Source organism: Ornithorhynchus anatinus, chromosome 14 (assembly GCF_004115215.2).
Source record: "Ornithorhynchus anatinus isolate Pmale09 chromosome 14, mOrnAna1.pri.v4, whole genome shotgun sequence".
NCBI lineage: Eukaryota > Metazoa > Chordata > Mammalia > Monotremata > Ornithorhynchidae > Ornithorhynchus > Ornithorhynchus anatinus.
In genome coordinates this window covers 43936263-44002225 of record NC_041741.1, presented here as the reverse complement: position 1 = coordinate 44002225, position 65963 = coordinate 43936263, and the positions used below count along the sequence as shown (strand labels likewise).

Here is a 65963-nt window from a genome sequence, read left to right as displayed (position 1 = left end):
TTAATACCCTGATTTTTTTTTTCCTGAGGGCCCTCATAAGCTGCAGAGAGATTGCATTTGAGTGGCAGTGAGTACCAGCATCCTGCTGTACCTTCACTTGCCCTTCTTCCTTGGCCAGATTTGCTAAGTAAGCAGTTCTGGCATAAAACTGGAGACAGACTCAACCAGAAAGTTGGACGGACCGAAAATAGCAGTATATTCAAGTAGGGTGTGGATAAATTCAAGCGGGACTGATTCATCATGGGTTCTTAAAGGAAAAGTTAGGCATGTGCCAGGGAAAAGCTGCAGGTGTTAGATTGTCTAACCCTCACCATTTGGATAGACATCCAGGAGGGCAACTGTTACCTGGTTTCTCCAAAATGTCAGAGACAGAGAACTGACCTGGGTGGGTCATTGGTCTTGCACCATCAATGGGTCTCTTTGAGACCCCAATCCCCCTGTTTTTCCCAGAAACCCCAAGGGAAATGACTCTGGATCACCTTGAAAACAGGCTATCCTAGAAACTAGTCCATTGGGTGAGGAGACTCTCTCAGGCCCGGGCTCAGCAAGGGCCAATCTTATTCACCCAGAACTCAGGCAGGTTGAGAGAGAAGAATTTCTGAACTCTGGGCCCTGCGTGGGGGCAAAACAGCTCCTTCACTGCCTCTGCCCGATAACTTACTCTCAAAGAGAACAGTATGTTCTCAAAGGAAAGCAGCATGGCCCAGTGGCAAGGGCCCGGCTTGGGAATCAGAGGTCGTGGGTTCTAATCCTGGCTCTGCCATTTGTCTGTTGTGTGACCTTGGCCAAGTCACTTCACTTCTCTGGGCCTCAGTTACCTCATCTTTAAAACGGAGGTTAAGAGTGTGAGCCTCATGTGGGACAGGGACCGTGTCTGACCTGATTTACTTTGTATCTAACCAGCGCTTAGAATAGTGCTTGGTACATAGTAAGCGCTTAACAAATATCATAATTATTATTAAAGGGGCTTGGGCCCAGGCTGAACTGTGCCATAGAGAAAAGTGCTCAGTCAGTGGTGCTAGGGCCACTGAAAAAGTATTTACTATGTGTCAAGCACTGTACTAAGCACTGGGGTAGAGATGAGATACTGAGATTGGACACAGTCCCAGTCCCACAGATGGCTCAAAGTCTTAATCTCCATTTTACAGATGAGGTAACTGAGGCCCAGAGAAGTAAAGTGGCTTGCCCAAGGTCACACAGCAGACAAATGGTGTAGCTGGGATTAGAACCCATGACCTCCTGACTCTCAGGCCCATGCTCTATCCACTACACAGTGCTGCCCTCTCTGCCTAATGGAGGAGGCAGACGTGAGTGCTCAGTACAGTGTCTCAAACACAATAGACACTCGGTAGTTACAATTTTTGGATTGATTAACTGAGGAAACCTCCGGACTCAGGTCCGCTGCAATGACTTAGCCAGGAATCAGATCCCAGTCCTGCAGAGAGAGACAGTAGAAGGCCCTGGAGAAAAGTTGTTTTTCTGGTGTTTTTTTTTCTAAAATGGCATTTTTGTTAAGTGCTTACCATGTGCCAAGCTCTGCAGTGAACAGCGGGGTAGATACAAGATGCTCAGATTGGACACAGCCCCGGTCCCTCAGGGGGCTCATTATCTAGGTAGGAGAAAGTAAGATTTAATCTCCATTTTACAGATGAGAAAACTGAGTCCCAGAGAAGTGAATGAGTTGCCCAAGGTCACACAGCAGACAAGTGGTGGATCCGGGTTTCGAACCCATGTCTTTTGACTCCCAGGCCTGTGCTCGTCCCACTAGGATACGCTGGTTATGCTTCTGTTCCCTGTTCCCTTCCCCTTCATCTGTAATAATAATACTGTTGGTATTTGCTAAGCGCTTACTATGTGCAAAACACTGTTCTAAGCGCTGGGGGGGTTACAAAGTGATCAGGTTCCTTGTGGTCAGGGAACGTGCCTGCCAACTCTGTTCTATTCTACTTTCCCCAGTGCTCAGTACAATGCTCTGGGCCCAGTAAAAACACAATAAAACACTCTCCTTTCCTCTTCCTTTTTTCCTCTCTGCTTCTCTCTCCTCTTGGAATTTTGCTGAATGAGACAGTTCCGCCTCATATTTAAAACTCTCCTGCTAATTTTAGGCCCAGAGCTCTGATGTGGTGTAATTTGAGGCCGGAGATTTCTGGGTTGCGCCAGGCTATGAGGATCGTTCCTCCTTCTCTGGTATTGCTGCTACCAGATCAGAGGGGCGGAGGGTGGGAGAGATGATTTGGAAACGGAAGGATGTTTTCTTCCCCTTCTGTCCCATGATAATAGTACTACTACTAATAATAATAATAATAGGAATTGTTAAGTGCTTACTGTGTGCCACGCACTGTACTAAGCCCTGGGGTGGATACAAGCAAATCGGGTCGGATACAGTCCCAGTCCCACGTGGGGCTCCCAGTTTCAATGGCCATTTTATAGATGAGATAACTGAGGCCCATAGATGTGAAGAGACTTGCCCGAGGTCACACAGCAGAGAAATGGTGGAGCCGGGATTAAAACCCATGACCTTCTGACTCCCAGGTCCGTGCTGTATTCATTATGCCATGCTGCTTCCCTCTGTCCCCTTCAACTGTGTTTCTCCCTCTTTCTCAGACCAAGCCAACAATAATAATAATAACAATAATAATGATGGTATCTGTTAAGTGCTTGCTATGTGTCAAGCACCTTTCTAAGCACTTGGGTAGATACGGGCTAATCAGGTTGGACACAGTCCTTGTCCCACATGGGGCTCATGGTCTTAATCCCCATTTTACAGATGAGGTAACTGAGGCCCAGAGAAGTGAGAAGACTTTCCCAAGGTTGTGCAGCAGACAAGTGGCAGAGCCAGGATTAGAACCCAGGTCTTTCTGTCTCCCAGGCCTGGGCTCTATCCACTAGGCCAAGCTGATTTCCCAGCAAAATCAATCAAGCCAACATAATCAGTTAATCAATCAATTGTATTTCTTGAGTACGTACTGTGTGCAGATCACTGTACTAAGCTCTTGGAGAGTTCAGTATAACAGTAAACCAACATTCCCCGCTCACAGTGAGCTTACAGTCTAGACTGGAGGGTTGGAAAGCCCTGTGTAAAGGCCCTGGAAGAGATGGTGTTTAGAGGAATGGGAAAGTCCCATGCTGATTTGGGGAAGCAGCGTGGGCTAGTGGAACAAGCATGGGACTGGGAGTCAGAGAGTCTGGGTTCTAATCCCCTCTCCACCACTTTTCTGCTGGGTGACCTTGGGCAAGTCACTTCACTTCTTTGTGCCTCAGTCCTTTCATCTGGAAAGTGGGGATTAAGACTTTGAGCCCTATTTGGAACATGGACTCTGTTCCACCTTGTACCTATTCCAGTACTTGGTGCAGTGCCTGGCACATAAGCACTTAACAAATACCGTTATAAAAAAAGAAGAAATGAACTTATATGGTGATCGCATCATCATCATCATAACATTATTTGTTAAGCACTTAGTAAGTGTCAAGCACCGCTCTAAGCTCTGGGGTAGAGGCAAGCTAATCAGATTGGACACAGTCCCCGTCCCACATGGAGCCCACAGTATTCATCCCCGTTTTACAGATGTGGTAACTGAGGCCCAGAGAATTGATGTGACTTGGCCAAGGTCACACAGCAGACAAAGTGGCAGAGGTGGGATCTGCTTTTCTGGCAGGTCTGCCCCACACCCGGACATCAGAGTCCAGATATGTCCGTTTGGTGGAAACAAGAGGGAATAATCCTATGCCGCGTAGAGAGTAATCTCTTCACCAAGGTTTGTCTGGAACCTACCAAGATCGGCGATGTCATTATGGAATCGGAGCACTGGTTCATACTGTCCAGTGGCCTGTCACTGAGAGAGGCAACGGGAAGGAACTGTGTGAAGGATATTGTCGTAATAATAATGAGAATAATAATGATGATAGTACTATCTGTTAAGCATTTGCAATGCTCAGAGCACTGTACTAAGCACTGGAGTAGATGTAAGCCCGTCAAACGGCAGGGACCGTCTCTATCTGTTGCCGACTTGTTCATTCCAAGCGCCCAGTACAGTGCTCTGCACAGAGTAAGCGCTCAATAAATGCTATTGAATGAATGAATGAATACAGTACAATCAGACCAACCCATAGGGGGCTCACAATCTAACGGGGATGGAGAATGAGTATTGGATCCCCATTTTACAGATGAGGAAACGTGAAGCCCAGAGCAGTTAAGTGTCTTGTCCAGGGTCGCACAGCGGGCAAGTGATTAGAATCCAGGTTTCCTGACTCCCAGCCCTGTGTTCTTTCCACTAGACCCACTGCTTCCTCTTGGTTAGGGGTTGTTGGGGGGTTTTCTGGATTACTAGTAATGTGTCCCTAAATCAAATTTAAAAAACCCCAAACCTATTATTCCAGAATTCTGGATTTCCAGGGGGTCTTGCCAGTGGGTTTTGCTGCCACCTGGCGACTGAACTGAGTCCTCCTGCTGGAGTGATGGATCTGGCTTTCAAAATCACCCACTAATTAGCATCCCACCATCAACCAATTATAGTTCCGGAGCGCTTACTGTGTGCAGAGCTCTGTTCTAAACACTGGAAAAGTACCATATAATAGTAATTATGCTATCTGTTAAGCGCTCACTATGTGCAGAACACCGTTCTAACCGCTGGGGTAGATACAGGGTAATCAGATTGTCCCACGGGGGGGGGGGGGGGGGGGCTCACTTTTTTTATATAACAGGCACATTCCCTGCCCACAACGAGCTTACAGTCTAGACCCCATCGTCGTCCTGCTAAATCCTCTGGATAATGGATTAAAGCAATCCATTTCGATAGAAAGCTAAACAAGATAAGGTACCTCCCTCAATCCAAGATGAGCAGCGCCAGGAAAGTGGGGTCCGGGGGCGGGGAAAGGGACTACGAAAATTCTAGAGTGGAGGGAAAAGGAAGTGGCCCCAGTCAACTGGAACTGGTTAGAAGGGACCCATTGGGACCAATCGTTGTATGCAGAAAACTGTTCTCGGCACTTGGGAGATCAGGATCAGGGCTGCCCATTCTATTGTATTCATTCAATAGTATTTATTGTACTGTCCTAAGTGTTTAGTACAATACTTTGCACAGAATAAGCACTCAATAAACGCTGTGAGCTCATGGGCAGGGAACGTGTCTGCTAATTCTGCTGCACTGTACTCTCCCAAGCGCTTCATACAGTGCTCTGCCCATAGTAAGTGCTCAATAAGTACCACTGATGGAGATTGATTCATTGCTTACTTAAAAATAATGATGACGGTATTTGTTAAGTGCTTACTCTGTGCCAAGCACTGTTCTAAGCACTGGGGTGGATACAAGGTAATCAGGTAGTCCCACACGGGGCTCGAGTCCTAATTCCCATTTTACAGATGAGGTAACTGAGGCACAGAGAAATTAAGTGGTTAAGTGGGTAACAGATTAAGGGCCAAGTAATTTCATTAGAAGGCCAAACAAGATGAGGTGCATCCCCAAGTCCATGGTGGGCAGACCCAGGAAAATGGGATGGGGGGTGGGGGAACAGACAAGTGGTGGATCCGAATTAGAACCCACGTCCTCTGACTCCCAAGCCGTGCCCTTTCTGCTAAGTCACATTTGCATCGGTGCCCTTACTCGTTTAATCAATCGATCCATCAGTTTGTAACCGTTTCTCTCCCCCATTAGCTTGCCAGATCTTGGAGTTTAGGGACTGTGTCGCTTACCTCTATTTTGTGGTTGCAAGAGGCTAGCACGGTGTCCTGTAGGCAGAGGGCTTTGGGTCCCCACTGCTGCTGACGCTGCTACCAAAAACAAGAGAAAGGAATTCTGCTGAGGGCCGCCCCCGTGACCTGGCCACGAGCCAGGTCCAGTTCCTCCCGGGCAGCCCTCTCTTCGGCCCGCACGCCGAGAGGCTTAGGGACGAGAGGCCAGGAAGCCCTCCCGAGACCCGGTAATCCAGGAGTAAAACAGAGCAATAGAAGGAAGCTTGTCAGCTCCTCCGCTAGACTTTGTTCCTGCCCGGTCAGAGCAATCGTTCTCTCTACTTGCCGTGCTGGAGTGTGAAAATTGAGGAGAAGGAGGGGACCTGGGGGAAAGGCAGAGGTGATACTCCAGGACTAGCATTTGGGAGTCTACCTACGCTTTCTTTGATATTTCTCTTCTCTTTTAAAGTGTTATAAATCAATCGATTATATTTATTGAATGCTTACGGTGTCCAGAGCATTGTACTAAGTGCTTGGGAGAGTACAGCATAAAAGACTTGGCAGACACGTTCCCTGCCCTCAGAGATGTTACGCACCTACTACGTCCCAGGCACTGTACTAAGCTCTGGGGTTGATACGAGATAATCAGGTTGGTCACTGTCCCTGTCCCATACAGACTGTGAGCCCCATGTGGGACAACCTGATTACCTTGTATCTACCCCAGCGCTTAGAACGGTGCTTGGCACATAGCGCTTAACAAATATCACTATTAGTATCATTATTATTATTATTATTGAGAGTCTGTGCAGCTTTTAAACGTACAGAAGAGTGCTTGCAGCTCGGAGCTTGAAGACTGCACTCTGGAAATCTGCCTAATGAAGTCATATTAGTCAGTAGATGGCTTAATCTCACCCATCTCTGCCTCTGCAGTGTCCCGCTGCTGCAAGCTGCCCTGTGGTTCACTCTCTCCCCGGGCGTACATGGCCTGAAGGTGATGAACGGAGGGAGTTGGTGATTCCGTCCACTAACTCCATAGTTTGCTCCTCCTCTTTCTCCTTCAGGTTTTTCAGATGTTCTAATGAGAGTCATACAGGACAAAGCCCTACCCCTTGGCCCACAGGTGACGGACTTAATCGGACAGGCAGCCCTGTCAAGGGCTGGGTGAAGACTCATAAATATTCAGCCCGATTCTCCCCTCTGCATAGGGTTGCTGGGGTGACCGGCCAGGTTGTCAGAAAGATGTAAAGGGGCAGGGGGCATCCATTTGAGCCTTGAAGTGGTCAGAAATCACCGGTGTCCTCCCAAGCATTAGACTGAATTAATATACTCTGGGTTTTGCGGGGGATTGGGTGTTTTTTATGGTACTTTTTAAGAGCTTTACTATGTGCCAAGCACTGTACTTAGCATGAGATAGAAACAAGGTAAAATCAGGTTGGATTGAGTCCCTGTCTCATATGAGATCCATAGGTCTAAGTACGAGGGAGTAGGATTTAATACCCATTTTTTAGATGAGGAAACTTCTTGGACATGCATTAGAGATCAATCAATCGTATTTATCGAATTCTTACAATGTGCAGAGCACTGTACCAAGCGCTTGGGAGAGTACAGTGTAAAGTTTCCTGCCCACAACGAGCTTTCAGTCTTGAGGGGGAGAGCGACATTAATGTAAATAAAGAAATAAATAAATAAATAAATGACGGATATGAACTTAATTGCTTTGGGGCTGAGGGAGGGGTGAATAAAGGGTGCAAATCCAAGGGTAAGGATGATGCCGAAGGGAGTGGGAGAAGAGGAAATGAGAGCCTTAGGGAAGTCAAGTCAGACCTGACCCTCCCCCTTTCCCAGGCTGCCTCCAATGTTCCCTTTCGCCCCTTCAGAAACTGCTCTAAAAGCAGGTTTTGACCCGGTGGCTATCTTCTTCCATCCCACCTCTTCACACTCCTTTTAAGGACCTATTAGGTCTATAGGGTCCTTAATCCCTCACTAAATGAGCCAGCAGTTGAGCGCAGCCAGGAGTTAAGCAAAATTAAACTTTGGAGTCCTTGGGAGAACATATCAGATGCACTTGAGGAGATAAGGACGGGGTAGGCTGGGCCCGCTTGTCCCAATTACTAAAGGGAAAGAGAAATCCATCGCTCCCATCCGAGGTTTCCTCTCACCTCTGTGGAAATTCATTATAACAGTAATCGTGGTATTTGTTAAGTGCTTACGTGCTTATGGGCCAGGCACTGTACTAAGCGCTGAGGTGGATACAAGCAAATCGGGTTGGACGCAGTCCCTGTCCCACATGGGGCTCACGGTCTCCATCCCCATTTTACAGATGAGGTAACTGAGGCACAGAGAAGTGAAGTGACTTGCCAAAGGTCACACAGCAGACGTGTGGGGGAGCTGGGATTAGAACCCCTGACCTTCTGATTCCCAGGCCTGTTCTCTAGCCGCTACTCCATGCTGCTTCTCATTAGCCAATACCACAGCGAAGGATCCGGGGAAGGTAAGCCCAACTGTAAATTTGGAGCTGCCGTGTGGTCCTAAAGCTCACCCCCCCAATCAATCGATCGATCCATCGACTGGATTTACTGAGCGCTTACTGTGTGCAGAGCGCTGAACTCAAGCGTGGGTCTTCCCCTCAGGAGAATCAAATTCCTGGACCACAGGAATCAGGACAGGGCCCTAAAAGTCCTTTAATTCAGTCTTCTGCTCCCAAGTAGGACTGCAACCCAACCCCTCTCCAGCCTTCTTGATCGTCTCCGGGGAAAGGTATTGTATAACTTATCTCGGTCCCACTGAACAGCCCAATTCAGTCCAATGTGACATTCCCTACTACTTAGGAAGTACATCCTAACTTGTGTCCTAATTAGACTTGGGAGAATTAGATCAAGGTAAGACTCGTGACCTCAATGCTAATGCGGAAATAGAATAGCAGTGATGGTATTTGTTAAATACTCACTATGCACGAAGCACTCTGCCGAGTGCTGGGGTGGATATGAGATAACCAGACCGGCACTGGGAATCACACTCCGGACGGAGAAGCAACATAGCCTGGCGGATAAACTGCAGGACTGGAGGGCGGGAGACCTGGGTTCTAAACCTGGCTCCGCCACTAGCCTATGTGACCTTGGGTAAGTCATTTGACACCTGTGGGCCTAAGTTTCAATCAGTCAACTAATGGCATTTGTTGAGAGCTTACTTGGTGGAGAGCATTGTACTAAACACTTGGGACAATAGAAGAGAGTAAGTTGACTTGATCTCTGCCTTCAAGGAGTTAATGGTTAGTAGAGTTATCCCAACTGAAAGCAAGGGATCCGATTCCTCTTCTCCTTCCCCGTTAGACTGCGACCCCCATGTGGGACGGGGCTGTGTCCAACCTGATGATCTCATTTCCACCCCCAGTGCTTGGCTCAACGTACTAACGAATACTGCAATTATCGCTATTAGAGAAACTGTCCAGGAAAACCCAACTCTTTTTCCCCTTTCCCTAGGGGCAGCAGAGCTTTTTTTGTTTGTTTTTCAATAGTGTTTGTTAAGAGCTTCCTATGCGCCGGGCATTTGACTAAGCAACAAGTTAGGTTGGACACAGTCTCTGTCCCACATGGGCTCACAGTCTTCATCCCTATTTTACAGATGAGGTCACTGAGGCACAGAGAAGTTAAGTGACTTGCCCCCGGTCCCTCAGCAGACAAGTGGCAGAGCTTGGATTAGAACCCAGGTCCTTCTGACTGCTAGGCTCATGCTCTATCCACTATGCCGTGCTGCTTCTCAGCAGCGTGTGAGTTGTGTTTCCCTGAATCCCAGGGCTTAAGAGGCAGGGGGCGAAGACCCTCTTAGCCTCTTTCTCCTTCTCACGCCAGTTTGTTGCTGGTTTTGGTAGGCTGAGCCCCGATCTTTCCAGAGGTTTGTTGGACAGCAGCTTGGCTCCTGGAAATATGCACTTCACTGTTCTCCCAAAACCCCTTTGCTTTCTCTTTCAGTCAGTCTATCAGTCAGTCATTCGTATTTATTGAGCGCTTACTGTGTTCAGAGCACTGTACTAAGTGCTTGTGAGAGTACACTGTAGCAGCCAAACCCTCTGCCCACAACGAGCTTACAGTCTAGATGGGGAGACAGACATTAATATAAATAAATAAATTACAGATATGGCAGCGTGGCTCAGTGGAAAGAGCCTGGGCTTGGGAGTCAGAGGTCATGGGTTCGAATCCCGGCTCTGCCAGTAGTCAGCTGTGTGACTGTGGGGCACTTCTCTGGGCCTCAGTTACCCCATCTGTAAAATGGGGATGAAGATTGCGATCCTCACGTGGGACAACCTGATGACCCTGTATTTCCCCCAGCACTTAGAAAAGTGCTCTGCACATAGTAAGCGCTTAACAAATACCAACATTATTATTACATAAGGCCTGTGGGGCTGGGAGGTGGGGTGAAGAATAAAAAGAGCAAGGCAGGGTGACACAGAGGGAGTTGAAGAAATGGAAAAGAGGGCTTAGTCAGGGAAGGCCTCTTGAAGGAGATGTGCCTTCAATAAGGTTTTGTGTTGGGGGGAGAGTAATTGTCTGTTGGATATGAGGGAAGGCATTCCAAGCCAGAGGCAGGACTTGGGCCAGAGGTCAGTGGCAAGATGGTCGAGATTGAGGTCAGCGGGTTTAACTATTGTTTTTGTCTGACTGTCTCCCCCGATTAGACTATAAGCCCGTCACTGGGCAGGGATTGTCTCTATCTGTTGCCCAATTGTACATTCCAAGAGCTTAGTACAGTGCTCTGCGCATAGTAAGCACTCAATAAATATTGAATGAACTCACAGCCAGGTTCCTCCAAAGATGAGATCCCTGGAAAGCCTCAAAGGGACACAATGGGATGAATGTCACCTTGGGGACCTCTTTTCTGCAAGAAAGGATTCCCTAAAGAGACCAAGCCGATGTCTGCTTTCTTGGGAACTTCCCGAGAACAATCACCGCCCCACCCCAGACTTTAAGATCATTGTGGACAGCTGTAGTATTCTCTCAAGTGCATAATACAGTTCTTTGCACATAGTAAGCCCTCAGTAAATACCATTGCTGATGATCGATGTTGATGGTGATGATGATCCCAGACCACAGCTTTCCCTCTGAATATTTTCAGCAAAAATGAGAGGTCTCCTGTACTCTGGTGGGGTCATCGGCTGGAAGAACGGGAAGAGAGCACCCGGTTTCAATTCTGGAAACAGTGAGTCGTGTTCCAGAAGTTCAAATTCCACTCAGTTAGTGTTTGGGACAATGTCAAGAGATGAACAGTAGATAAGCTCGTTGTGGTCGGGGAACGTGCCTACCAACTCTGTTCTCTTGTTCTCTCCTAAGCGATTAGTACAGTGCTCTGAGCCCAGAACTCACTCACTCAATACTATTGATTGATTGAGACTTTGAGCAGATTGAAGCTTGCACACACACAAACACCCATACTCACACACACACGCACACAGATACAGATTTTGGCATATTACCCTAACTCATCTATGCCTATTGTCAGCCACATTTCTACCTGTACCTAGACCTAAGTTCCTAGTAGAGAAAGTAACTGGTACCCATCTAAAAGAGCCCCAACCCCATCTCACTAAAGCTAAAGCACATTTCAATTCCCTCTGGGGCTTCGCCAACAGACTCCCTCAGCCTCTTTTCCCTCTGCCGCAGCAGGAAGCAGGGAGTCTCACCAAGAACAACGAGAATTATTTTAGGCAAGCCTCCAAGCCCCCACCCCGCAAATCCTCGCGGGCTGCTTCCGATCCAATTTCATGGTGCAATTTATTTCCAAGCCCTGCCGCTTCCCCCACTGACAGCATTAAGTAAAACCTTTTATAGACAGGTTCAGAAGGCCACGAGATAAAAGCATCCTATTTTGGATGCAGTAGAGGGCTGAGAAGGGCGTTGGGGGGAATTGAAAGCAGGAGCTCCCCCCACCCCCGGTTGTTTTTATTGTTGTTGGTTTTTTGAATGGTATTTGGTAAGCGCTTACTACAAACCAGGCACTTTACTAAGCACGAGGGCAGATACAGGCTAATCAGGTTGAACACAGTCCCTGTCCCACATGGGGCTCACAGTCTTAATGACCGTTTTACAGATGAGGTAACGAAGGCTCAGAGAAGTGAAGTGACTTGCCCTAGGTCACACAGCAGACAAATGGAGGACCGGGATTAGAAGTCAGATCCTTCTGACTTTCAGGCCCCGGCTCTAACCACTATGTAACGTTGCTTCTCCTGGCCGAGGGGCTGCTCGTGGATGGATGTAGCGAAGTTTTCCTCACTCTACTGCAGCCCCATGGGAGTGATGGGAGTGAAGGTCACCTTTGCAGTGTGAGCCCGACTGCCCCCTCCTCCCAGACTGTAGACTCACGGGCAGGGAATATGTCATTTCTATTTATATTGTACTCTCCCAAGCACTTAGTACAGTGCTCTGCACATACTAAGTGCTCACTAAATACGACTGACTGACTCTCATACCCAAGCTCCGGCAGGACCTGAGAATTGGGAGTCAGGTGACCTGGATTCTTAATCCACTGATCTTCTGGCTGTGTGACCTCAGGCATGTCCCTTAACTTCTCTGTGTCCTAGTTTCCTCAATTAGAAAAGAGCTGTGAAATACCAGCTCTCCCCATGCGCCCTCAGACTGTGAGCCCCGTGAGATACGGGGCTATGTCCGATTTGATCGCCTTGCATCTACCTCAGCACTTAGTTCAATACTTGGGGTGTAGTAAGCACTTAACAAATGTCACAATTTGGGTTATTAAGAATTATGGTATTTGTTAAGCACTTACTATGTGCCAGGCACGGTCCTAAGCGCTAGAGTAGATACAAGATAGTTGACTTGGACATAGTCCCTGTCCCACATAGGGCTCACAGTCTCAATCCCCATTTTACAGATGAGGGAACTGAGGCCCAGAGAAGTGAAATGACTTACCCAAGGTCACACAGCAGACAAGTGGAGCAGGGATGAGAAACCATGACCTTCTGACTCCCAGGTCCGTGCTCTATCCACGTCCTATCAGGTCTGAAAAGACCCCGGAGTCTGGCATTCCGGGCTGTTGTTCCTTTGAAGATTGCCCTTTCTGGTCCACATCCCCACTAAAATCCCCATGCCCTTTTCTCCCTCACACTCTAAATGAAAAGTCGGCCCCTAGAATTAAAGTCCATGAGTCGTGTTACTGTGGTTGTGCCACACAGCATCCGGCAGTGCAGCCAAGGTCCTGGAGGCCCAAACCGGGCTTGGCTCCTTCAGTGGACTCAGCGTAAACATGTCACCACCTGCCCTGCGGATCTTCGTGTGCCAGAGAGGGGTTTCCCAGAAAGCCCGCCCCGGGCCCCCTCGACCTCTTTAATTACCCTGCCCTCTCCCGAAACCTAGTCTATTAAGGTGTTGGATCCATTCCACTTCATCCATCTCGAGGATTACACAGCAGCCCTGACCACTTGTGGTCATCCAAGTTGCCCATCTCACTTTTCCCGGGACGGCTAAGAATAGCGCTTCTCACCCTCCCGGAGCTCTGCAGTCACAGACATCACAGTTAACTTACTGTCTGTCGGTTGCGAAGCCTGGAGGTTTGGGAGATGGCGTAAAGCGGATGGGGTCTCAGACCCCCTGGCCTGGCTGGATTCCAGGTTGGGGGAGATTGCATTCCCCACCGCTTCTCCCTCAGGGGAGTTCCAACCCATGAAAACCTATGCTTTCGTCCTCTCTTTTTCCAAAGGCAGCCTGGAACTAGAGAAGCAGCATGGCATAGTGGATAGAGCATGGTCCTGGGAGTCAGAAGATCATGGGTTCTAATCCCAGATCCGCCACTTGTCCACTGTGATCCCAGATCCGCCACTTGTCCACTGTGAGACCCCGGGCAAGTCACTCTGGGCCTCAGTGACCTCATCTGTAAAATGGGGATTGAAAGCATGAGCCCCATGTGGGACAGGGACTGGGTCAAACTCGATTTCCTTATATCCACCCCAGCGCTTAGTACAGTCCCTGGCACATAGTAAATGCTCAACGAATCCATCATCAATGAGGAATGGGGGCCTCGTGGCTTTCCAGGGCTTCCCTTCCCCTCCCCCGTTCAACAGATGGTCACATGGCACTAAGGGAAGGTAATACGATCCTCAGAGGAGCTGGGAAAGAGGATGGGGAGATGAGTTATGTTGTCATCAACTAGAAGATCATTTACGGGGAGCTCCCCCAACCCCTTCCGCCGCTGCATTGCCCACCGGGAATTGGAGTTGTCTTGGGTAAGGTGGAGGAAGGATACAGTAGCCAGGCTCCATGTTGAGCAGTCCCCTTTCCTTCGGGGCACTTCTAGTGTCTGGGCAGGCCTCATCTCCAGGGTCGGACACTCCCTCTTTGAAGGAAGGGGGTCAGCGCCTATCCCTCCCCATTAGGCAAATGAGGAAACTGAGGCCTCAGCAGTGAACTCATGCCCCTGCTCCCATTCTCCTCTCCCAGCTGCTGCCAGACCATGCGGCCATGACGTCTGCGGGTAAGGGGTGCACGTTCCCATTTCACCCCCATTTTCCTCCCCTCATTCAGAGTCTCCCCAAATTTGCCTGCTCCCCCCAAATCCCTGTCCATCTAAAGCCATCAAAATAGGAGAATGAAAATTGGGTTATCCAAATCTACCTTCCTCCTCACTCAATAATACTGCTGACTTCTTCCTAACAATAACTGCGGCATCCGTAAGCCATCTGCTCTGGTCCAAGCACTGTGTCGAGCTCTGGGGGTACAAGGTTATAAGATTGGACCCAGTGCCTGTCCCACCTAAGGGAGAACAGGTATCATAGCCCCATTTTTCAGGTGAGGAAACTGAGGTTCAGAGGAAACTAACTGACTTGCCTAAGGTCGTGCTGCGGGTGAGAGAGCGGGGATAGGAACCCAGGTCTCCTGACTCCCAGGACCACGCTCTTTCTACTAGGTCACACTGCTTCTCTAAAATGCGTGCGGTCTGCATACATTACCCCAAATCAATCAGTCAATCAATCATATTTATTGTGCATCTGCTGTGGGCAGAGCACCGTACTAAGATCTTTGGAGAGCACAATATAACAGAGTTGACAGACGGGTTCCCGGTCCACAACGAGCTACCGAGAAGGACGTTCATTCAATCATATTTATTGAGCGCTTACTGTGTGGAGCACACTGTACTAAGCACTTGGGAAAGTACACTACAACAATAAACGGTGACATTCCCTGCCCACAACGAGACACGATCCCAACCTCAAGCAACCGCCATTCCAAAATGGGGCAGGTCAAGTCGGGCCAGACTCCGATCGATGGATGGATCGATCGATAGAGACACTCTCGGTGACACCGGTACGCGGTTGCCATCCAACGAAACCTTTAACCGGACCGAGCATTCTTGGCTTCCTTCCTGGGAACGGGCCGGAGACCGTGTTTATTTCCCCGTGTCCTTAAAGAGAAACCGACGAACCAACCGAGGTCTGAGAGAAGAAAGGAAATGAGGAAGGAGGGCCTGACCGCTCGGGAGAGATTCAAAGGACTATCACGAGAAAGCAGTGTGCAATAGAGGGTATGTAAATAGGCTGTAAATAAGATGCAAATATATGAAGGGTGTAAACACCAGTGATTCACAGTGGTACCAGGGAGCCCAAATGCCAGAATCTGCTTGTTTGAGGTGCGAGTTATTAGTCTGTGCTAATGATCCTCGCGCGGGGCGGGGGGAGCTCCCAAAGGCAAGCCGTGGAACCCCTATAGCGTGAGTGATTTTTCCGACACTCCGGCACCACTGAAAGGTGCCAGCCTGCCAGCCCCGGAGAACTGAATCACCCGCTTAGCCAAGGGGCACACAGCGTATGCTGTGGTTTTACAAACTCCCCTCCTTTGCTGACAGACCGGTCCATCTGCCCTGCTCCACGGACGCTCGTTTCTGTCGATTAATTGCATTTATTGAGCGCTTTCCGAGGGCGGAGTCCGGCACTAAGCGCTTGGGAGAGTGCAATATCACAGAGTTGGAAGAAACGTTCCCAGCCCTCGACGAGCTAGAGGGGGAGACGGACATTAACAACTGTAAAATGGGGATTAAATACCCGTTCTCCCTCCTAGTTGGATCGTGAACCCCATATGGGTCAGGGACTTTGTGTGACCTAATTGGCTTGTAGTTTCCCCAGCACTTACAACAGTATTTGACACATAGTAAGCTCTCAACAAATACCATTAAAAAATGAGTTTACGGTCTAGAGGGGGAGACAGACGTTAATATAAATAAATAAACTACGCATATGGACAGAAGTGCCGTGGGACAGGGGGAGGGGTGGGAAAAGGGAGCAAATCCAAGGCGAAGGGTGACAGAGAAGGGAGAAGTTAAATCTATTAATGTGTTGCAATTTCTGTCTCTCCCTCTGGATTGTAAACTCCTTGAGAGCAGCAGGGATTGGTTCAACGCAACTGCACTCTTCCAAGCCCTCAATTCAGTACTCCTCTGACAGAGAAGCAGCATGGCCTAGTGGATAGGGTCTAGGCCCGGGAGTCAGAGGAACTGGGTCCTAATCTCGGCTCTGCCACTTGTCTGCTGTGTGACCTTGGACAAGTCACTTCATTTCTCTGCGCCTCAGTCGCCTCATCTGTAAAACGGGGATTAAGACCACGAGCCCTTTGTGGGACGGTGTGTCCAACCTAATTATCTCCGATCTACCCCAGTCTTAGTACAGTGCCATTTAAAAAACAACAACAGTGTGGTACTCAATAAATACTATTGGTCGATTGATTGTGTCCAATCTGATTAAGTTGTTTCTCCTGCGTCATCATCGATGGCATTTATCGAGCACTTACTGCGTGCAGGGAACTGTACTAAGCGCTTGCGAGAGTCCAATACCCCAGCACTCGGAACAGTGCTTGACACATAATAAGTGCTTAACAAATACAGTAGTAAGACTAGTAATAATAATAATGATGATGATGATTATCTGTCAAGATACTAGAGAACGTTGCTTCGCTGACATCTTCCGTGTTGTAGAATGATTCAGATGTGGGGAGGGAAGAAAGGACTGTGGGGTGTAATCCTGCCCCTTAAGGAAGGGTTCATTCATTCATTCACTCAATCATCTTTATTGAGTGCTTACTGTGTGCAGAGCACTAAGCACTTGGGAGAGTACCATACAACAACCCTCTTTTCCCCCCATTTCCCTCTGCTCCTCCCCCCTCCCTTCCCGTCCCCTCAGCACTGCACTCGTCCGCTCAACCGTATATGTTTTCTTTACCCTATTTATTTTAATGAATTGTACATCGCCTCGATTCTATTTAGTGCCGTTGTTTTTACGAGATGTTCTTCCCCTCGACTCTATTTATTGCCGCTGTTCTCGTCTGTCCGTCTCCCCCGATTAGACCGTAAGCCCGTCAGACGGCAGGGACCGTCTCTATCTGTTGCCGACTTGTTCATTCCAAGCGCTTAGTACAGTGCTCTGCACATAGTAAGCGCTCAATAAATTCTGTTGAATGAATGAACTATAAACAGCCACATCAAGACTTGAACTCATTTCACATCCGTCACCGGGCAGGTGGCACAGCAACTTTCTGTCACCGTGAAGTTTGCCGCCGTCCTGGATGACGGGCTTTCTATCTCGCACCCACCCCCGGCAGGTGGAAATAGCATTAACAAATGAGATATAGGCACTTAACAGCTGACAATCTTCTCTTCCTGCTCACAGCTGATAGACATTTACCACCGGCCCCCAACCCCTACCTCCCCAGCCCTGCTCCGCTGCCGCGTTTCAACCCTGCCCCAGACAAACAACATCGCAGCTGGAGACTCAACAGAAACCTCTCTGGCCTGACGGTGTCTCCCCGAGTTAGTCTGAATAAAGCTACTGGTTGAGGAGCAGCGCAGCCTACAGGATTGGGAGTCCGAGGACCTGGGTTCTAATCCTGCCCCACCTCTTACCTGCTGTGTGACCTCAGGCAAGTCACTTCATAATAATAATGTTGGTATTTGGTAAGCGCTTACTATGTGCCGAGCACTGTTCTAAGCGCTGGGGTAGACACGGGGGAATCAGGTTGTCCCACGTGGGGCTCCCGGTCTTAATCCCCATTTCACAGATGAGGTAACTGAGGCCCAGAGAAGTGAAGTGACTTGCCCACAGTCACACAGCTGACAAGTGCAGAGTCGGGATTCGAACCCATTACCTCTGACTCCAAAGCCCGTGCTCTTTCCACTGAGCCACGCTGTTTCTCCAAGTACTTAACCAAGTACTTCTCCAAGTACTTAACCACTCAGTGCTGCAGTTTCCTCATCTGTAAAATGGGGATTAAATACGTGTTCTCCCTTCCCTTCAGACTCTGAGCCCCACGTGGCACAGGGACTGTGTTTGATTTGAATATATGTACGGTCCCTATAGACTATAAGCTTCCTGCGGACAGGGAACTTGTCTAACAACTCTGTACTGTTGTACTCTCCTGAGCCCTCAATACAGTGTTCTGCACATAGTGAGTGCTCAATAAGTATAACTGATTTACCTCAGATTTTGGCACATAGGATGCACTTGACAAATACCACCAATGTTATTATTAAATGGGGTTTTATGTGAGGACACTGGAAACTGAACTGAACTGAGAAACGTAGTGGAAAGAGCACGGGTTTAGCAGTCAGAGGATTTGGGTTCTAATCCTGCCTCCACCACCTGTCTGCTGTGTGACCTTGGGCAAGCCACTTAACTTCTCTGTGCCTGTTACCTCATCTGTAAAATGGGGATTAAGACTGTGAGCCCCACGTGGGACAACCTGATTACCTTGTATCTACCCCAGCGCTTAGAACAGTGCTTAACACATAGTAATTGCTTAATTAACACTACTGTTATTATTATTATCACTGGAAAGAGCACAGGCTTGGGAGTCAGAGGTCATAGGTTTGAATCCCGACTCTGTCGCTTGTCAGCTGTGTGACTGTGGGCAAGTCACTTAACTTCTCTGTGCCTCAGTTACCTCATCTGTAAAATGGGGATTAAGACTGTGAGCCTCACGTGGGACCACCTGATTACCCTGAATCTACCCCAGCGCTTAGAACAGTGCTCTGCACATAGTAAGCGCTTAACAAATACCAACATTATTATTATTTACCACCACCATCCCAATTGATTTCACCAAATCAGTCAGTCAATCAGTGGTATTTATTGAACACTTCCTGTGTGCAAAGCACTGTACTCAGCATTTGGGAGAGTAATTTTGGTATTTGTTAACCAAGCAATCAATCAGTGGTACTATTGAGCACTTACTGTGGTCAGAGCACTGTACTAAGCACCTGGGGCTCCTTGCGGGCAGGGAATGTGTCTGTTATATTGTTATATTGCCCTGTCCCAAGCTCTTAGTACAGTGCTCTGCACACAGTAAGCATTTAAATAAATATGAACGGCTGACTGACCTGGGACAGTAATAGTAATACTAGTAATTTTGCTGTCTGTTAATCAGGAAATCAGTCGATGGTATTTATTGAGCAGTTACTGCATGAGAGCACTGTACTGAGGACTTGGAAGAGAGTGCAATATAACAGAGTTGGTCTGGCACGTTCCTTGTCCACAGTGAGGGGCTGCTTGGGTAGCCCGAGAGCCACCCGGCAACTGAGAGGGAGAAAATTTGTAACTTGTCTCTCTTTCCAATCCTAGATCTCATTCCATTTTCATCATCATCAACAACCAGCTGAAATGGCGTAGACCCTGTCCACGAGGCACAGTCAACTTCTAGACGCGGACTCTTGTTTTTGATTTGCTTCTTCCTTATATATTCCCAAGCACCTAGTATAGTGTTGTACACAAAGTAAGGTCCCAATAAATGCTGACGCTAAATGGGGTCTCCCATCAGGGGTGAAGGACAATCCCCGATCCTGTAACTTCAGAACCAAGAACCTATGCAGAAGAATTGAGTCGGGATTGCACGCTGCCACTCTGCACAAGGTAAGCATTCGGTAAGTATCGTTCATTGATCAATGGATCAATCCTACTGCTAGTGGTTTGTTCAATCGTATTTACTGAGCGCTTACTGTATGCAAAGCACTGTACTAAGCGCTTGGAAAGTACAGTTCAGCCACAAATAGAGACAATCCCTGCCCAACGACGGGCTCACGGCGCCACTCACGTTTTCTCATCCCTGGCTGATGTGCCCCTTTTGGACCCGGAGGGCAATGAGGAAATGCTGATTATAAAATGAAGAAGTAAATACTTGCAAGAAGGCCAACACAAGAGATGAGACTTAATAATTGTTGTGGTATTTGTGAAGTGCTTGCTTTGTGCCAGTCACTGTACTAAGCACTGGGATGGATACAAGCAAATCAGATTGAACACAGTCCCTGGCTCACCGTCTCAATCCCCACTTTACAGATGAAGTAACTGAGGCACAGAGAAGTGAAGTGGCTTGCCTAAGTCACACAGCAGACAAGAGGCAGAGCCGGGTTTAGAACCCACGTCGTCTGACTCCCAAGCCCATGCTCTTTCCTCTAAGCCGCGCTGCTTCTCACAACTGTCAGGGTAAAACATTTTGGGGGGACTGATGTTACAGCAAATCGTCTTTGTATTAGAGATTCTATCATTTGCCACTGGGAACGAAGCCTGAATGATGTCCTGTCGAGTGGCATTCCTCAAAAGCAGCCACTGGAAGATTTCCGGGCGGCTGAAGAGAGGCTCCAACAGGGCCGTCCAAGTACCCTCATCGTCAGGGCTCAGGGGACGGCAACACTTTTGTCAAGTGCCTGCCTCACATTCCTCCTCACCTCCACTGATGAAAGGGAGAAAACCGGCTGCGGCCACGAGGATTTACTGATGGCAGGCGACGGTGGTAATGGTGGGATTCTGTCTTCGAAGACCCTACGTGTCATCAATCAAGGGGTTTGGCCTTCTGCTTCCCCTTCCGGGACCTCCGGGCAGAGAAGCAGCTCTCTGCCAGACCCAGCTATGCTCTGAAGGGCAAACTAAGCAGCTTTTTAGGAGACCTCCAGCCACTCGGCTGGGCCTGGGCTTTTTTCAGTTGTTTTTGACCAAATTAGAGTGAGGAAGTTGGCTCTCACCCAGGACACACTCGCCCTCGTGGGCCACACCAGATGGAACCGCAGCACCGAGCAGGAAGAGGACCAAAAGTCAGGAAACAACCCTTAAAATAGAGACTTGTCTGGGTCTTCTGCCCCCCCATCCCCTCTTGACCTTCATGAACTAATCCAGGTTTTCTTAAGCATCAAGGCCCAGATCCCAGTCCTGGTGTACCCCAGGGGAAACATCCTTTCCCCTGTGCTTCCCAGCTCACTGAGTAGGGCCGGTAAAAGGTGTCAGGAAGCCCTGGGCTCCCCAGTTTGCTAAAGTAATGGATTTGGCCCTCGGGGTGGGGGCCGGGGGGGCCAAAGATTATTAATAGGTCCTGCCTGATGGGCCCAGGGAAGTTAATGTGATACGGGCACCATGGTCTTGGACTATCTGACACCGAGGGAGAGGGGTCGCCGTCGGCCCAAAATAGCTGAACTCTGGAGCTTATATAGGTTGAGCTCCCACCCTGAGCCTCACCTCCCCCAGATCATCTCCCCCACAACCAATCCTCTCGGGGCCCAGAGCCAGTGCCCCCGCCTCCTACCCGAGGTAAGTGGCAGAGCCTGTGGATGCAGGGAAGACCCCCTGGAGAAGGATGGAGAGTCCAAGCCGGGACTGGACGCTGGTCAGGAGGAGGAGGAAGGGGAGATGGTGTCACTCAGGGCCCGTTCGGCCCCAGGGAAGGGGGCGGCAGCAGAGAAGAGGAAGGGAAGGAAGCCGAGAAAGGAGGGCAAAGAACGTAGGGAAGGGACTGGCTAGCTGGACTAACGGGACTCCTGGTTTTTCCAACCTTTCCCCGCTCCCCCCAACCTCCGGCCACCAGCCTTCCCTCCATCAGCTGGAGAAAGAGCTGTCGCAGCCCCCAAACTGCTTGCCCGAGGTCGGGTCGGGAAGGGGGCTCTGAGGCAGGTAGAGAGTGGACCGCGAAGGTGCAGGTCGTGGGAGGAAGGAGACGTTTCCGTCGACGTTTTAGCCTGGGGTTTGCTGGAGCAGATTTAGCTGGGCTTTTCGGGTAGGATGAGGACGAAGGATGTCCAGAGGGAGCTGAACCCGGTCCCCACCCTGAGTTCTGTCAGCGGTGGGTGCCAGTCCGGACTGTGGCTAAGGAGGAATGAGTTGGGAGAAGGTGGGATTTAGGGAGAGGCACGGGAAGGCCGAGGTCAGTGTCCCAAGCTGATATCTGAGACATTCCCACTTTCCTCTTCCCCCGCTCTCTTCTGCGTCGCCCTGACTTCCTCCCTTTTTTCTTCCCCGCTCCCAGTCCCACAGCACTTATGTACCTAGGTGTCATTCATTCACTCTTATTGATGTCTATCTCCCTGCCTCTAGACTTTTAAGCTCGTTGTGGGCAGGGAACGTGTCTGTTTATTGCTGCTGCTGCTGCTGATTATGGTATTTAAGTGCTTACTATGTGTCGAGCACTGTACCAAGCTCTGGGGTAGATAAAAGGTAATCAGGTTGTCCCACGTGGGGCTCACAGTCTTCATCCCCATTTGACAGATGAGGTAACTGAGGCACAGAGAAGTTAAGTGGCTTGCCCAAGGTCACACAGCAGACAAGTGGCGGAGCCGGGATTAGAACCCACGTCCTCTGACTCCCAAGTCCGTGCTCTTGCCCCTGAGACAAGCTGCTTCTCTGTAGTGCACTCTCCCAGTGTGCTGCACGCAGTAAGCGCTCAGTAAATACCACTGAATGAATGGAACGATGTCGCTTCTGGGCCGTCTGGCCCAGCCGAGAGGGACCGGTGGATACTGCCTCACCGGGCAGCCCTGCTCAGTTACAGGAGAACAGAATGCCAGGCTGCCGGAGAGGGGAGCTGCCCAGGCATGGAGGGGAAGTGGGTAGGGGTGAGGGGAGGGCACAGAACTCTGCACTGTCAGCACCTGGGGCTGACACCCGAGCTCCCTGCCCTTCCTTCCCTCTGCCCCCACTAGCCCCCCAGTCCGGGGCAGCTTCCCCCGCAGCCTGGGCACCAGGGTTGGGGAGGGGGGAAACAGAGGGGCTCTTGTCCCCTGGCACTGCAGAACCCTGGACCTGAGCCAGCAAGGAGGAAGGTGTTTTGGCTCTTCCTGAGGGTGTTCACATCTCTCCAAGGTGGGCTACTGGGTGCAGCGGCGGGCTCACCTTCTCCCCTGAGAAGCAGCATGATTTAGTGGAAAGAGCCCGGGCTCGGGAGTCAGCGGATGTGGATTCTAATCCCGGCTCCGCTGCTTGTCTGCTGTGTGACCTTGGGCAAGCCGCTCAACTTCTCTGTGCCCCAGTTACCTCAGCTGTAAAATGGGAATTAAGACCGTGAGCCCCAAGGGGGGCAACCTGATTACCCTGTATCTACCCCAGCGCTTAGAACAGTGGTCGGCATATAGTAAGCACTTAAACACCATAATTATTACTATTGTTGATATTAAGCAAAGCGTGTGATTTAGTGGAAAGAGCCCAGGACTGGGAGTCGGGAGCTCTGGGTTCTGATCCTAGCTCCACCGTTAACCTGGTGCGTGACTTTGGGCAAATCGTTTCACTTCTCTGGGCCTCAGTTTCCTCTTCTGTAAAACGGGGATTCAATACCAGTTCTCCCTCCTGCTTAGAGTGTGAGCTCCGTGTGGAACAAGGGGCAGTGTCTGATTTGATCGTATTGCATCTACCCCCAATGCCAGGCACCTAGTGAGCGATCAGGCAGTCCATCAGTCATATTTATTGAGCGCTTACTGTGTGCAGAGCACTATGCTGAGCGCTTGGGAGAGTACAACACGGCAAAAATGACAGACACGATCCCTCCCCAAAAAGAACATACAGTCAAGAGGGGGAGACGGACATTAATAAAAATAAATAAATTACAGATATGTTTATACATAACTGCTGAGGGCTGGCGTGGGAGGGGGGTGAATAAAGGGAGCGAGTCAGGGTGATCCAGAAGGGAGTGGGAAAAGAGGAAGAGGGCTTAGTCAGGGAAGACCTCTTGGTGGAGATTTGCCTTCAGTAAAGCTTTGAAGGTGGGGAGAGTCATTGTCGGATATAAAAAGGAGCACTTACGAATACCACGGCTATTATTAGGCTCACCTAGGAGTTGGTCTGACACCGGGTCCTGGAGATAATAATAATAACGGTATTTGTTGAGTCTTACTATGTGCCAGGCACTGTACTATGGCAGAGGTGGTGAGCCCCCCCCACCCCCCCCAACTTCTAACCTGTCAGGTGGGCTCTCAGGGGGAGGGAAGAGTGGGGTGGGGGGTGAGAAAGAGGGTCTCCCTGGAATAGTCCCTCTATTCTCTACCCGATAGAAGTCACCAGAAACCAGCCCGGGAACCAATACAGAGGAGAGACCGGGGGTGGGTGGGGAGAGGAATGTCACCTTTTATTTTTTTTTTTACAAAATTTCATTTTGTGAAAAGCTGATGAAAACTCCGTCTCTGGGCCAGTTGGCCGTCCCGGTGCACACCTCTCCCCCCTCCCCCCTCCCCTCCCTCTCTTCATCCCTTGGTCCCTCCCCCCTCCCTCCTCTCCCATCTCTCTCCCCCCGCCCCCTGCCCCTCCCCTCATCTTATCCTTTCTCCTCTGTCCCGGGTCAAGTTTTGCGGCATCAGCGTTAATATTCTGCGGCATAAATTTGCATTAAGGACGGATCCGCCGACCGGGCGTCGAGGCAAGTTAAGGCGCTGGCCCGGGAAGGAAGGGAGGGAGGGAGGGAGGGAGGGAGGGAGGAAAGAAAGACTGAAGGAAGGAAGGAAGAAGAGAAAGAAGGAAGGAAGGGAACGAGGGAGGGAGGAAGGAAGGGAGGAAGGAGGGCAAGTGGAGAGATGAGGAGGGGCAGGAGTAGGGATGGGGGGAATGGGCAGAAGGGGTGCAGGGATTTGGGGGGGGGGGTCTTTCCTGCATGTCCCCCTCGCAGCCGGAGAGAGTGGGAAGGGATGGACCCTGCACTTATCTCAGCCCCCCTCCCCACCTCCCCTGCTCGCCCTTGACCAAACCCCCGGCGTCCGGTCCTGGAGCAGCTGCGGGGGGCGCGGAGTTTGGGACGGTGGGGTCCCGGGTCCGGCTGGGTCCCGTCCCGATCCCGTCCCGGTCCGGTCCCTGTCCGGTGCCGGTCGGAGCGGCCCCTGGCCCGGGGCCAGCCTCCCCGGCCCGGGCACTGCAGCGCCGGTCATATGAGCAGAAACGATGAGAAAAGCACTTTTTAATCTTTTCGCACTTGCCCGCCCCATCTAACAGTTGCAGGATGGCTATGACAGACTTGCTCAGCGCCGATGACATCAAGAAGGCTGTGGGGGCCTTTTCAGGTGAGCTCCCACCTCAGCCCCATCACGCTCTTCTCCCCTTCCCCATCGCTATCCTCCCTCCCCACCCCCATCCTCCTCTCTCTTTTCCCCATCCCCATCCTCCTGCCCCACCCCCAGCCCCAACCTCCTCTCTCTTTTCCCCCTGCCCCATCTCCCCTCCCCTTCCCCATCCTCCCTCCCCATCTCCAGCCCCAACCTCCTCTCTCTCACCCCCAGCCCCATCACCCCCCCTCCCCTTCTCCATCCCCCCTTGCTACCCCCAGACCCAACCTCCTCTTTCTTTTCCCCCCAACCCCATCACCCCCCCCCCTTCTCCATCGGAGAAGCTGGGTGGCTCAGTGGAAAGAGCCCGGGCTTGGGGAGACAGAGGACGCGGGTTCTAATCCCAGCTACGCCACTTGTCTGCTGGGTGACCTTGGGCAAGCCACTTCTGTTCTCTGGTCCTCTGCGATCTCATCTGGAAAAGGGGGGTTAAGGCTGTGAGCCCCACGTGGGACAACCTGACTAACTTGTATCTACCCCAGCGCTTAGAACAGTGCTTGGCATAGAGTAAGCACTTAAGAAATGCCATAATTATTATTATTGCCCAGTCCCAGCCTCCTCGGTCTTTCCCCCAGTCCCATCCCCCATTCTCTCCCTTCCTCCAGCCTCATCACCCCCCTCTCCCCTTCCCCATCCCCCTTCCTTTTCCTCAGACCCATCATCTATCTCTCCCCATCACCCCTCCCAACCCCAGCCCCACCCCCTTCCTTGTCCCCAGACCTATCGTCTATGTCCCCTCCATCACCCTTCCCAACCCCAGCCCCCTGCAGCCCCCTCCTTCTCCTCTCCCCGGCAGCCCCCCGCATCCACCTCTTTGGGGCCGTTCGGGGCCCCTCAGTTTGGAGAGGGAAGGGGAGAGGGGAGCCTGCAGGTAAGAGGGAGAGGGGACCCCACAGATGAGACCTCCTGGGGGGGTGAAGGCGCTGCAAGGGGGGCACCAGAAACTTCCCCGGACACAAGTGACCAGAAATGTCCCATTGCAGCTGACCTCCAGATCGGCGGGACAGGACAGGCAGGAGTCTCTTCCTCACTGTCCCCACTGACTCCTCAACCCCCAGAGACCCTTCACTGGGGTCTTCTCCCCTGCTTCAAAGCTCCACTGAAGGCACATCTCCTCCAAGGCCTTCCCAGACTATGCCCCGCTTTTCCTCATCTCCCACTCCCTGACTTGCTCCCTTTGCTCTGCCCCCCTCTCCCAGCCTCACGGCGCTTATGTATAGATCTGTCCGTTTATTTAGTTATATAGATATCTGTTTACTTGGATTGATGTCTCTCTCCCCCCGACCCACCAGACTGTGAGCCTGTGTGGGCAGGGATTGTCTCTCTTCGTTGCTGTAGTGTATTTTTCCAAGCGATTCATATAGTGCTCTGCACACCGTAAGCGCTCAATAAATGCGATTGAATGAAGTGAATGAATGAAGGGGGGGCAGGATAGGGATGACCTTTCCAAACGTCCCGGAACGGAGGGAGGGGGGACACTGGGGCAACTTGACACCCCCTACTCACTCACACACATGCACACAGTCTCTTACACACACACACACGTGGAACGTGGACATACAGGCACGTGCATACCCACTTTTTCTCTCCCTCGCCGCCCGTAACCCATTTTCACCTTTATTCTCAACCCATTTTGGCACATTTTAACCTTGTGACGGGGAAACTACCACCCACTGCCGCAACTGGCAGCCTCCTCCTGTGCAGGGTGACCTTGAGAGAGTCATTTGCTCACTCTTTCCCAGTGTTTCCCTGGCCTCACCCAGAGGGATGGTTATTAGGGGAACACCATCCCTACATCTCTTGCAGAAAATGCCTGCAGGGACTCTTGGGGAAAGGGTCGCCTTGGTGGTTCTTCCTAAGCGGGGAGGTCCCTACTGGCTGCAGCCCCACCAAGACAGATTTCCGACACGCTGCCCAACACGTTAACCGCCCCCCCCCATCCTCTTATCGTCACCCCTTCCCCCACTTCCCGCAGCCGCCGAATCCTTCAATCACAAGAAGTTTTTCGAGCTGGTGGGATTGAAGAAAAAGAGCAAAGATGAGGTGCAGAAGGTGTTTCACATCCTGGATAAAGACAAGAGCGGCTTCATTGAGGAGGATGAACTGAAGTAAGCCAAGGCCAGAGTTCTGGAAGGGCTGGGGAGGGGAGGAGGATAGGGAGGAGATGAAAGAGGGAGGGGGGAGGGAAAGGGTTTGAAAATGGAAGGGGAAGAGATGGGAAAGGGGAGAGGAAAGAGTTGGAAGGGGAGAGGAGTGGGAGAAGGGCAGGAAATGGAAAGGGAGAAAGGAGGGGGAAGATGGAAGCGGATGGAAATATCTCTCTCTCCCTAAGTGCATATATATATATATATATACATACATAAAGAGAGAGAGAGGGTGTGGGGAGGGAGAGTTGAGGTGAGGTCTGGGAGAAGAGAGGAAGTTTCTCCTTGAAAGTTGGAGGTGCGATGAGGAGTGTCTCCAGCTTATTTCCATCTGCACATTTGACTGAAAAGAATTAGTGCGTGACTAGGTAGTACACACCCCCGTGCCAGAAGACAAATGCTTCCAGTCTTCCAGCTGTGAGCTCCAGGAGTATAAAAATCATTTAAAGGAAGCAACACTAACCAGGTTAGGTGATATGGTTACAGTACAAATGTAATGTAATACTACACTTTGAATGTGCAGTTTCTACTTAATAATCATTTTGCCTTCTGAAAAGCCACGCCTGTCTCTCGTGTAGCACCATGGTTCCCGGCTCATGCGTCTAAATGGCACCTTTTCTAACCTCTGTCCACTACACACACACACACACACACACACACACACTCACACACACACCTCCTCCACTAGACTGTAAGTTCCTCAAGGGGAGCGATCGTATCTACCACAACACGGGAAGCAGTAGAGTGGATAGAACGTGGGTCTAAGAATCAGAAGGTCAGGGGTTCTAATCCCAACTCCACCACATGTCAGCTGTGTGACCTTGGGCAAGTCACTTCTTTCTCTGTGCCTCAGTTACCTCAGCTGTAAAATGGGGATTGAGACTGGGAGCCCCACCGGGGACAGGGACTGTGTCCCACCCGATTTGCTTGTATCCACCCCAGTGTTTAGTACAGTGCCTGGTACATAGTATGTGCTTAACAAATACCATTATAATAATTATTATTATTATTACCAACCCTCTTGTATTCTCCCAAGTGCTTACAGCAGCACTCTGCCCATGGTAAGCACTACTTAGAGAAGCAGCATGACCTAGTAGATAAATAGATATATAATTGTTAGTAGATAGATCAGGGGCCTGGGAGTCAGAGAACCTAGTTTTTAATCCTGGTTCTGCCACTATCTTCTGTGTGACCTTGGGCAAGTCACTTCACTTCCTCCAGTCCTCAGTTATCTCATCCGGAAAATGGGGATTAAGAATGTGAGCCCTCTGTGAGACAGAGACTACGTTTAACCCGATTCGCTTGTTCCTATCCCAGTGCTTAGTACTGTGCCCGGCACACTGTAAGCACATATCGAATACTATTAAAAAAAAAATAAATACTGACTGACTGAGTCTCCTGAAATGGATTCCCTCGGGGACTGGGGAGTGGATAATTCAGGGAGTCAGTGGGCTGCCCCACATTCCACCAGCTCTGTGGGAGAGATTGTTTTAAGTGTAGGCTGGTTTGCCATCCATGGGATCCTATCCAAGGTGACCTTCGCTTGAGTCCAACTCACTATTTTCCCATTCTGTTCTCTAGATTCGTCCTGAAGGGCTTTATCGAGGATGGCAGAGACCTGTCCGATAAAGAAACCAAGACACTCCTGGCTGCTGGAGATAAGGATGGGGATGGCAAAATTGGTGTCGAAGGTAGGTTGTGGCTGAGAGTGACTGGGATTCCCGGAGACTGAAAATAGAAACCTTCCTTTCCTCTTCTCCCACTCCCTTCTGCATCTCCCTGACTTGCTCCTTGCATCGCCCTGACTTGCTCCTTTTAGTCATCCCCGCTCCCTCCCCTCAGCACTTATGTCCATATCCGTCATTTATTTATTTCTATTAATGTCTGTGTCCCCCTTTGGCCCTTAAGCTCATTGTGGGCAGGGAATGTGTCTCTTTGTTTTCCTCTTGTACTCTTCCAAGCGCTTAGTACAGTGTTCTGAACACAGAGAGTGCTCAATAAATATGATTGAATGAATGAATAGATTCTAGATGGGGCCAGTGTGTGCTGTGCCTTTGCCAAAAGGAATGAAAAGAGCAGAGTTGAGTATCAGCAAGGGGAAAATCAAGTCTAGAAGAGGTCAGAGAGACTGGCTAAGAGAGTTTACAAGGCTTAGGGAGAACTGAGATGCTAAAGAACTGGAGACAGAACCTGAGTTGGCAGTGTATCTCTGAATTTAAACCCCAGAGCCTGGATACTTTTGTTCACTTTAGAGAGAGAAACTAAATTCTGCCCTTCCCCGCGTTTCCTAAAAAGCTAATGAAATGAAAATTTGTCCAATATCATGTCATTCCACCAACTTCATAATCAATCAATCAATCAAATCAATGGTATTTGTTTAGCACTTACTGTGGGCAGAGCATTGTACGGAGCTCTTGGGAAAGCACAATACCAATAGAGTTGGAAGATAGAATCCCTCCCAACAAGAAACTTAGAGACTAGAAGAGACTTATAACTCTTATAATCAAGTTCTTGCTCACCCAAAAACATCGGAAACCAGTTGTTGTTTTTTTTGCTTCAGTGAAAATTACTGAGCTTGACATCTTGTCTTGTCTTATGCCGTGGAGTCGTCTCCAACCCACACTGACACCATGGACACATCTCTCCCAGAACGCCCCACTTCCATCTGCAATCGTTCTGGTGGCGTATACATAGCTTTCTTGGTCAAAATATGGAAGTGGTTTACCATTGCCTCCTTCCACGCACTAAATTTGAGTCTTTGACCTCGATTTTCTCCCTTGCAGCTGCTGCCCAGCACAAGGGAGTTTTGACTTGTAGCAGATGGCCTTCCACTCGCTAGCCACTGCCCAAGCTAGGAATAGAATGGATATGCCTCTGCCTGACTCTCCTTCCCGTAGTTGAGACTGCTAGGGTACCGGGAACTCTCCAGGTGTGACCCTGAGAGGGGCTTGACATCTTAGTTCCTCCCAAATCCTGACATCCTCTCTCCAGCGTTACAGAAGAAAGAGGAGACAAGATTAGGAATTTCAAAACTAGAAGTGGTTTCCTTGTGATTTGTCCAAGCCATAGACTTGGAATCACCCATGGACTATTCTCCATCCCTGCCATTTTTTTTTCTGGTATATGTTCAACCCCTATTACGTGCCAGGTACTGTACTACTGCTGGGACTGATACAAGGTTATCAGTTTGGACACAGTTCCGTTCCCACATAGAGCTCACAGTCTTCATCACCATTTTATAGATGAAGTATCTGAGTCACAGAGAAGTTAACTGATTTGCCCACGGTCACACAGCAGACATGTGGCGGAGCCAGGATTAGAACCCAGGTCCTTCTTACTCCCAATTTGGGGCTCTCTCCTTTAGGCAGTGCTGTTTCTCACTCCTCTCCCTACTCCTCTCTCCCCAGCAAAGATCTTTCCCTCTTTCCATTGGCAGAAATGACAAAGACACAGGAACAGTGGCAAGGTCATCCTAACGGTTTGACAGTCCTCTCTAAGAAATATCTGCTCCTTTATCTTTGTCGTCATCTTATCTTTATCTTTATCTTATCTTAGAGAAGCAGCATGATGTAGTGGATAGAGCACGGACCTGGGAGTCAGAAGGTCATGGGTTCTAATTCCGGCTCCACCACTTGTCTGCTGGGTAACCTTGGGCGGGTCACTTCACTTTTCTGTGCCTCAGTTACCTCATCTGGAAAATGGGGATTGAGATTGTGAGCCCCGTGGGGGACAGGCACTATGTCTAACCCCGTTTGTTTGTATCCACGCCAGGATTTAATACATTGCCTGGTACATAATAAGTGCTTAAGAAATACCACAAGTATCATTATTATTATTGATCTGTGGATAACTGGCCATCACCTCTATAGTCTTATAGCCCCACGTGGGACAGGGGACTGTGTTCAACCGGATTTGCTTGTATCCATCCCAGAGATTAGTACAGTGCTTGGCACACACATTATAAGTGCTTAGCAAGTACCATTATTGTTATTATTATTATTACAGCTAAAGGCAGGTTAGATGAAGGCTCCCTCTTCCCCAGGGCAAATAAGGAAGAGTTAGTGCATGAAAGGTGGAAGGTAGAGGAGGCAGTGGTTTTGGAAGACACAGCAATAGTAATGTTATTTGTTAAGCACTTCGTGCTAAATGCTGTACTAAGTACTGAGATAGATACAAGATAATCAGGTCAGACCCAATCGCTGTCCCTCATCGGGCTCACGGTCTAAGTGGGAGAGAGAACAGGTATTTAATCCCCATTTTACAGATGAGGAAACTGAGGCCCAGAGAAAAAGAATGGTGTTATTTGCTAAGCTCTTACTATGTGCTAAGCACTTTTCTAAGCACTGTCTGATGCAGTTCCTGTCCCACTTGGGGCCTGCAGTTTAAGAGGGAGAATGGGTATTTTATGTCTGTTTTCCAGTGGCCCAGAGAAGGAAACTGACTTGCCCAAGGTCATCCGCAGGCGAGGAGCAGAGCAAGAATTACAAACGGGGACCTCTGACTCTGAGGCCCGGTGCTCTTTCCACTCCGCCACGCTGCCTCTGCATTGGTTCAGGAACGTGATAAATCTATCACCCCCATGGCAAGAAGAGTCCATTCCTGTCTCCACAAAGAGGCAGAGGGAGGCAGGGAACTTCTCGCCCTGTTGGGGTTGGTGACAATCTCCATCCCTCCTACCCCAGTCCCATTTCACGGGCACAGTGCTCTGCACACAGTAAGCGCTCAATAAATATGATTGAATGAATGAACCTGAGCAACTGGGCAGGAGATGGGCAGAGGGGCTTGGACCTCTGGATCCTGTCTGACCCCCACACTGACCCTGTGCTATCCCATTCCCCGTGCTGGGCCCTGAACTCACGTCATTCCGTACCGTGTCTCGTTTCCATTTTCCATCAGTGTGCCCCCGCTCCGAAGGCAGAGGACAAGGTCTTCTCTGGGAAAAGGGAGTTGGAAAACTCCTTAGTAATCTGAGATTAGCTAATGAACAAATTTGCCTCCCTCCCTTCTGCTGGCTTCTGTACTCAAACTTTGAAGCTGAGACTCATTAATCATTTAGCGACCAGGTTGAAATTCAGCCTTCCAAAGCGGCTGGTGGGAACGAACCAGATATCCTTGAACCTTCCCCGCTCGTCTGCCCGGAGCAGTCCTGAAGGATGGAGGACGAGCTACCCACGGACTCGCTTAAACCAGCTTTCTCCATTCATTCATTCGATCATATTTACTGAGCGCTTACTTTGTGCAGAGCACTGTACTAAGTGCTTGGGAAAGTACAGGCCACCCGTTCCATCCCCAGTGAGAAGCAGCATGACCTAGTGGAAAGAGCACAGGCCTGGGAGTAGGGGACCTGGGTTTTAATCCTGGCTCCTTCACGTGTCTGCTGTGTGACCTTGGGCAAGTTGCTTCACTTCTCGGGGCCTCAGTTCCCTCATCTGTAAAATGGGGATTAAATCCTACTCCTTCCTACTTAGATTGGGAGCTCCATGTGGGACAGGAACTTGTATCTACCCCAGTGTTTAGAATAGAGCTTGGCACATAAAAAGTGCTTAACAAGTACCATAAAAGAAATTGCAATTATTAGCCATACCATTATTTTTATTGTTATGATACTTAATAAGAACTTACTAATTGTTATTACTAATAACTATTATTATTCAGTGGCCCTGACAGTCTCCCGAGTTTTAGCTCCAGCCTGGCTCCTTCATTTTTTGCTCTCCAACCTCTTCCTACCCTTCTTGCCTTCCCCCTTTTCTACTCCCTCCTCCCACCTTTCCTCTCCATTCCTCTTCTCTTCCCCTTTTTTTCTCTCTCCCTCTCCCTCCCTTTTCTCATCCCTCCTACATCCTCTCCCTCACTTTCAAAACCTGCCCTTTTCTTCCCTCACTTTTTTTCCCTTCCTCCTCCTCCATTCCCTCAACAGACCGCCCCCACCACCACCCCCTGTCACCTTCTATCCTCTCTAAACAACTAACATTCACCTGCAAAGCTCTGCACCTCAGTTAAGTAGGTCAAGAGAGGTGGTTTGGCATTGGTACAGTAGTACTTCGAGGGCGCTTCTCTGATGGGTGAGCTGGCTGGAGACCAGAGGTCAAGTGAGAGCTTTTTTTCACCCTCTAAAAAAAAAAAAGGTTCCAGTATTTTTTAAGAGTTCCAAGAGAAGGAGCAGGAAAAGTACATTCTCTGATGTCTTAGTTTGCCAGGGTATTAAGTGCTTACTACATGCTAAGCCCTGGGGAGGATCCGCAATTATCAGATCCGAAACCGTCTTTGATTCTGAGAGTGGTAGAGCTGGTATCTTCTCCCCATTTTGCAGATGAAGAAGCTGAGGCCCAGAGAAGTTGGTGACTTGCCCAAAGTTCATTCGTTCAGTCAGATTTATTGAGCACTTACTGTGTGCAAAGCACTCTGTTAAGCTTTTGGGAGAGCATAATGCAACAATCGTGGCTCAGTGGAAAGAGCACGGGCTTTGGAGTCGGGGCTCATGAGTTCGAATCCCAGCTCTGCCACTTGTCGGCTGTGTGACTGTGGGCAAGTCACTTAACTTCTCTGTGCCTCAGTTCCCTCATCTGTAAAATGGGGATTAAGACTGTGAGCCCCACGTGGGACAACCTGATTCCCCTGTGTCTACCCCAGCGCTTAGAACAGTGCTCGGCACATAGTAAGCGCTTAACAAATACTAACATTATTATTATTATTATTAACAATAAACAGACACGTTCCCTGCCCTTGCTGCTTCGCTACACCCCAAGTAAAAAACCCCTGGTCACTGACCCAAAGACTCCAACCCAGAGGGACCAGCCAAGCTGTCCATTGGGTTTTGGTCCCCAAATACCCAGAGTCTGACTGCCTGTGCCCCTGCCCAGGACCCACGGAACTTTAGGGTGGAAAAAATGACCCTTGGCAATTGGAAGACCATCTCCGAGCAGGAAGGCAGCCTGGAAAAGTCACCTTTTTTTTTTTGAATGGTATTTGTTAAGTGTTGACTATGCGTCATGCACTGTACTAAGTACCTCGAAGTACTACTATATCTATTAGGTGCAGATACAAGCTAATCAGGTTGGACACAGTCCCCGTCCCACCTGGGGCTCACAGTTATAATCTCCATTTTACAGAGGAGAGAACTGGGGCACAGAGAGGTGAAATGACTCGCTCCAGGTCACACAGCAGGCAAGCGGTGGAACCGGAATTCAAACGCAGGTTCTTCTGACTCCCCTCGGTCCGTGCTCTATCCACTAGGCCACGCTGCTTCTGGCCGCGCACTTTGGTTGCACTCACACCACCCCCATCATCAACAGGATTGATTTGAAACCTCATATGGGTTTGTGACGATGTGCAGAACCTGGGCTTTGGGGTGTTCCAGTAATAAGGCAGAGCTAAAACGTTAGAGTTATAAATTGTTTAACGGCCCATCCGATTGCTCATTCATATTCCCCCGTGTACTTTCACCAACCGCTGCCTGCCTGTGCGCTAGATAAGATTTAAGGAAAGGGAAGGTGGGAGGACCTTGTTATATAACTACCCGCTGTTGAAAAGAACTGTATTCTAGGAAGGGACGGGTTGGAAAAGATATCCACCTTCCCCTTCCATTTTCCCTCACCTGATTAGTCTAATGGCTCTTCTTGTCCCAGGTCATGAAAGCCAGCAGGATTTTATTTCTCTGGGACTAGAAGCCACCCATCTAGGTTTCTAATCTGTCCCTGTTTTGTTTGACATAGAAGCAGCGAGGCCTAGTAGAAAGAGCCCAGGCCTGGGGGTCACGAGGCCTGGGTTCTAAACCCAACCCCACCACTTGCCTGCTGAGAGGCTTTGGGCCAGTTGCCTCTGTGCCTCAGTTTCCTCTTCTTTAAAATGGAGAGTCAATACTTGTTCTCCCTCCTCCCTAGACTATAAGCCCCATGTGGGGTGGGGATTGTGTTCGGTTTGATTATCTTGTAACTACCCAATCAATCAATTGTATTTATTGAGTCTTTACTGTGTGCTGAGCACGGTACTAAGCACTTGGGAGAGTATAATATAACGGAGTTGAAAAACACGTTCCCTGTCCACAACGAGCTTACAGTCTGGAGTCCACCTTAGTGTTTAGCACAGAGAGCTGAACAAACACCACAATTAATACCATCACTATTATCGTCTGACTTTGAGCAAGTCATTTCCCCTTTTCCGGCCTTTGCTTTCCTGTCTAAAATGGGAAAATGAAGCCTATTGGCCAGCTGCTGTGAGATCTTTCGCTGTTAGGAAACAAAGAAGGAAATAATGTTCATTGGAATCATTAATCAGGAGAGGAAAGAGAGAATTTTTCAATAGCTACCTTCATTTTTTTTTATATACCAGGCAATCACTTCTAGGTCTCTCACCTGCCAATAACTTCTAAATTTGTCTGTCCCCAGAGTGCTCAGTCCTGGGACAGTACATGGCTCACAATCTTAATTAGGCCAATTTCAATTTCCTGTTCTAAGGGAGGAGGGGAGTTTCTTCCCAGGCATCCTGCCTCCTCCCACTCCTGCCCCTTTATTGACTGGGTGATGACAGTCTTAAGAAGATGCTCCCAATAGTAGTTTTAAGATCTCCTAGGCTAATTGGCTAGAGAGTTTAAAGCAGAGGAAGGAGGCAGTGTGACCTAATGGAAAGAGCACGGGCCTGGTTCTAATCCCAGCTCTGCTCCTCGTCTGCTCCGTGACCTTGGACAAGTCACTTCACTTCTTTGGGCCTCAGTTCCTTCATCTGTAAAATGGGGATGATGACCGTGAGCCTCACTTGGGACAGGAACTGTGTCCAAGTGATTTGCTTTGATCTACCCCAGTGCTTAATATAGTGCCTGGTATTCATTCATCCATTCAGTCATAGTTATTGAGCGCTTACTGTGTGCAGAGCACTTGGGAGAGCACAATCAACAATAAACACATTCCCTGCCCTCAGTGAGCTTACAGTCTAGAGGGAGGGGGGACAGACATTAATATAAATAAATTACAGTTAGACACATAAGTGCCGTGGGTCCGGGAGGGGGGAAGAACAAAGGGAGCAAGTCAGGGTGACACAGAAGGGAGCGGGAGAAGTGGAAAGGGGGAGGGCTTAGTCAGGGAAAGCCTCCTGGAGGAGATGTATCTTTGATAAGGTTTTGAAGGGGGGGGTGGGCAGTAACTGTCTGTCAGATTTGAGAAGGGAGAGCATACCTAATTAACCCTTAACACATACCACAGTCAGTATTACCATTTTCTGTGCCTCAGTAACCTTATCTGTAAAATCGGGATTAAGACCGTGAGCCCCATGTGGGACTTGGACTGGATCCAACCCCGTCACCTCCTATCTACCCCAGCGCTTAGAACAGCTCCTGGAACGTAGTAAGTTCTTAACAAGTGCCATTAAAAAAAACAAAGAAAGGAAGGAAAGGAAAGGAAGGAAGCTGCTGAAGGTTCCCCTTTGGCTGGTTCCTAAGGTTCCCTTCCTCTTTTCCCTACAGCAGCACTGCATTCCATCCAGCTGAGCACTGGCCCAGGGAGGTGCTCCAGGTTGCTCACTCTTGCCGGATGCGGGAGTCTGCAGCTTCTGGAGCTGGTACCAAGGAGAAGCCCATCCTTCTTTTGCATTATCGCTTCTCCGGTACTTAGAGCTGATTGCCGTATCTTTTGTCATCTTTTTTGGAGAACAAGCTTGTTAAATCTCCTTAATCTCCATTTGAGGGTTATGCCCCCTAATCCTTTTTATCATATTGGCTGGCCTCCCTTGGCTCTCCTCCAGTGAAGCAATGCCTCTTGGGTTTGCCTGGCCGGATGTAGGAATTTTTGTTTAATAAGGTGGAGCACTCAAGGGTGACTCTTTCGAAACCAGGGGTGTTAGGGGAGGGAGAAAAGGAAGGAAGGGGAGAATCAGGGAGAGAAGGGAAAGAGGGAATGAGAGTAAGAAAGAGGGAGATAGGGAGAGAAAGGGAAGGAGGGAGAGGAGGTGCGAGAAGTGAGAGGGAGGGAGGAAGAGAGAGGGAATGAGAGAAAGGGAGACAAGGAAAGAAAAGAAAGGAGGGAGAGGAGGAGAGAGGGAGGAAGAGAGAGGTAAGGCGAGAGGGTGACAGGCAGAGAGACAGAGAGGGAGAGCCAAGAGGGAAAGGGAGAAGGAGAGAGAGGGAGAAGGAGAGGGAGGGAGGGAGGGAGAGAAGCCGGGAGAGTGAGCCGTTGAGATGTAAATATACACGTCCAGTGTTCCGTATCCTTCCCCAGAAGGAGAATTACTCAATCAAGAAATTAGGGGTAAGAAAACAAGCGAACACATTCAAAAATGTTTGCTGCTGACAGACACGGAAAGAACCAGCAGGGTGGAAGAGAAGAGAACCAGCAGCCAGCTTTTCTGGCTTGGATCACTGAGTCAGCTGAAAAAGATTCCAGGTTTGCTTGGAGATGGAGTGAGCGCTGGAGGTCGGTCTATCAAGGCACCTGATAGACAACTGAATCAATCGCATTTATTGAGTGCTTACTGTGGGTGGAGCACTGTACTAAGCATTTGGGAGAGTGCAATGGAACAGAGTTGGTAGACATGTTCCCTACCCACCAGGAGCTTATGGTCTGGCAGGAGTGGCCGGTTGGCTTTCTTACTTTAAGTTGAAGACAACCTGTCGGACAGTTTATTGCAGCTCCTACGTGCGTTGAGAACTGCACTAAGCACTCAGCGCTACTAGACCGTAAACTCGTCTGTGGGCAGGGAATGTGTCAGTTTATTGTTATAATGAGAAGCAGGGTGGCTCAGTGGAAAGAACAGGGGCTTGGGAGTCAGAGGTCATGGGTTCGAATCCCGGCTCGGCCCCTTGTCAGCTGTGTGACTTTGGGCAAGTCACTAAACTTCTCGGTGCCTCAGTTACCTCATCTGTAAAATGGGGATGAAGACTGTGAGCCCCACGTGGGACAACCTGATTCCCCTGTGTCTACCCCAGCGCTTAGAACAGTGCTTGGCACAGAGTAAGCGCTTAACAAATCCCAACATTATTATTATTATTATGTACTCTCCCAAGGGCTTAATACAGTGCTTTGCCCTCAGTGAGCGCTCAGTAAATATGATCAAATGAACGAATGAATGGATAGATGGAGACCGAGGCTCTGAAGGTGCTGAGCAATTGGTAAGCTTGTTATAGGCAGGACATGTATCTGCTAATTCTGTTGTATGGTACTCTCCCAAGCACTCATGGAGTATTGGATAAAGCGTGGGCCTGGGAATCAGAAGGTCATGGGTTCTATTCCCTGCTCCACCACGTATCTGCTGTGTGCCCCCGAGCAAGTCACTTCACTTCTCTGTGCCCCAATTCCCTCATCTGTAAAACGAAGATTGACACTGTGAGCCCCACGTGGTACAGGGACTGTGTCTAACCCGATTTGCTTGTATCCACCCCACTGCTTAGTTCAGTGCCTAGCACATAGTAAATGCTAAACAAATACCACAATTATTATTATAGTAAGTTCTCAACATATACCACTGATTGATCGATTAATGAAAGGCTAAGGGTAGGAGCAAATTTTGCTCACTGGTTGGTTAAGAACTGGTGGGATCGGACTCTTTTACTATTTGACCCCACGTGATTCTCCCCTGTGAGACAATGGGTCTTGGACCAGGTATGTCTCAGGATTTGGACAAGGGATTAGGTCTGGACTGCCGGGGATAATAATAATAATTATGGTATTTGTTAAGGCTTACTATGTGCCAGGCACTGTCTTGAGCGCTGGGTTGGATAGCAACCAAACAGGCTGGACACAGTCCCTGTCCCAAGTGGAGCTCATAGTCTCCATCTCCATTTTACACATGAGCTAACTAAGGCACAGAGAAATGGAGTGACTTGCCCAAGGTTACATAGCTGACAAGTGGAAGAGGTGGGATTAGAACCCAAGAACTATGTCCCGGTGTCCGGCTTTTTCTCTGGACATCGGTTCCTTGGACCATCCTTCCTGATGCCCTCCTCATGCCTCCTCTCCTGAATTAAGAATCATTCTAGAGTGGAATTCTGGAGCTCAATCAATCAATCAATCAATGATATTTGTTGAGCACTTAGTCTGTGCAGAGCACTGTTCTAAACACTTGGTAGAATACAATAGAAGAGAATTAGAAGACATGTTCCCCGCCCATAATAAGCTTATATTCCAGAGGGGGAGATTGACATTAATAGGAATAAACCATTCATAATAAGAAACTAAAAATGTGTCCCAAAGTGTTGTGGGGTTGGGGATGGAGCAAATATCAACATGTTCAAACGTCACGGATGGAAGTGCACAGACGACGCAGAGGGGAGAGTGAGCCGGGGAAAAGAGAGCTTAATCAGGGAAGACCTCGTGGAGATGTGACTTTAACTGTGCTTTGAAGCTCGCTCTCCTCTTCATCCTCCCTGGGTTAAGAGGGTCACGGGGAGAAGGAGGCCTTGGAAAGCAGGGGTGAAGACCGGCCACCTAATGAGATCTGGGGTCTGGGAAGCAGCCGGTCACACGCAAAACCTTACTCTCGCTCCTCCACAAAACCTTCTTACCCCTAGTAGGGGCTGAGGGGAACAGAGCTGGGTGGGGGCAATCCTTGGAGCTGGCCGACTCAGGACGTTACCGAGATGGTCAAACTGCCCTGCTGGGAATTTATCTCCCCTTTCATTTACCTTGTCTTGCTTTTTCCTGTTTTCCCCTTGTCTTCCAGAATTCACAACCCTGGTGGCTGAATCATAAAAAGGCTCTGACCAACCCAGACCCTCCACCTGCCTCTCTATGCCTAATTCCAACCATCTCCCGCTGACCGCCTTGGTTTCTGTTCTATTTATTTATGTTATTTTTTACTCCGACCCTATTCCCTGCAGCCCTGTAACTCTATCCTCATTCTGGAAGATGTCGTTACAATAATAAAGGTCACCACAACCTGGATCTGCACTCTGATTAATGTCTTGGCTTAGATTTGGGGGAAGTCGGGGAGGGAGGGGAAATCTTTGCCTTCTCCTTCGTATTCTTTGATACCATTTTCCGGCCCCCTCCCCTCCACCCTTTCTGGGAATCATCTGCATAATTTGTCTGGGTGAGATGGAAGGTACCATTAGATTGTGTGGATTCAATCAATCAATGGCATTTATTGAAAGAGCACAGACCTGGGAGTCAGAGGGCCTGAGTTCTAATCCTGCTACATGTCTGCTGTGTGACCTTGGGCAAGTCACTCAACTCTTCTGGGCCTCAGTTATCTCATCTGTAAAATGGGGGTTAAAGCTGTGAGCCCCATGTGGGACAAGGACCGTGTCCAGCCTGACTGGCTGGTATCTACTTCAGCACTTCTACAGTGCCTGATTTATAGGAAGAGCTTAACAAATACCATAAACAAACAACTCTACAAGATGATCAATCAATGGTATTTACTGAGTATTTACTGTGCACAGAGCACCGTACTAAGCACTTGGGAGAATACGGTACAAAGAGTTGGTAGACACGTTCCCTCCCCACGACGAGCTTAGAGTCAAGAGCTGGAGGCAGACATTAATATAAATAAACAAATTACGGATATGTATGGAAGTGCTGTGGGGCTGAGGGAGGGGTGAACAAAGACCGCAATTAAAGTGCCAAGGCGACACAGAAGGGAGTGCGAGAAGAGGAAAACGAGAGATTTTCTCATCGGTTAACTGGGATAACGGAAAATCAATGTGGCCTAGTGGAAAACGCACAGGATGGAAGGCGATCAGGAGACCCAGGTTCTAGTCCCGGCTCCAGACTTGCCTGCTGCGTGACCTTGGGCAGGTCACTTCACTTCTCCGTGCCTCTGTTTCCTCATCCTTAGCACCTACATATGTATCCGTAATTTTATTTATTTATATTAATATCTGTTTCCCCTCTAGACTGGAGGCTCACTGTGGGAGGCTCACATGTCTATCAGCTCCGTACTCTTCCAAGAGCTTAGTACGGTGCTCTGAGTACAGTAAACGCTCCCATGTTACAGCTTTCAATCAATCAGTTGAACCAATCGATCGTATTTATTGAGCGCTTTCTGTGTGCAGAGCACTGCACTGAATGCTTGGGAGCATACAGGGAACCATAGGTGGTAAACATGTTCCCTGCCCACCACAAGCTTACAGTTTTGTTTTTAAGGTATTTGTTAAGCGTTTACAGTTTAGAGGATTCCCTTCAGTTCCAAGCCGCCACCTCTAAAACTGAAAACAAGGAAATTTGTTCCCTTCTAATGATAATAATAATAATTGTGGTATTTGTTAAATATGAACTGGGTGCCAAGCACTATACTAAGCACTAGAGTGGATAGAAGAAAATCAGGTTGGGCGCATTTCCTGTCCCACATCAGGCTCATAGTCTCAATCCCGATTTTACAGGTGAGTTAACTGAGGCATGGAGAAGTGAAATGACTTACTCAACGTCACACAGCACATTTCCATTACCCTATTTATTTTGTTAATGAAATGTACATCGCCTCGATTCTATTTAGTTGCCATTGTTTTTACGAGATGTTCTTCCCCTTGACTCTATTTATTGCCATCGTTCTCGTCTGTCCGTCTCCCCCGATTAGACCGTAAGCCCGTCAGACGGCAGGGACCGTCTCTATCTGTTGCCGACTTGTTCATTCCAAGCGCTCAGTACAGTGCTCTGCACATAGTAAGCGCTCAATAAATACTATTGAATGAATTGAATGAAAAGTGACAAAGCTGAGATTAGACCCTATAACATTATGACTTCCAGGCCCGGGTTCTAACAACTAGGCCACAACCCCAGAGGAACTCCAGGAGCAAATTAATGGATTAAAGCAAAGAATTTTCTGAATGGTATTTGTTAAGCGTTTGGTATGATCCAGACACTGTACTAAGCCTTGGGATAGAGGCACGTTACTCAGATTGGACATAGTCCATATCCCACATGAGGCTCACAATCTTAATCCCCATTTTACAGGTGAGGGAACTGAGGCACTGAGAAGTGAAGTTGCTTGCCCAAGGTCACACAGCAGACAAGAAGCAGAGCCGGGATTAGAACCCAGGTCTTTCTCCCACCCAGGCCCGTGCTCTAGGCACTAGGCCATGCTGCTTTTCACTTATATTTTTAACTCAAAGTTTGATCCCTATATTTACAGGCCATTAAAAATTATTTTTACCATGCCCCAGTACATAGTTGCTTTGAGGCAAGAATAAAAGGATATTTTAGCGATTGTTTCAATTTTGTCCTTTGTTCTTTGACATCATGTTCCAGTTATTAGCCTGTCACTGACTTTAGAAGTGACCGATGTCTCAGAAGTGGAGATTAGACAGGTTTTCCTTCAGGTTCCCTCCGCTGTAGAATTGTTTGCTCTTTGTTGCCCCAGGCTCTCACTGAAGTCATCCAACTATTTTCTCTAAATAAAATGATCCCAGAGTAGAACTAATCTCTTGGATTCTTATAACCCCTCCCCTGCCCAGAAGGTGCTGCATTCATTGTACTCTCAGTGCACGATAAGCACTCAATAAAAGTTATTGATATCAGCTGCGTGAGAATGGGCCTAGGAGAAGCAGCGTGGCTCAGTGGAAAGAGCACGGGCTTTGGAGTCAGGGCTCATGAGTTCGAATCCCAGCTCTGCCACTTGTCGGCTGTGTGACTGTGGGCAAGTCACTTAACTTCTCTGTGCCTCAGTTCCCTCATCTGTAAAATGGGGATGAAGACTGTGAGCCCCACGTGGGACAACCTGATTCCCCTATGTCTACCCCAGCGCTTAGAACAGTGCTCGGCACATAGTAAGCGCTTAACAAATACCAACATTATTAGGAGACAGAGGAGCTGGGTTCTAATTCTGGCTCTGCCACTGGTCCGCTATGTGACCTTATATAGGCAAGTCGCTTCACTTCTCTGTGCCTCAATTACCTCATCCGTAAAATGGGGATTAAGACTGTGAGCCTCACGTGGGGCGACCTGATTACCCTCTATCTACCTCAGCACTTAGAACAGTGCTCGGCACATAGTTAGCGCTTAACAAATACCATCATTACTATTATGGTGATGAGTGGTTCCATCAGGGCTTGGGAGAATATGGTAGCATCTAAAACTTTTGAAATTCTTCTCAGATTCAGTTACATTTTCTCCAACTCTTTCAGTCTTGCCCCACTTGACTTCTCTGAACCTAGCTATTTTTCATTCATTCATCCAATCGTATTTATTGAGCGCTTACTGTGTGCAGAGCACTATATTAAGCACTTGGAAAGTACAGTTCAGCAATAAAGAGACAATCCCTGCCCACACGGGGCTTACAGTCTTGAAGGGGAGAGACAGACATCAAAACAAGTAAACGGGCATCAATTTAAATAAATAGAATTATAGATATATGCACATCAAAACAAGTGAACAGGTATTTTCAGATGTGTGAGGATGGCATTTGTTCTGCTCAGAAGTGACTGAATTGCTTCTCTAGCTCTCACAAAGAAATTCACCTCCAGGCAGAGAAAGTCAACAGGGAGTGGCCAAGCATTGTGAGGTAGGTCTCATAATGGACTGAAAAAGAAGGATCTTGCTCAAGGTTATAATCCCAGTTCTGTCACTTGTCTGTTGTGTGAACTTGGGCAAGTCATTTCGCTTCTCTGGACCTCAGTTTCCTCAACTGGAAAATGAGGATTAAGGTTGTGAGCCCTGTGTGGGACAAAGACTGTATCCAACTTGATAAACTTATTCTTAGTACAATGCTTGGTATATAGTAAGCGCTTAACAAATAGCATTTGACCAGTGACTCAGATGGATTGAAACACAGGCCTTCTGGCCCGTAGTCTAGGCCACCCTGCTGCTCATATGTAACTCACAGGACATATTTCGAGCTGTTCCGAAGCACAAAACCTGGTCATTATTTTTATTTTTAGTAAATATAGTGTTTTATATCAAGCGCTTACTATGTGCCAAGCCCATAGTAGACACAAGCTAATCAGGTTGGACACAGTCCATGTCCCACATGGGGCTCCTGGTCTTATTCCCCATTTTACAAGGAGGAAACTGAGGCACAGAGAAGTGACTTGCCCAAGGCCACACAGCAGACAAGCGATGGAGCCAGCATTAGAACCCAGGTTTTCTTACCCCCAGGCCTGAGTGGAAAGAGCATAGGCTTTGGAGTCAGAGGTCATGGGTTCAAATTCCAGCTCGGCCATTTGTCAGCTGTGTGACTTTGGGCAAGTCACTTAACTTCTCAGTGCCTGTTACCTCATCTGTAAAATGGGGATTAAGACCGTGAGCCCCACGTGGGACAACCTGATTCCCTTGTGCCTACCCCAGCGCTTAGAACAGTGCTCGGCACATAGTAAGCACTTAACAAAATACCAAGTATCTTACTGGACCATGTACTCCTAACTCAGGGAAAGGAACTGTGTGTCTGAAATGATTGTATTTACCCAACCGCTTAGTACAGTGCCCTGCATGTAGTAAGTGCTTAACAAACATCATTATTTTTGTAATATCATTACCTTTGGATATATCCTCACTGATACAGATGAGGAGCATTTTGCTGCCCCGAAAAATTTCTGGAAGGCCGCTAAAGTTGGGGAAGCGACCTGCAAGGTTGTAGTAAATCCTCTGAGAATCACTTTGCACCTCTTCAAACTTAGCTTCTTCAAGGACAGGTCAGAGATAGGATTTCACACTTTACCCATTTCTGTTGCTGCAGCGAGCAGCATCAAAAAGGAGGACTAAATGAAGAAGGTATTTCACAGTCACCAAACCTGGACCAGAATTTCGAAAGAGCAAGCAGATGCAGCATGGCCCGGTGGAGAGAGCCAAGGTCTGGGAGTCAGAGGACCTGGGTTCTCATCCCGGCTCCGCCACTTGTCTGCTGGGTGAACTTGGGTAAGTCACTTCACTTCTCTGGGCCTCAGTGACCTCATCTGTAAAATGGGGATTAAGACCGTGAGGCCCCATGTGGGACGTGAACTGTCTCCAACCTGATTATCTCGTATCTCCTCCAGTGCATAGTACTGAGCCTGGCACGTAGTAAGCGCTTAACAAATACCATTAAAAAGAAAAAGACGCCGGGATGGTGATCCAGACACTAGCTCAGGAGGAGGAGAGATGGAAGAGGGAGGGGAACACAGTCGAAGGAGCTAGAGAGCAGATCGAGTGCCTTGAAAGCTCGAAGCGGAGATGGATGGGCAGCCATTGGAGTGGAGGAGTGGAATTTACCCTCCTAAAAGTCAATGTTTCTCTTGCGAAAGGACTGGAGTGGGTCGTGAGAGTGCCTGGCAGGCAGCTATAGAGAAATGATTTGTTCTACTTTAAATAATTGAAGTTAAGTAAATCGAAACGGTTTAAAATAGAGAAGCCAATGGCAAGCTTCTCCGGATAGCGCTTCTCTCACCTGCGGCTGACCTCATGTGGCAGGCCAGAGAGTGCAACATCCTACCAAGGGTGAAACATTCCATCCACTTCAGTCAATAAAGGTTTTTTTGTTTTATTTTTTTTTTTGCATTATTTGTTAAGTTCTTACTATATGCCAGACACTGTTCTGAGTGCTGGGGGAGATACAAGTTAATTAGGTTGAAGACAATCCACGTCTCATAGGGGGCTCACAGTCTTAAGCCCCATTTGACAGATGAGGCAACTGAGGCACACAGAAGTTAAGTGACTTGCCCAAGGTCGTACAGCAGACAAGTGGCGAGGCTGGGTTTAGAACTCAGGTCCTTCTGATTCCCAGGCCCGTGCTCTCTCCGCTAGGCCACGCTGCTTAGAACCGCATCAACTATGCCTCCTTGCTAATGGACCTGCAATGAGATTTGCATCTTACTTCATAAACCAAGAAAACCACCCCCTGCAAAACAAAAAAAAAGATTTTAAGCCATAAAAACTAACAGTTATATTAATAAACCAGTCACATGAAATGCAGTCTCATAAAATACAAGCATTTAGAAGAATAGACTCGAGTTCTTGATGCTTAATTACACCAGTCGTGTCCACCGTAGGATCGGGGTGGCCCAGGGCATCTCATGGATACCCACCACTGAGATATGGGTGATACACACGTGACTTTGCACCGGTTAGAATGGTAGGCTGAAAAGCGTAGTAGCATCATGAACGTTTTGCAGAATGTTCAGCCCCACCACGCTTGCTCCAGAACTTTCTTTCTTCTTCTTTTCTTTTACAGTATCTGTTAAGCGCTTACTATGTGCCAGGCACCGTACTAAGCGCCGGGGTAGATTCAAGCTAATCTGGGTGGACGCAGCCCACAGCCCACATGGGGCTCACGATCTTAATCACCATTTTACAGATGAGGGAACTGAGGCCCAGAGAAGCGAAGGGACTTGCCTGAGGTCACACGGCAGCCAAGTGGTGGAGCAGGGATCGGAACCCAGGTCAGGTGTCGATAGGAACACCTGAATTAACAGAGAGAAGACTGTGTCCGAGAACAATTCATCTCTTCCCGCCACAAAGCAGAATCTTGCAGACATTAGGAACGGTGGAAGCAGCATAACCTAATGGATAAAGCAAGGGCCTGGGAGTCAGAAGACCTGGGTTCTGGTCCCGGCTCTGTCACTTGTCTGCTGTGTAACCTTGGGCCAGTCACTTCACTTCTCTGGGCCTCAGTTCTCTCATGTGTAAAATGGAGATTAAAATTGTGATCCCCACGGGGGATGTGGACTGTGTCCAACCCGATCGACTTGTGCCTTCCCCGGTGCTTAGTGCAGCGACTGACAGAGAGTAAGTGCTTCAGAAATACAGTAAAAAAGATGAGGTAACTGAGGCACGGAGAAGTGAAGTCACTGCCCAAGGTCACACGGCAGATAAGCAGTAGAGCCGAGTTTAGAACCCAGCCCTTTCTGACTCCCGGCCCCGTGCTCTATCCACTAGGCCGTGCTGTTTTCCCGATCTTGAGGTTTTCATGAACGGGGTGGAGAGCCTGTGCTCAATCCCTGGTTCCATGCTTGCCCACCCAAAGCCCAAAACCAGTCTTCAGACTTTGGGTTTTGGTTTTTTATGGTATTTGTTAAGCACCTACTATGTGTCAAACGCCATTCTAAGCACCGGGGTAGGTACAGACTAATTAGGTCGGACACAGTCCCTGTCCTGTGTAGGGCTCACAGTCTAAGCAGGAGGGAGAGCAGGTATCACACCCCCCTTTTACAGTGGAGGAAACTGAGGCACAGAGAAGTCAAGTGAGTTACCCTAGCTCACGCAGCAAACAGTCGGCGGAGCAGGGATTAGAAATAGGTCCTCCGACTCCAAGGCCTGTGGTCCTTCCACTAGGCCGTGCTGCTTCCCTAAGTTTTGGCTTGGTGAGCTTACCTCCATCTGTCTTTATTCCGCTTAATACAAAATGCTTCCTGGGGAGACTAAACTAAAGAGAACGGGAAAGTTTTATGGTGAGCGTGACAAATGGACCCCTATTGGGTCTGATTAAAACTAGTTCTGCATTTGAAGAATTGCAGCTGTCACTGGTTGGGAATTGCATCGAATATGCTTGCTGCTTTTGTCACTGTGAGGAGAGATATCCTCCCCGCTCCCCGGCTGGAGCGTCAATGGGAGCAAACGTTAAAACCCATCCCTCCTTCCCCATCTCTCTCACGCCCAGCTCCCTGCCTCTCCCCTCCCTGAGGCAGCGAGGGTATTGCTCTGGTGTGAGAAGAATTGTTAACGGTTCACTGTCCCCAGAATCACATTCCCTTCTGCGTCACCCTGCTCTGTTCCCTTTATCCACCCCTCCTTCAGCCCCACAGCATTTAAGAAGCAGCGTGACCCAGCGGCAAGAGCACGGGCTTGGGAGTCAGAGGACGTGGGTTCTAATCCGCTAGTCTGCCGTGTGACCTTGAGTAAGTCACTTTACTTCTCTGGGCCTCAGTTATCTCGGCTCTAAAATGGGGGTTAAGACCGTGAGCCCTACGTGGGACAACCCGATTGCCCTGTATCTACCCCAGGGCTTAGAACAGTGCTTGGCGCATAGTAGGCCCTTAACAAATATCATAATTATTAATCATTATTATAATGCTAATATCTGTAATTTTATTTATTTATATTAATATCTGTCTCCCCCTCTAGACTGTAAGCTCCTTGCGGGCTGGCAATGTATCTGTTATATTGTACTCTCCCAACCACTCAGTACAGTGCTCTGCACACAGTAAGCGTTCAAAAAATACGATTGAATGAATGGTTGAATGATTGGGTGACCAGGAAAAGAGGGACGTCACCTGAAAGCAGCCGTGCAAATTAGCACTTACCCACAACTACAAGCTACCTCTTCTTTCTACTTCCTTGCTGTTCAGTTTTCACCGACCTCAACATAAGGATTTTTTTTAAGGTGGGAGTGGGAAGGCTTGTCTACTTTTTGAGCCGACGGGGTGAAAAATATCAGGTAATCTCACCGCTTTTCACTGCCACCCAAATCTTTGCCAGAATCCTTTCTAGACAGACCACCAAAGAATACCGTTCACCGTGCTCTCTCTGGATCACGGGGTGGCGTCAAACCAAAATGCAGTACCGCTGCTGGAAAAGAAATGCAGGCTATTGAAGAGTACGGTTCAACCATACACTCCCTGAATTACAATGTGGCTTCAGACCAAATTGCGGCATGACGGCACTAGGGGAAAGGCAGAGAGGCAAATCAAGGCTTCTCTGTTCTCTTCTTAGACCTTAGAAAAGCACCTGACACCCCCGGCGAGCCTGGGTTCTGACAATCGCTACGCAAATTTGAACTACTTCCAGGGACCACCAAGGTCATAAGGCCTCTGACCAGGGTCAGCAGTGTGGCCTAGTGGATAGAGCACAGGCCTGAAAGTCAGAAGGAGTCTCTGGTTTTTCCCTTGGTTACTATGACTGCCGTATTAACTGCATCTCCCTGTCCCACGTGGGACTCGCAGTCTAAGTAGGAGAGAGAACAAGATTTGAATCCTCGTTTTACAGAAAACTGAGGTACAGAGAAGTGAAGTGATTTGCCCAAGGTCACGCAGCAAACGAGTGGTGGAAACGGGATTGGAACCCGGGTCCTTCTGACTCACAGGCCTGTGCTCTTTCCACTAGGCCATCCCAGCACTTAGCCCAGTGTCAGCATAGAATAAGCACTCGACAGATACCGCTATTATTAATATTGAGGAATCGAAGGAGGATTAGACCCCGTCATTGGACAGGGATTGTCTCTATCTGATGCCGAATTATACGTTCCAAGTGTTTGGTACAGTGCTCTGCACATAGTAAGTGCTCAATAAATACTATTGAATGAATGAATGAATCCCATAAAGAATCCCGCCCCCTGCCCCCCTCCCCCTCCCCAGTTTGGGTCTCCTGAGAATCCTGCAGTCAGTTTCTGGATGAGACAGGTTTTACACTTAGCTCCTGCCTTCCAGCCTGGAAACTGGGCCTGTAAGTGACCCAAGGGTGGCCAAAGTGTCATTTCCGATTCTTTGCAGGGTGAGAGGATGATTGGGAGGGGAGGACTGAAAAGAGACAGGGAGAGAAGTTGAATCACAGAAGGAAAGGAGGAAGTAGCTCAGAAAGAGAAGCCCGTGGGAGGAATGAGAAGGTTTGGGGGCGGGTTGAGGGGGGAGAAGAGGCGTAGCAGCGGAAGAGAAGATGGACTGTGGAAAGAGGAGAAAAGAATTGGAGAGTCAGAGGAGAAGTTGACAGGTGAGAGGGACAAGACTAAGAAGGGGAAGGAAAAAGAATAATAATTGTGGAATTTGTTAAGTGCTTACTATCTGTCAAACGCTGTACTAAGCACTGTGGGAAGATAGATGATAAGCAGGTAGGACACCTGTCCAACATGGCCCTCCCAGTTTTAGGAGGGAGAACAGGTATTTAATTCATCTGGAGAAGCAGCGTGGCTCAATGTGGAAAGAGCATAGGCTTGGGAGTCAGAGGTCAAGAGTTCAAATCCCGGCTCTGCCACTTGTCAGCTGTGTGACTGTGGGCAAGTCACTTAACTTCTCTGTGCTTCAGTTACCTCATCTGTAAAATGGGGATTAACTGTGAGCCTCACGTGGGACAACCTGATTACCCTGTATCTACCCCAGCGCTTAGAACAGTGCTCGGCACATAGTAAGCGCTTAACAAATACCAACATTATTATTATTATAATTCCCATTTCACAAATAAGGAAACTGAGGCATGGAGAAGTGAAGGGCCTTGCCCAAGTTCACACAGCAGACAAGTGGCGGAGCCTGGATTAGGACCCAGCTCCTCTGACTCCCAGGCCAGTGCTCTTTCCACGAGGCCACCCTGCTTCTCTGCAAGGAATGAGGAAAGAACACAGTAGTGGGTAGGAAGTATGAACTGAGGGGACAGAAGATGAGCACAAAATTGTTGCTTATAATATCCCGCTTGCCCAAGGGATAGGGAATAGCCACTGAAGATTAAAGGGGGCAGGTTCAAGACAGAGGAAACACTTCTCTATCTAATAGATTATACATCTTTAGATGCAACAGGAAGTTGTTAGGGGGGAAAGTCAGAAAGATGGAAGGCTCAAGAAGGGCTAAGATTCATCAACAATATCTGTACAGTGCTCTATTTGGTGGAAGGGTGGTGAAAATGGATCTGAGAAAGGTAGTCATCCCAGGAAGCTTTGATGCCCCTCTAGGAGACGGAATACCGGGCAAGTGGAACATCAGTGTGATCTAGTACAGCCTAGTTTATCTTATGTTTCATGCAGGCTGGGGAAAGGAAACCACCGGATAATGCGAGAAGAGAGGACTGGAGAGAAAAGAAGACGGAAAGCACTGTGACAGTCTCTGGTCAGAAACAGATTGTTCCACCAGTCACAATAATAATAAAAAAAAACCCCAACCCAAACCTCTCACAACTGCATTAACCCAGAATGCCTTAAATTGTTTAGGGAAAAATAAGATATGGTGCCTCTCATCTTGCGGGGCTATTAAATACTTTTGTCAATCGCTCGAACGAAGAAAATGAAAGAATGTTTGGTTTACGGGTGGCCCTAATTTGTACGGGATGCTAATACCCCGATAAACAGGAATAAAGTTCAGAATGACCTTGATTCAGTAAATGAATGGTCCAACAAAATCAGTTTGGAATTCGGTGAGGACGTCGTTGCGACAAAAACGAACATCCCAAGTACAGTCTAGGCACAACAGCCTGCTGTGTGACCTCGGGCAAGTCACTTAACTTCTCCGTGCCTCAGTTCCCTCATCTGTAAAATTGGGATGAAGACTGTGAGTTCCATGTGGGAAAGGGACTGTGTCCAACTTGATGACCTCATACCTACCTCAGCACTTAGTACAGTGCCTGACATATAGTATGTGCTTAACAAGTACTACTTTTTTTAAGAAAAGAAAAAGATCTGAGGGGCATGTTGGCATGAGTCAGCAATTAATCTATTTGAAAAAGATCTGAGAGGCATAGTGGCATGAGTCAGCAATCAATCGTTTATTTATCGAGCACCTACTGTGTGCAAACCACTGTCCTAAACGCTTGACAGAGTACAATATAACAGAGTTGGTAGACCCGTTCCTTGTCCACAGTTAGTTTACAGTCTCTAAAGGGAGTTTACAGCAATGCAGTGCTGGAATTTTTAAAGCTCCTTCCAGCTCTGGGATACATTACTAGATCTAGAGAATATATATCAATCAATCTATTAATTGTATTTATTGAGTGCTTGCTGTGTGCAGAGCTTTGTACAAAAGGCTTGGGAGAGTCCAATATATGAGATTTAGTAGATATGTTCCCTGCCAGCAAGAAGCTCGCAGTCTACACAGTCCTCTAAGTAATAACTGCTATATTAATACATCCAATATATCCTATTCATTACCAATTAATGCCTAGTAACCTATTCATTACCAATTAATGCCTAGTAATGTGTGGGTGGATCTATTTAGATAACTTGGCAGTGCCCTTCTGCAGTACTCTGCATAGGCCAGGCTCTCGATAGAATATTCTCTCTGGATTTCATCACCAAAAGGGGAAAGCTGGAGTGGCTCTAGATAAGAGAAACCAAAATGAAGGAAGGAAGGTCTTCTGAGGGGTTAAAACAATTTAGCTTGATTAGCCTGGAGAAAAAAGATTAAAGCCCGGCAATAACTTCTTCAAGTACACAAAGGGTTTGGGGGGGGGGTTTCGTGTTTTTCTTTCTCGTATGAAGACGATAACCAGTTGTTCTCAGTGATCACAAAAGACTGCCCTAGAAGGAAGATGATAAAATTGCAATGGGTCTGGTTTGGCATATCAAAAAACATCAGGTGATGATTAAAAAGATCATCAAGGGAAGTAAGTTATAGAACAAGTAGCAGGGGAAGGTTATGGAATTGAAAAAGGTAAAAAAGAAAGACTAGAAAAACCATCAATCTTTCTGCCTGGATGGACCTTTTTTTTTCCAGTCGGAGGACCCTGAAGATACCTCATCTGTAAAATGGGGATTAAGACTGTGAGCCCCACGTGGGACAACCTGATCACCTTGTTTCCCCCCAGCGCTTAGAACAGTGGTTTGCACATAGTAAGCGCTTAACAAATACCACCGTTATTATCATTATGCATTTTGGCAGCAAGACGGCTTAGTAGGCTATTATTATGGGGGGCAATGACAGGCACGCGCTGAGTTTGCCCAGGTCCCTGGACAAAACTGTTTTCAAAAAGGCGGGAGCGTGGATTGAAATCCTATTTTCCTCTGCTGCGCTTGTGGGCAGGGATGCAGCGTGGCTCAGTGGAAGGAGCATGGGCTTGGGACTCAGAGGTCACGGGTTCAAATACCAGCTCTGCCACTTATCATCTGTGTGACTTTGGGCAAGTCACTTAACTTCTCTGTGCCTCAGTTACCTCATCTGTAAAATGGGGATTAAGACTGTGAGCCTCACGTGGGACAACCTGATTATCCTGTAAATCTACCCCAGCGCTGAGAACAGTGCTCTGCACATAGTAAGCGCTTAACAAATACCAACAGCATTATTTCTCTTTGTTGCTGAACTGTACTTTCCAAGCACTTAGTCCAGTGCTCTGCACCCAGTAGGTGCTCAATAAATACCACTGAATGGATTCCCAGGCTGAGTCGCCCGGCCCACTAATTGCTCTCGCGTTGCCCAATCAGAAACACCTCGTCACCAGTTGCTGGGCAGATAAAGCCACGGACTAGGACGGCCCCACCGGCAGGGGAGAGGCCGGGCCTGATGGAAGGGGGCGGTTCTGAGTATTCCTCTTAGCCACTCCCAGCCAGAGCCCGTTTGATGGACAGGTGTCTTCACCAATCGTCTTAAAGAAAAACGGTCTTCCCTCTCCCCGCCCCTCCTCCTCGGGCCCCGAGCTTGGAGAGCGACGATTGGTTGATGGCTTGAGCCCAGCGCTTGGAGAGCGACGATTGGTTGATGGCTTGACGGGCGGGGGGATATCCAATCGTCTTTCGAAGTGGGGAGAGGGGCGGGTTTCCAGCCCGGTTGCTAGGCAGCGGGGGCGAGGGAAGGGGGTCGCGCGCTTCGAGTGGCCCAGTGTGGCCTGTTCCTCAGGCCTCACCGACCTCCACTTCCGGTCTGATTTCCCAGACGCCTCTGCTTCCCCCTCAGGCCTCCCATTTTCAGGGCAAGTTTGGTCCTTTCCAGGCGTCTTTCCCCTCCTCATCCCACATCCTCCCTTTGCCTCGACGCCAAGAAGGAGCTTTTCCTCATTATCCTTTTTGCCTCCCTGGCAAGAAGAAGGCCTTTAAGAGGGCCTTCCTCTTTCCACCCCCAAGGGAGGGGGAGAAGTCATTGGTTGTCATGGTGAAGCTCTCAGCCAAGTGCATCCTGGCAGGTGAGTTGGTAAGTTTCCCCCTGAAACCACCCTTGGCCACAGTTTTGGTGCCTTTTCTATGCGCTTCCAGGAAGAGCAGGGGTCTGGGAGTCCGAAGTCTTGTCTGCTGTGAGACCTTGGGCCGGTCACTTTACTTATAATAATGATGGTATTTGTCGAGCGCGCACTGTGTGCCAAGCTCTCTTCTAAGTGCTGGAGTGATAATAATGTTGGTATTTGTTAAGCGCTTACTATGTGCAGAGCACTGTTCTAAGCGTTGGGGGAGATACAGGGTCATCAGGTTGTCCCACGTGAGGCTCACAGTTAATCCCCATTTTACAAATGAGGTCACTGAGGCACAGAGAAGTGAAATGACTTGCCCACAGTCACACAGCTGACAGGTGGTGGAGCCGGGATTAGAACCCACGACCTCTGACTCCCAAGCCTATGCTTTTTCCACTGAGCCACGCTGCTTACAGGTGAGGTAACCGAGACCCAGAGAAGTGAAGTGACTGGCCCAAAGTCTCCCAGCTGACAGGTGGCAGATCCGGGATTCGAACCCATGACCTCTGGCTGCCAAGCCCGTGCTCTTTCCACTAAGCCACGCTACTTCCCCATGCCTCAGTTACCTCAACTGTAAAATGGGGATGAAGACTGTGAGCCCTATGTGGGACGTGGATCGTGTCCAACCTGATTACCTCGTATCTATGCCAGTGCTTAAAACAGTGCCCGGCACATAGTAAGTACTTAAGAAATACCATTTTAAAAAACGGATGATTGATCGCTTTGATTACTCTCATTCAGTCAGTAGTATTTATTGAGCGCTTACTATGTGCAAAGCACTCTCAAGTGCTAGGGTAGATAAAAGCTGAAAAGATGCTGTGTCTGATCCATCTAGGAGTGTGATCCTGTGAGTTTCGGACTATAAAAGGGAAGGAGAAAAGGAATTTTATTCCCATTTTATAGATGAGGAAAGTGAGGCTCAGAGAAATGAAGCGACTTGCCCAAGGTCATCTGGCAGTTAAGTGCCCGAAGCTGGTATTAGGATCCAGGTCTCCTGACTTCCAGCCTTGAATTCTTTCCTCTGTGCAGCTTCTTCCTCTTCCATCTTATCTCTGGCTTCACATAAAGATCTAACCCCAAAAGTGTTTTTCTATTTTAAATAATAATCAGAGAAGGCACGTGTTGAGAAGCGGAGTGGCCTAGTGGAAGAAACATGGGACTGGGAGCCGGGTTACCTAGGTTCTAATCTTTGTGCCATTGCTTGGGCAATCATCTATCCTATCTGGGCCTCAATTTTCTCATCTGTAAAATGAGGATTAAAAGCACTTAGAACCGTGCTTGGTAACAGTAAGCACTTAAAAAAAATACCATAATTATTATTATAAACTGTTCTCCCATCCCTCATAGACTATGAACACTATATGGGATAGGGACCGTGTCTGATCTGATTGTATCCACCTCAGCTCTTAGCGCAGCGCTTGACATAATAAGTACTTGAAAATGGAATATTTAATTATCTTAGTGTTCATAAACAGAAGCAGTGAGGCCTAGTGGATAGAACATGGGCCTGGAATCCAGAGGACCTGAGTTTTAATCACGGCTCTACTTCTTGCCTGCTGTATGACCCTGAGAGAGTCACTTCACTTCTCTGTACGTCAGTTACCTCATCTATAAAATTGGGGATAAAATACCTGTTCCCCTTTCCTCTTAGACTGCAAGCCCCATATGAGACAGGGACTGTGTCTGATCTGCTTATCTTATGCCTACCCCAGTGCTTTGAATTGGAAAGTGTGAATTGGAAAGTGACTCGTAAACAGGATCTGGCTTGAATTTTGGGTGAAGCCCTGTCAAAACAGGACAAATATAAGTGGTTATTATTATTATTTTTATGGTATTAGTAAAGCACTTACTTTGTGCCAGGCACTGTACTAAGCACTGGGATAGATACAGGCTAATCAGATGGACTCATAGAGCTGATTGGATTAAGGCTGATAAAAGATTGGAGTCTTCTACTGGCTAGATTTAACTCTGGGGCCTTACTAAGTATAAAACCTAGCTGCATGTTCTGAGAAGACGGAGCAGGGGAGATCAATAGTATTTACTGAACGCTTGCTGTGTGACGAGCCCTCTAAAAGTTTTATTATTCCCAGCATCGTATTTACTCATAATTAATACCCATGTTCCCCCACAAAAAACTGTAAGTCCTATGTGGGACAGGGACTGTGTCCAACCTAATTAACTCGGATCTATCCCAGCAATTAGCATAGTGTTTGACACATACTAAGTACTTAAATACCCTTAAAAAAAATCAATGAAGCTGGGATGTGTTTGTCAAAGAATGGATGCATCAGAACAGCCGTATCACGGGATGCACTTTTTCCTAGACTTACATGCCGTTTGTGTGATTCTGTTCCAGAACCATTCCCAAAGGGCTGGCCGGGTCTGATCTGTAGAGTTGAGGAAACTGAGGCCCAAAGATGCTTATTGATTTGCCCACGGTTGCCCAGCAGACAAGTGTTGGACCCAGGATTAGACCCCAGGCCCTCTGACTCCCAGATCCGTGCTCTTTCCACTAGGCCCCGCTGCTTCTTGAGTGGCTAAAGCCTGTTTTCTTAATTTGTTAGGTGATGCAACGGTGGGGAAGAGTGCCCTGGCTCAGCTGTTTGAAACAGATGGAGCTCATTTCCAGAAGAATTACACAATGGTGAGCCTGGAGAAGGGTCACATGTGGTCGAGGGTGGGAGAAAAGAGCTTAGAAAATCATCACCCAGTTGTGGGGAAAGGTCAGGAAACCTTAGGGGAGGTCGACCTCTAGTCTGTAAGCTCGGTGAGGCTGGGGAATGTGTCCGTTATATTGTACTTTCCCAAGTGCCTAGTACAGTGTTCCACAGGCAGAGAGTGCTCAATAAATACGACTGACTGAAGCCTTGCGGGGGAGTAATCGGCCTCTTAAAGAGCCCAGGAGAGTGCATTAGTAAAGGGGAGCTGACAGGTCTCCTAGCTGTTTCGATTGGTAGCAATCCTCTCTGTGTAAAGCCTGAAGTGCCTTTTTGAAGGCACGTCTCCTCCAATAGGCCTTCCCTGATTAAGCTCTCATTTCCTCTTTTTCCACTCCCTTCTGCATTGCCTTGATTTGCTCCCTTTATTCATCCCTTCCTCGACCCTACAGCACTTATATACACATCTGTAATTTAGTTATTTATATTAATGTCTGTCTCCCCGTCTAGACTGTAAACTCATTGTGGGCAGGGACCCTGCCAGTTTGATTGAACCGTACTCTTCCAAGCGCTTAGTACAGTGCTCTGCACACAGTAAGCGCTCAATAAAGACTGATTGACCGACTCTGCCTCCCAATGCCGTCGTCTTTCCCCTCGACCCTGAACGTAAGTCTGTTTTTCAAGGGGAAACAGGTACTCGGGAACTTTCCTTCCCAGGATTTCAGGTACTAATCCTTGAATCTTTTTCTTTACGATGGCAGTACCCTCCTATCAGTTGAAGGTTCTTACGGTACAGGTGGGGCAAGGAGCAATTGAGTGTAGACGTTGAGCGCTTACTGTGTGCAGAGCACTGTGCTGAGCGCTCGAGAGAGTACAATACATCACAGTGAGTATGTTGTGTATATATATATATATATGCATTGTGTGGGTTGCATATTGTACTCTCCCAAGCGCTTAATGCAGTGCTCTGCCCAAAGTAAGCGCTCAAGAAATGTGATTGAATGAATATTCCAGAGTCGGTAGACACGTTCCCTGCCCACGAGGACCTTACCGGCTAGAGCACTCCAACAGAACCAGCTTTGTATGAGGAACAAATACTCCAGGGACCCAAAGCAGAATCTCTGACCCCCAACAACGTACCGACGGACGGCATCTTGAAACTCACCCATCTTCCTGGATTTCTTTTATAGACCACAGGAGTGGAGTTGATCCTGAAGTCTGTGGCAATACCAGACACCGGTGACAGTGTGGTAAGTCCCTCCAAGCCTTTCACGTCAATCCCGTAAATCTGTATTCGCGACCATCTGACGCTCTGGGTCCTGAGTTGTCGGTCTGGATGTTTCTGAGCGGTTGGCGACGGAATCACAGGAGCGCAAATGACGGGGAGAAATCAATTTGTCTAACCCCGTTCCCTCAGGCAGGGCCACGCCTCGACTATCCCCGGTGGGTTGGAATCAGCCTTGCTTTTCATGACTTGCAGAAAAGGGAAAGATAGTAATCATAATGATGATAATGATGGTATTTGTTAAGCGCTGGGGTGGATACAAGCAAATCGATTTGGATACAGTCCCTGTCCCATGAGGGGCTCACAGTCTCTATCTCCATTTTGCAGATGAGGTAATTGATGCCCAGAGAAGTGAAGTGACTTGCCCAAGGTCACAGAGCAGAGAAGTGGCAGAGCCGGGATTAGAACCCATGACCTTCTGACTCCCAGGCCCGTGCTCTAGCTACGTCTCCATCATCATGACGGATACCACCTTTTAACCCCCCCGAATCACACTTTCGACTTGAAAATTAACTTTACAGAGTAAGGTTCCAAATGACCTCTTGAGCCCCTTGAGCCCTTGCCAACCTATTTAGAATTCCATCCCACCAGGTAGGAAATAATGTTATTCTCGTTTATTTTTCTTTGTATTTTTTAAGTGCTTACTATGTGCCAGATACTGTACTAAGCACTGGGGTAGTTACAAGCTAATCATTGATTCATTGAGCGCTTACTGTGTGTTCCGGGCACTGTACTAAATGCAGAGGGAAATACAAGATTATCAAGTTGGACCCAATCCGTGTCCCACTCGGGCCTCACGGTCTTAATCCCCATTTTACAGATGAGGTAACTGAGACCCAGAGAAATGAAGAGACCTGCTCAGGGTCACACGGCAGACAAGCGGCAGAGTCGGAGTTAGATCCCAGGTCCTTCTGACTCCCAGGACTGGGCTCCCTCTCCATTCTTTTGGCATTTAGGGGGCTTGGAAATTTATCAGGCAGTAGGATAGCTCTCTGCCCTGTTTGTTCAAGGAATGTGTTCTTTCTGGGTCTGCTTAGTCCACTTTGTTGTCCTGGCAAACATGACATTTGCTTCCTCTGCCTATGGGGGAGAAAGAGGAAACTTGGCAGTGAGCTGTGCATAGTAGCGCTGAATCTCCCCAGGTCTGGATTTGCTCGAGATGCCTTTTTCTTTCTGCTTCTAGGAACTCTTCATTTTTGATTCTGCTGGCAAGGAGCTCTTTACCGACATGCTGGAAAAATTGGCAAGTAGTAAATAATCCCCCTCCCCTCCCCCCACCACGTCCTTCTACAAGAGTATTCCACATGAAAAGCCTGCTAAATCTTTATGCCGACACTGCAGTTCGGAAGGCTCGCTGAGAGGTCAGTTGATGCAACATTTAAAGGGTACTTCTCTTAAAGTGGCAGCTGTCTGAGAAAAGTACACTGTGTTGCTTAGTTAGGCAAACACCTGGTCCCCCAAGGACTCCGGTCAATCCGTGGTATTTATCGATAAATTGATTTCTTTATAAATTTATAAATACCATGGGTTTATTGAGCGCTTACAGGGTGCAGAGCACTGTACCGAGTGCTGGGGAGAGTTCACTGCAGCAGAATTGGTAGACGGGTTTCCCGCCCACAGGAGCCTTCCGGTCTAGTCAGTCATTCAGTCGCCGTCCCAACCGAGATCCATCCACTTGAATCCATCTCTTGATAATAATAATGTTGGTATTTGTTAAGCGCTTACTATGTGCAGAGCACTGTTCTAAGCCCTGGGAGAGATACAGAGTAATCAGGTTGTCCCACGTGGGGCTCGCAGTCTTCATTCCCATTTTACAGATGAGGTCGCTGCGGCCCAGAGGAGTGAAGTGGCTTGCCCACAGTCACACAGCCGACAAGTGGCAGAGCTGGGATTCGAACCCATGACCTCTGACTCCCAAGCCCGGGCTCTTTCCACTGAGCCACGCTGCTTCTCTTGATCACAAGTTTGTTATGGGCAGGGAATGTTTCTGCTAATTCTGTTGCATTGGACTCTTCTGACCTCTTAGTACAGTGCTGGGCACATAGTAAGCCTTCAATAAATAGCACTGATCGATTGATTGCTCCGGCAGTGGTTTTTCAAGTCTGGAATCCAAGAATTTGAGGCAAGAGCCTCTAAAATCCTAGCGTGCAGCCAGGTGGTATGGACAATACATGGGGTGGGGGGGTACCCCAGGTTTCTGGATTTTCCCACTGCACACTGCGGTGTTGAGCAACAAGACAATCGGGGAGCAGTTCCCTATTAGCCATTCATTTGTTATTGATTTTTTTTCCCGTATTTAACCGTTCCTATCTCTCACACATTCTTTTAACTCTTTTAAGGCCCTCAAGTTGCATCGATCCCTCCTCTCCTCTCACTTAATTCTAAGCTGAGAAGCAGCGTGGCTCAGTGGAAAGAGCACGGGCTTTGGAGTCAGGGCTCATGAGTTCGAATCCCAGCTCTGCCACTTGTCAGCTGTGTGACTGTGGGCAAGTCACTTAACTTCTCTGTGCCTCAGTTCCCTCATCTGTAAAATGGGGGTTAAGACTGTGAGCCCCACGTGGGACAACCTGATTCCCCTATGTCTACCCCAGCGCTTAGAACAGTGCTCGGCACATAGTAAGCGCTTAACAAATACCAACATTATTATTATTAACATTATTAAGCTCCTCAAGGGTGGGATTGTGTCTTATACCTGTATTATCTCCAAGTGCCTATAATCCTCTGCATACAGAAAGCGTTCATTAAATACAATGGATAGTGCTTTTTTAACAGTCTCCAAGTGGTGTGCGAGAGGAGGATGCGGACTTTTTTTTTTCCCCAGAAGGAAGGTCCCGGCAGTCTTCTTAGCAAAATAAAGGGCATTTGCCATATTGGAACTGTTGTTTGGGATAATGTCTGAGCAAGGCCACCCCTTCAATTAGTCATCAGTCCTACTTATTGAGCACTCACTCTGTGCCGAGCACTGTACGAAACGCTTGGGAGAGTACAGTATAACAGAGTTGGTAGGCACATTGGGCACAGTGAGCTTCGGGTCTAGAGGAGGTGACAGATGTTGATATAATTGAATAAATTATGACTATGTAAATAAGTGCCGTGGGGCTGAGGGAGAGGTGAATAAAGGGAGCAAATCCAAACGCGAGGGCGACGCAGAAGGGTGTGGTAGAAAAAGAGATGAGGGCTTAATCATTTCTTTGAATTTTTCAAACTCTCTGTCCTGTCCTGTGCCCTGGTTGGGCACACTGTCAGTAGCGACTCATCCTTCTGCATCAAGCAAATGCTTCCTTTGAATTTGTTCGTTTTTAGGGTTTTCCATCAGTTAACTGAATAATAAAATTAATAATATTTTTAAGTACTTACCATGTGTCAAGCACTGTTGTAAGTGCTGGAGTAGATACAAGCTAATCAGGTTAGACATAATCCCTGTCCCACATGGGGCTCACAGTCTTAATCCCCATTTTCCAGATGAGGTAACTGAGGCCCAGAGAAGTGAAAATGATTTACCCCAGTGTCAGAGCCGGGATTAGAACCCAGATCCTTCTGACTCAGAGGCCCGTTCTCTATCCGCTAGACCACACTGCTTCTTCTGTCACTCTGTCCTTTTTTTATCCGTCCCCTAGAACTCGAATTTCTTTCCCTCAGAGGATTCTTTTAGCTGTGTAGATCCCTGAAAGTTGGTGTCCCTACCAATGACTGGGTGGATTTGTGTGCGTGTGTGTGTCTTTCTCTCCCTAGTGGATTCAACCCAGCGTCTTATGTCTTGTCTATGATGTGACCAAAGAGCAGTCCTTCATCAACTGTGCCCTCTGGCTGGAGAGAGTGCGGGCAAAGGCTCAAGGCATGCAAATTCCAGGTATGGGACCAGAAGGGAGCAATCAATAAGTCAATCAATAGGATTTATGGATCGCTTACTACGTGCAGAGTACCAGACTAAGCGTTTAGGAGAGTATGATAAAACAGAATTAGCCGACGCATTTCCTGCCCGTAACAAATTTACAGTCTGGAGACGAGCCTATGGTCCGGAGACTGTAATCCGTCAGTGGTTTTTAGCGCTTGCAGCGACAAGCAGTTCCTGTGTTTCAAACAATGGTATTCATTGAGCGCTTACTTTGTGCAGAGCCCTGGACTAAGCGCTTGGGAAAGTCCAATACAACAATTAGCGGACTCGTTCCCTGCCCGTAACGAACTGACGGTCTAGAGACTGTAATCCTCCAGTAGTTTTTATTATGCACCTGCCGTGACAAGCTGCTTCTGTGTTTGTCGGTGGTATTTATTGAGCGCTTACTATGTACACAGCTCCATATTAAGCGCTTGGGAGAGTACAATACAACAGAATTAGCAGACATTCCCTGCCCGTAATGAGTTTACAGTCCAGAGACTGTAATCTGTCAGTGGTTTTTATCGAGCCCCTGCTTTTACTGGCAGTTCTTGGATTTCTGTGTTTCCCCGTGACAGCTCTTTTCACGCAAACGAAAGTGACGCCTTACGTGTTTATCTCTCCTCTAGTGGTTTGGGATGCTTGAAATCTGCTCGTAACCCCCCGATGAGAGGATCGGTCAATATAGTTCCCGGCGTGGACGGTGGAGAGTGAGGCAGGGAGACGAGGAAAATCCTGGTCACGTCAGTTCCGATTTTCCAAATCTATCCGCAATCTGATGGGGTGATGTTATTGTTAAAGCTTTCATTCATTCCTTCAATAGTATTTATTAAGGGCTCGTTATACGCGGAGCACTGTACTAAGCGCTTGGAAGAGCACAGTACAAAAATATACAAACACAAGCCCTACCCACAACAAGCTTACAGTCTAGAGGGAAAAGCTTGGGAGAGTTCGATATAACAGCGTGACAGAGTTAGTAGGTAAATCCTTATGTAAAAACCCTCATGGAGCCTACAGGCTAAACGAATACAGGACAAATAAAAAATATAGAGACCTTAAAGAGAAGGGACAGATGCTGAAAACACAGCCTTCCTATTTTAATTTTTTTTGTTCTTTAGCCTTTCCGTGCTAGGGCAGAGTCCCTGAACTTTAACTTGTTTCCTTCCCCGCCTCTTGTCCCGGGAAACTATTTTTCATTCATCGGAGTATCCATCAGCTACCTTACTTTCAACACCTCCTTCTGCAGCTCGGATGAGCCAACTGTGGTGAGACACATGACCCTTAACGGAACTCGCTGTCGTTCTCCCTCCTGGCAGGAATATTGGTAGGGAATAAAACAGACCTGATCGGCCGACGGGTGGTGGAGAGGACGCGAGCCCAAGAATGGGCGACCAGCCAAGGCCTGGAGTATTGTGAGACGTCAGTGGTAAGTACCGTGTCCCCCAGAGAAAAGGCTTCAGGTAAGGCCGACCGTGCCAGAGCTTTGGAAGAAATGGATTTTTGCAATCAGTTGAGAGGCGGAGTGCCCGGTGGAGGGAGCGCGGGCCTAGGAGTCAGAAGGGCGTAGATTCTAATCCCAGCTCCGCCCCTTGTCTGCTGTGTGACTTTAGGCAAGTCACTTCACTTCTCTGGGCTTCGGTTACCTCATCTGTAAACTGGGGATTAAGACTGTGAGCCCCAAGGACTGTGTCTACCCTTAAATTATCCAGTATCCCCTCTGCTCTCTACGCTCGTCTCGGGAAGGGAACGTGTCTACCAACTCTGTTATAATGTTACATCATACTCTCCCAAGGACTTAGTGTAGTGCTTTGCACACAGTAAGCGCTCAATAAATACAATTGATCGATCCCAAGGCTTTTAATTACCGAGACAGTCTTTTTTTTTTCTCCTATGGTATTTAAGTGCTTTATGCCAGGCATCGTACTAAGCACTGGGTTACGTACGAGCTAATCAGGCTGGTCCATGTCCCATGTCCCAGACGGGGCTCACGGTTTAATCCCCATTTTACGTATGAGGTAACTGAGGCCCAGAGAAGTTCAGAAGCTTGTCTAAGGTCACAAAGCAGACAAGTGGCAGAGCCAGGATTAGAACCCAGGTTATTCTGGCTCCCAGGCTTGTGTTCTTTCCTCTAGCCCACGCTGCTCCTCTCAACGTGGTTTTTGCATCTCGCATGACTAAGCAGAGGAATAAGATAACTGATACCAAAAGACCCAATCTCCATATTTCTCCTTCCTCCGTTCACCCTTTGAAACTTCCCCTTTGACTCGGTATTCCAGCTTCCCTAGCACTCTTGATTGAACTGAAATCAGACGTGGCCGGGGCCACCCTCACCCAGGCTATTTTGATTAGTTTTGTTTTTTTCCTGGTATTGCCTAAGTTAAGCTTTTTGTAGCTGCAGTGAAACATCTGGTTTTTTAAGTGTCCCAGTTAACACGGCCCTTTGGAGTTGATGTAACGGAAGCTCGGTTTGCAGCTCAGTTAAGAAAGGAGTGATTAAAATGGAAATATAATCAGATTCAGCCGGAGACATAGCTAAATCTACAAGTCAAATCCCTCTCTTCAGTAAGCACTGTGTGCTTAAGGTCTAGCATCTCTCAGCTAGATGAAATACTGTCCATCCAGTAGACTTTTGGTACTCAAGAGAGCTGGCCTTTGGGTTCTTCCTTGAGTTTCAGGCGATTTGACTGTACGTGTCATCTTAGTCGGTGCTTCTTTCCTCAGGGATGAGATACTTGACTTCTAACCCGTACGCCGCCTGCCTGTCTCCCGTTAGCCTCGCTCGTGTTGTGAGTAACCCAAAGTACGTGACAGTCACGGCTGCTCCTTTGAAACTCGGCAGAGGCGAAAGTAAATCCGTGATTTCTCCTGTTGGATCAATGATTTTCTTCATCCGGGACTCTTCCTTACGAGAAAGCTCAGATGAAGACTCCGGCAGATATCGATGCCCCGAGCTTCTTTCTTTTTTATGGTGTTGGTTAAGCCCTTACTCTATGCCGGGTGCCATACTAGGCGCTGGGGTAGATACAAGCTGATTAGGTTAGACACAGCCCAGGTTCCAACTGGGGCTCCCGGTTTTAATCCTCTTCTCACAGATGAGGTGCGCGAATCCCAGAGAAGTGAAGCAACTTGCCCCAAATCACACGGCTTCTGCTTCCTTCACGGTTCCTCCCGCAGCCTGCCTCCCCTCTGGTCGGCCTCTGGCTTGGCGGAAACCGTTTCGCTCACCGCAGAGCTCCGCTTTCCCAGCCTGTCCGGGGCCGGTTTCAGACGAGGCTTCTAATCCCTGAGCGGTTCCCCCCCCCCCCCGCCCCCCCTTTTCTCTGACCATTCTCTCCACAGAAGAAGATGGAAAACTTCGAGACCCCTTTCCACCGCTTGGCCAGGTTGTTCCGCCAACGCTACCTGGAGGTCGAAGAAATCTTTCACTCGCTGGTGTGACGAGCCTGGCTCCCGTGGACGGGCTTGCTCGCTCCCAACCGAAACAGCTTCTCCAAAGTGGGAAGTGGCTTCCACCCTCCCTGAAGAGGAGAGAATTCCAGATTTGTATTTTCTGTACAACTTGTCCTTATAACCTTAAATAAACCTAGGAGAAAAACAACCAAGTTGCACATCTTTTTTTTTTTTTTTGATGGGATTGGTTAAGCGCTTACTGTGAGCCAGGCAATGTTCTAAGCACTGCGGTAAATAAAAGGTAATCAGATTGGACACAGTCCCTGTCCCACATGGGGCTCACCATCTTAATCCCCATTTTACAGAGAAGGGGACTGGGGCCCAGAGAAGTGAAGTGACTTGCCCAAGGTCCCATAGACAAGTGGCAGAGCGGGGATTAGAACCCAGATCCTTCCGACTCCCAGGCCCGTGTGTTCTGTTCTGCTGCTTTTCTCCTCTCATCACATCAGTGTAGGAGTCTGGACCGTTGGAGTTGGAGAATTTGGCAGCCTTTTTATTCATTATCAGTCAGTCATTTATCAAGTTCCTCCTGAGGTCCAGGGACTGTACTAATCGCACGGGGAGAGTCCAACAGAATTATTATGGACGATGTCATTGTTGTAATTATCATTATTACAGTTGCGAAGCATTTAGTACGTGTCACGTACTGTGCTAAGCAGTGGGGGGAGATGCAAGTCGATCAAGTTGAACACAGTCCCTGCCCTCCATAGGGCTTACAGGCCAATCTGGATATTGAGTCTCCATTTTACAGTTGAGGAAACAGAGACACAGAGGAGATGAGTGCTAATCATCACCCTCACCACCTTCAAAGCCTCATTAAAAGCCCGTCTCCTCCAAGAGGCCTTCCCCGACTAAGCCCTCAGTTCCTCTTCTCCCACTCCCTTCTCCGT

General features: G+C 48.4%; 2 protein-coding genes across 7 annotated transcripts; both read left to right on the top strand.

Annotated features, from left to right (window-relative positions):
• Positions 1 to 19296: 19296 nt before the first annotated feature.
• Positions 19297 to 50854, top strand: PVALB (parvalbumin). Of its 3 annotated transcripts, none has more exons than XM_029079361.2 (5): positions 19297 to 19559; positions 24879 to 24946; positions 26964 to 27096; positions 28714 to 28823; positions 39778 to 40004. In XM_029079361.2, the coding sequence occupies exons 2-5, from the start codon at positions 24886 to 24888 to the stop codon at positions 39804 to 39806; spliced, it is 333 nt and encodes a 110-aa protein (XP_028935194.1). In that variant the 5' UTR covers positions 19297 to 19559; positions 24879 to 24885; the 3' UTR covers positions 39807 to 40004. The 3 variants fall into 3 exon arrangements, with proteins under 3 accessions (XP_028935194.1, XP_028935195.1, XP_028935193.1); XM_029079362.2 differs by lacking the exons at positions 19297 to 19559; positions 39778 to 40004 and adding exons at positions 24206 to 24312; positions 50686 to 50854; XM_029079360.2 differs by lacking the exon at positions 19297 to 19559 and adding an exon at positions 24208 to 24312.
• Positions 50855 to 53432: 2578 nt separating this feature from the next.
• Positions 53433 to 65221, top strand: IFT27 (intraflagellar transport 27). 4 transcript variants are annotated; one of them, XM_007661046.4, is made up of 7 exons: positions 53433 to 53765; positions 56372 to 56451; positions 57655 to 57714; positions 58933 to 58992; positions 61482 to 61599; positions 62940 to 63049; positions 64345 to 64631. In XM_007661046.4, the coding sequence occupies exons 1-7, from the start codon at positions 53732 to 53734 to the stop codon at positions 64348 to 64350; spliced, it is 468 nt and encodes a 155-aa protein (XP_007659236.1). In that variant the 5' UTR covers positions 53433 to 53731; the 3' UTR covers positions 64351 to 64631. The 4 variants fall into 4 exon arrangements, with proteins under 4 accessions (XP_007659236.1, XP_039770052.1, XP_001511243.2 ...); XM_001511193.5 differs by lacking the exon at positions 64345 to 64631 and adding an exon at positions 64963 to 65221 and having other exon boundaries at positions 53434 to 53765; XM_007661047.3 differs by lacking the exon at positions 64345 to 64631 and adding an exon at positions 64963 to 65221 and having other exon boundaries at positions 53623 to 53773.
• Positions 65222 to 65963: the final 742 nt, after the last annotated feature.

Excerpts from the sequence above, each read along its gene's own strand:
- PVALB (XM_029079361.2), top strand. The coding sequence starts at position 24,886 with ATGGCTATGACAGACTTGCTCAGCGCCGATGACATCAAGAAGGCTGTG. Across the intron at positions 24,947-26,963 it reads GGCTGTGGGGGCCTTTTCAG|CCGCCGAATCCTTCAATCAC; the intron begins GTGAGCTCCCAC and ends CACTTCCCGCAG. Across the intron at positions 27,097-28,713 it reads ATTGAGGAGGATGAACTGAA|ATTCGTCCTGAAGGGCTTTA; the intron begins GTAAGCCAAGGC and ends TCTGTTCTCTAG.
- IFT27 (XM_001511193.5), top strand. The coding sequence starts at position 53,732 with ATGGTGAAGCTCTCAGCCAAGTGCATCCTGGCAG. Across the intron at positions 56,452-57,654 it reads TCCAGAAGAATTACACAATG|ACCACAGGAGTGGAGTTGAT; the intron begins GTGAGCCTGGAG and ends TTTCTTTTATAG. Across the intron at positions 57,715-58,932 it reads CAGACACCGGTGACAGTGTG|GAACTCTTCATTTTTGATTC; the intron begins GTAAGTCCCTCC and ends TTCTGCTTCTAG.